We start from the raw sequence: 67,744 nt of genomic DNA on the forward strand, positions 1-67,744 counted from the left end.
AGTTTTGAAGAAAAACAAGAGAAAGAGGAGAGAGAGAGAGAGAGAGGGGCATGGATAAAAGTGTTAGGGTAGTTTAGTCTTTTTTTATTTTTATTTGGATTGGGGGGTATTTGCTAGGAAAGTATGTTTTGGAGAAAAAAATGACAAAAAAGTTGGGTTGAAGATAAGTTGTATAGGAAGTGTATATTTGGGGTTTTTTTCTAATTTTCCCATTTATCTTTGGGTATGGTTTCCATAAGGTTTAAGGTTGCAACCTTAAACAATCCATTAAGGCACACCTTTAAATTTTATCATAACATATAATTTTGATGTAAAATGTTCTTAAGATTATCTAAAAATATATTTTCAAATGCAATTATAAAATTTTAAGCTCTAAAAATGATTAAAAGCAAATAGATATAAACATATGAAAATCTTGCAAATGGATGGTCTAGATAATGTGTTGTAAGATGCACCATTTTTAGGACTCAAAATCTTTTTTTTTTTTTCTTTTAATAATTATATATCTCGATGTCAAGATGATCATTAAAGGCTTTTTCAACATTAGAAGAACATTTACCGATGGATTTTTGAGGTGCATCCATAGTTCTACATTTTAAGGTTGCAACCTTATAAAAAAATTTCCCTTTTATCTTTTGTATATGGAGGTCACAAGGTCACAATCATTCCTACTAATTAGAAGTCAAATTGGATGGCTTGGGGCAAGTCAAGAAGTTCAAGAATTTTTTTTTTGAAATTTTGAGACTATTTAATGACACTCTTCCAACCACCCATTTTGAAATTTAAAAGACAAGAATGATTGTGACCTCTGTGTACAAAAAATAAATGTTTTCCTTGTAAACAATCCCCATAAATAAATACACACATTATTCTTGTTGAAATGGACAAAAGTGTGTATAATACACAACCCCTTTGGTTCTAAAGAGGATGTTTATGGCACCTTAATCCATCTAATGTCAGCAACGAACAGTGCTTCCTTGAAAGTCTATCAGGGATGCTAGCCATTCTTCAACATTTTGGGATAAAATTTAAGCTGATAGATTTCATATCTAATGGTCTCACGGTATACAATCCTCCTATCCTTATGGAGATCAAGAGATCACATAATACAATCTTTGAAGCCTAATGAGGTAATTAGAATTTGGGCTAGGTTTTGTAGGTTCAGATATTGATGACCGCCACTCTACATTCCAAGTTCAAATCCTTTTGTTTTTTTTTTTTTGGGTAAGTCAGTGGCGGAAAAAGCCTTTTACCTGTTTTTTATTAATAATAATAATAATAAAATCAATTCATTATTTTACAACCCTGTAATAGGACAGTTGTGCCAGATCATACAAATCCTACTGTTGAATTACAAACAAAAAAAAAAAAAACCACAAACTTTGTAATCTTTGTTTTAACAAAACCAAGGAAAAACAATGAGAAATGGGGTGGGGCAAGGGTGGTTAGGGGGCAGATGCCTCAACATAATGTCCCGCCCACAACAAGAATGAATCTATGTGCCCCTTATTTTTTGAAATGAAATTTTTAAAAAATATGAACAAAAAATCCAATTAATTTTCATCTCTCCAATCTTCCCATAATAAATCCCAGCCATTGGAAGAGTACTTGTTCACCCCTTCCGCATTCATATTATGTATAATGTGGATACTATACTTTTTCCCTTGGCACATGAGACCTAATTTTTGTTAAGTGACGATCATCGATCATCTTCGCGAGCACTTAACAATGATCAGATGTTCAGATCATTGGGCCATTACACCAAACAAAAATGACTACTTTATCGGATCTAACTTGTAGCTACCAGAGCCTGGTCGTAATTATTAAGTATAAATTGGATAATGAGCCCCCCATTCTCATGCAATAGCATCTAATTGCCAATAATACAGAGTCACTTGCTAAAAAAAGGTTTTAGATTCAACAAATTCAGAAATCACTACTCAGATTGTGTCCTAAATCATTTCCTCCGAATTTCCTCTAGAAAAAAAAAGAAGAAGAGATTGTATACTCATAATCATTTTTAGTCATTTGATGTAAAATTTAATGGATTGAAGTGAGTCATAATATTCAAGAAATTTTATTTTGAGTATGGTGACCTAATCAATGACATATCCTCAATCGCTTGATTTCACATCAAATGGTCAATAATAGTTGTGACTTTCTTGCATAAAAAATAAATGGTATCATTATATATATTTCTTTCAAAAATGAAAAATCAAAGCCTCCTGTCGCTTAATGAAATGCACATGCTAGATCTACCTTTGGGTGCTTTCGATCCACAATATTTTTGAAGTTTTAAAACTTTTTTTGAGGGGACTGTATACTATGAGATTATTTATCTTTATCACAAGAATGTCGTAATTATTTGTTGCTACTAGATGTCAAATTAGATGGCTTAGAGTAGAGTGTGTTTCGAAGTTCAAGAAATTTTTTATTGAATTTTGAGTTTAGTCACTGCCACTTTAACAACCTCCCAATTCGGAATTTGATGTGCAAGAGTAATTGTGACTTTCTCCGTACCAAAAATAAATAGTCTCTTTCATATTTTTCTTTCATGCAAACTTGAATTATCTTCGTGGAACACATAACTCACTACTTGCAAGAGAACAATAAAGGGGAACTCCTTCCCAGCTAGAACCGAAATAGCTATTGTAGCCACCACAGTATATTTCACTAAAATAAACATCCTTTGCCTTATTGACAAACTGGGGCACGGTAGTAGCACCTCCATACTTGGTTATCACGTATGGTTTTCAATCCTACTGACACCGCCCAATGATACCTTTAGAAAGAGCTACCGGCTGAATCTATATAAAAGAACAGGTAATACCTGCCTTCCCGACTGAATTACCTACAAAAGAAAAGATTTACTGGTTTTTTCTTTCAAGCCATGTAATGACAGGGATTGCAATTTTCAAAAGACGAGACTCTGATTAAATTTACTGTTTCTTTCAAGCCAGGTCTTCCCTACCAATCTTCAAAAGACGAGACTGTATGAATAATTGTTTGATTGATTGAGGCCCAACCTAACATCCCAAATTTTACAATGAAAAGGATCCCAAGGAGAAAAGGAGCACGGTGCATGTGCTGCAACTTTGCCAAGATATTTCTCGCTCTCCTGCAGGAGTACATTGTCTATTTACTCTCTCGAGTAAACCCAAGATGCATCTTTAGGACTCCAAATTTAGTGGATATAACCCCACGACTAATCTTAGAAAAGAAAATGTCTAATGACAATTTATGCACGCATGAAAGGCAACATTCAAAATTGAACGGATTGCCATATTTTTGCATAGTGAATCCTGAGCGTCGAAGCCTTCAAAATTCTTATCTTTTTTTTCTATTTGGAAAATAATCATAGTGATCCTTAGGTAGAATCTGAAATTTATGAAATCCCCAAGGCTACATTGTGCTCTTTCATCTAAGGAAGCAAGTCTACAGTATACTCCTATGGGAGCATAATATATGCTCCCGTTAATTTTTTTGAGTATTGCATATAGTAACTTTTCTTGGACAAGAAAAGTGAAAAGATATCTTCAAACTAGTAAAAATGACAGAGATGAAACGTGAGAGAGAGTGGTTGAGCAACAACTTTGGAGTCAGGTATCATAAAACCAGTTCAGAATAATGCCAAGAACGTCAACTATCGAAGTTATTTTCCCACCTAGGCAACTGATTGAGAAGTTTAGGGTAAAGGGAAATGACCTTCGCATGATCTTTATTGATTTAGATAAAGCATATGATAAGGTGTCGACATAGTTTTGAATGATGAGATCCGAAACGATATCAACATAAAGTTAGAACTTTGGAGGGAGGCTCTATAATCCAAAGGTTTAAAATTAGCGAGACTAAGACAGAGTATATATAGAATGAAAATTTATTAATGATAGGAGTAGAGACGAGGAAGTAGTTAAGATTAACGACCAAGAAGTATAAAAAAAATCATACTTTCGATATCTTGGTCGATAATTTAGAAAAATGAAGAGATTCAGGAAGATGTCGCACATAGAATTAGAACTGGGTGGGTGAATTGGAGATGTGCAACTGGAATTTTATGTAATCGCCGCATACCAATGAAGCTAAAGGATAAGTTATATAGGACAATTGTGAGACTATCTTTGCTTTATGGGTGGAATGTTGGGTAGACAAACGATAAGATGAGAGATAGTAGACTTAGGTGGGTGGGCGATATGTGGCGCCGACCCAATATAACACCTGTTAGGAGGTGTGAGTTAATTCAAGTGAAAGAATTAAAAAGGGCAAGGGGTAAGCCCAAAAAGACATCATTGGAAGTAGTTTGAAAAGATATGGAGACTTATAGCCTCACTGAGCGTATGGCCTTAAATAAAGTAGAATAGATGATTAGGATTCGTGTCGTCAATCTCAATTAATTAGAAAAAAGCTATGATGATGATGATGATATGATTCGGTGCCTAGACATTTAATTTGGTAGGAGATGGAAAAGAAAGGAGTCACCAATGGGATACATTGGCATAGTGAGAGAGATATACAAAGGTCATATCTCTTTATTTTAGTTATGGACGAATTGACCAGGTACCTACAAGATGAGGTACCATGGTATATGTTCTTTGCGGATGGTATAATTTTGATTGATGAGACTACAAACGACGTCAACACAAAGTTAGAATATTGGAAGTATGTTGTAGAATCTAAAGATTATAAAATTAGCCAGACTAAGACAGAATATATAGAATGCAAGTTTAATAATAATAGAAGTAGAAATGAGGAAGTAGTTAAGATTGATAGTAAATAGATACCTAAAAAAGATTGTTTCTAATCTCTAGGGTATTCGATTATCTAAGAGAATAGAGAAATTGAAGAAGATGTCGTACATACAATTAGAGCTGGATGGGCAAAGTGGAGATGTATATCCAGAATTTACGTAATTGCCACATACCATTGAGATTGAAGAGAAATATGAAACAGTTGTAAGACCAGGCATGCTTTATAGAACGGAATTTGGGTGATCAAGAAACAATATATCCATAAGATGAACATAAATAAGATGAGGATGTCGAGATAGATGAGTGGCAAGACAATAAATGATAGAATTTTGAATGAATATATACGAAGGATTTTACATGTAGCCTCAACAAGCGATAAGATGAGATAAAATAAATTTAGGTGGGTTGGCCATGTGCAACGTAGGCCTACTACAACACCAGTTAAGTCGTGTAATTTGGTTCAAGCGGAAGGTTCTAAAAGGGCAAGCGGAAGGCCCAAAAAGACATGGATAGAAGTAGTAAAAAAATATATAATGACTTTTGGTCTTACTAAGAGTATGACCTTTATAGAGAAGAATGGTGGAACAAGATTCACATAGACGACCCCAAATCATCAGGACAATGCATTGATGATGATGAGATGTATATATTAACTTTCGATGCAGTTTATACCATGCATCAACCTTAAACAATCAAAGCCACACTCATTTCCATAACTTGGAAGAAGATTCAGTTATAGTGCTAGGAACCCATATGATCGCCTCAAAATTTGTTTTCACCTTTAATTATAAAATCTAAAGCTCAAAAAAATGGTGCAAACTGAGCAAATCTACTAACATTTACAAATCTTAAAAATGGACAGTTTAAATAATATGGTACAAGATACTCTAGTTTTAAAACTAAAAAAAAAAAAATGTTGAAGTTTTGCTTTTTCATATACAAACATTTCGAGATGATCATGTAGAGGATTTTTCTAACGTAGGAACCTACCCAGAGTGCCTTTTTTAGGTACGTCTTACATTTAGAGAATAAGTTTGGCACCTGATATATGGCTAGTAAGGAGCGACTTACTTTTATAGTATAAAGTTGACATTGTAGTAATCAAGCCTAGATCAAACCCGTTGGTCAGACCAAATGAACTCTTTCTTTGCCTTAATCAATCTAGTTCAAAGCAAAGGTTTGCCTAAAAATTGATATAACCAATATTTGATTGATTTTAAACTGGGTTGGAACAAATTAACAAAGTCTTCAATTTATTTACAATTATTATTATTTATATGATTGTTTATTTTTTTAAATTCAACCCCACGGATTCTACCGTTGGCCTAACCAATTTTCACTAAAGAGAAAAGTTTACATAGAGCCGAGGCTCTAAACAATCAAATTAGAACCTACCTCAAAAAATTTAGTATAATATGTTGTTTTGATGCCTACATTTCATCAAATTGATTATCTCGACATCAAGATGCATGGACATGAGAAAAAAATGGATTTCAAATGTTGGAAATAATGCATCTTGTAAGGCATTTTTAAACCTACAATTTTCAAGTTTTTCAAGTTTTTATAAATCTGCTTAATCGATACTATTTTTCAAACTTTAAATTTTATAATTAAAGATGAAAATATATAGTGAAGCTATCATAAAGATTCCCAATATTAAAACCACATTTCCCAATAAGGTAGGCTCTGATTTGATTGTTTAGAGCCTAGGCTCTATACAACCGCACCCTTGACTTAACTAAGGCATTCACCAATTTGACCCAATCAACTTTTTCGCAATTCGCAGCAGTTGTGCTATACACAAGCACGTGGTGAGATCCTCGCTCAAATCGCTCTACTATATAATAGTAGAGTTTTATGAGCCCTAGTCTTATATGTAGATATGGAGCCCTTCACCCAGTTTTTAGTTGTATTTTGGATTTAGTTTTTTTATATGCATTTATTTACTATGATACTATTTATGATGCTACAAGGAGATCATAATTATTCTTAATCATTAGATATCGAATTAGATGGCTTGGAGTATTGCGAATTTATTTTTGAATTTTGAGTTTAATCAATAATACTCTTACAACTACCTTATTATTTGAATATGATAAACAATACTAACCTCCTTGTATAAAAAATAAATAGTTTATTTGTATATTTTCCATATATATAATCTCTATTATAGAGATTATTAATGTGTAAAAAAAATTAGAAGTTAAAATTAATAATTTTCTAAAAATAATTAAATTATTGAATTTAAATATTTTTTAAGGGTATGCTACTCTACTTCCGCCCGAGACAAATGTAGTTAAATGGCTAGTGTGGCAAATAGCATTCACGTCCAAAACTCGAACGCATACCAGGACCTGTCAAGTCTCGGATCTGGTTGGATCTATTGTCACACCATGACTGTGATATCCTATGACTACGAGCTTCTTCTTCTTTTTTGCTAATAATAATGTAAATATTTTGAATATTATGACAATATGAACACCTAATGCGCACCTAAATATACATGATGGCCATCATATACCCTTGTGATTACAAGTATGGGTCAAGTCGGGTATAATTGCATCCGGATCCAGACGCGGACCTAAAGACAAATGATTGCCATCATATACTTTATGACTACATGTATGGATCGAGTCTAGCTAGACCCAGATCCAAAAGGCAAATAACATTTCGATCTAAAATTTAGATCTATATCCGAATCCGAGATTGGATATACCGTCTAGTCGGGTCCATTGCGACCCCAAATATGGCCCGCGACACACATACCACTTTCCTTAACTAATAACATTTTTCCTTGGTTAGTTGCTGAGCACTACAGTGCAAAGAAGAAACACGACTTTATCGGCTCCTTGATTAGTTGCTGAGCAGTACCGTGCAAAGAAGAAACATGACTTTATTGGCAACCATGCAACGACCTTTTACCCTTCAAATCGGGCGGCATCATCATTCATTCTCACCTGCAAGTTCACCTTTATCTTGCCGCCTTTTCTCTCTCTACACCATTGTTGCCGCCCTTTCTTTCTCTAGAAAAGGCTCGCCATTAAGACACCAGGAAATGTCCAAAATGGAGCGAATTTTAAAAGAGAAAAAACCCCAGGGTCTCAATAGCAAAAAAAACAACACAAAAGTAGATGACAGAGAGAGAAAGACTGAAGAGAGAGAAAGGGGCGGGAGATGGAACGCTACGGCATTGTCATCATCTCTCCAAGCATCAGCTCCCCTTCTTCGTCAGACCTAGACACAGAGGTTCCTCTCTCTCTCTCTAACCCATCTTCTGTATCTTCCTCACCTACATTCTCTCTCTCTAACCCATCTTCTATCCACTGATTTGTGTTTGTCATGTGTTGCAGTCGACTCTTTCATTTTTTGAGGAGAGGAGCACGAGCCTGGGTGCTCTCATGGGAGTAAGTGTGGCCCCAGTGAGGAGAGAGAGAGAAAAGAGAAAACAGAGGAGTTGCTGGTGGTGCTGCATTGGAGATGAAGAGGAGCAGAAGGTCGTGGCGTCTTCTTCTTGTTATACTCTGGGCCATTTATTAGAGGCAGAGAGGAGACAAGGCTTTCTCGTTCCTCCTGCGAATGGAGGAGAAAATCTTCTCTTTGAAGATGGAAGGGTTCTTCCTCCTCGCCATCATCTTCCTCCTCCTTCTGTAACCAGGCTGCCTGTTTGTTTTAATGGCATTTGTAGGAGGAGGAGTTAGTGAAGAATAAAATCGTGTTGATGTCTCTCTCTATTTTCGATTCTCTCATTCTGTTTATTGGGTTGGTCATTTTGTGAATATAGTTTTGTACAAGGTCCTATGCTATAGCGTACATCGATATTTGACCCTAATATTTTGATCATTTGGAACTTGAGATCACAAATATGAAAGGATTTCTCTCGTAACCCATTATCTACTTAAGATTTTTAAATGTTTATATATTTTACTCCATCTGCAACATTTATTCAAATGCTCGAATCATATATTGAAAATATGCTTGAAGTGCGCCATTTGAATATGAGTCACAAGATGCACAATATTTACGACATGTAAACTCATATTCATATACTCAAATATTTTCTATATACCAACTTATATATGCCACCCCGTCCCAGTCATTCAGTCGGAATGGACTACTCGGATAACTTCAATTATAATTTCTCAAGTGAGCTCCTAAAGTGTTCGATATTGATCTTACGACGCATGATATTTTTTTTTTATATATTACAAATCATATGAAGAGCAAATTTGGGACGTGCTATCCTTTCATTGAGATGCACCCAGAAAACAAAAAATTCCAGATAAAATATAATTTCCAAACTACCCCTGAGAGTTTCAAGGATAGTTTGGTCTTTTTGTTTTTGTCAGGAATATTTTTTATCTTTTTTAGTGCGCCCTATGAGAGGATGGCATGCCTTGGTGTGAAATATAATTTGAAGAAAAATACAAATAAAATAGTATTAGGCATGCCATCGTAGACGTTAGATTGGACGGTTGGGAGAAGGGTGGCATATATAATTAGGATTTCAAACCTTAATAATATGGTTCGAATGATTAATTTGAAAGTTTTTCATATCGTAACTATAATTTTCAATGAGTTTTGAGATGAGGCTTTACTTTTTTTCAATAATACCTCGGGGTTATTTTAACCTTTTCCTTTATATAAAGCATCGAAAGTAAGGCACACATTTAAACCTTGCGAAAAGATGCAATTCTAGTGGTAGAAACCCTAAGGATAGCTTGAAAATGTATTTCCATAATTAATTATGAAATTTAAATGTCCAAAAATGGTACAGATCTAACAAGATTATATACACTTAAAAATATTGAAAATAGGCGATCCAAATAATTTACAAATTATTTGGATTGTCTATTTTTAAAACTTGAAATCCTTTTTATGACCATACATCTTGAGTCAAAATGATCAATTGGCAAGCTCTCCAATGTCAACAATATTTTCCTGTGGCTTTTTGAGGTGTACCTCACTTTTGTAGTATAAGGTCTTAAAAAAATATTGACGCCTCATTTAAATTTTTTCAAGTAAAAAATACTAATATAACCAAAATTTAATTTTTATTTCTTTTGAAGTGATACTAATTTTATAGTGTTTAATTTTCAGCCTAGATGCTCTAATTCAAATTTCTAATTTTCAAATGATTAATCAACAGATTTTCTATGAGAGATGAGCAACGCGACTCTACCATTAGAAACAAATGAAAGAGACTTTAGAGATGAGGGTTTAGGCAGTGAGGAAGAGGGAGAGATATATTAGGAAAGTGAAGGGACATATAAGAAAGGTGAAGCCAACCCAAATAATTCAAATAAAGCTCAAATGATGATGATGATATTAAACAATAATTTTAAAGGAAAACTTTATATGTTTACATGTGTCTACGTGATCCGTCTGTGTGAATGTCAAGTGAACCAAATTATTTTTTCCTAAACAGTTCCCTTTCCCTTTCTATTTTTGTCCTCCGAGGTCTCATTTCAAATTAAAAATAGATGGGAAGGGCGCGTAATCAGGGGTGGGGTTCATATAAGGTGTCAACCTTATACTATTATTCTATGAAAGTAAGGTGCACCCAAAACCATGTCGAAAATGCAGTTTCGGTTCCGCAAAGACTTGAGATGATATAAAAATTCATTGTAGCCCCCAGTTATGAAATTTAAAGTTCCAGAAATGGCGACGATTCAGAAAACCTATAAGCACTAGAAAATCTTGAAAATAGACGGTCAAGATAATGTATTAAAAAATGAACTATTTTCAGGACTAGAATCCCTTTTTTTCTTTATGTCTATCAATATCAAAGTTGAGATGATCGATTTGAGAGTTTTCCAGCATTGGAACAACCTTCACTAATGGATTTTTAGGTGCACCTTACCCGTATAGAACAAGCTTAAGACCTTATATAAACTTTTTCCCAAAACACCCTTCTAATCAAGACATCGTACCCACATTGAAAACGTTTTCTTCCCCATTGAAGAATTACATGAAAGAAAGCCCAACCAACTTGTTAGTTGATTACAGCCTCTTTCTCAACCAAAACCACGTTCTGACGTAATTAGCAAGGAGTTAAACCACTCAAAACAAGACCATGGTATGATATTCACAGGTAAAACAGCAAATAAGCAGCTGCAACAACTGGCTTCAAGGAGAATTCAATTATGTGGATAGAAAGTGCATGGAAACAAAACAGGGCAGGCATTTTGAAAAATCTACGCACTTAATATGGAATAGCACATTAACTTGGATATAATTGTTCTAAGCAATACGTAAATAAACTCATGAATTATGCATAATCATGAGCTATATGCTGCATTTCTAGCTTAGAAATAGCGAGTCTCGTAGGACCAGACAACCAATTATTGACAATCCAATGCATGAAACATTTTTCACTCATGCCAAGTATCCAAGTACCATGAATATGCATGATTTTTCCATAAATTCATTAATGCTTGCCAAATTTAATGTTTTTGATACACCTTCAACATTGCCCTGAGACATAACTATTGTACGACCCCAATACTACGAGCTTCACGTAGTGTCATTGCTACCTTTCCCTGTCTACACTTGAAATGACTCATGCTAATGGCACTCTTTAACCATGTCCATACTGAACAAAATTCTCATTTCATTTTGCTATATATAACTTCTAATCCTTTTATGAAGGATGTGGATATTCATTCGGGTTTCCAAATACTGCATCATAAAAAAAACACACAAAAAATCCTTTTGATGGTGAGGATGATAATGATGATGATGATGTGTGTGTCTGTGTGCATGTGTCATCCTTTCTCCTGTGGCACCCACACTTATTGTTATCAAGGAAGTACCAAGACCCCATGCATTGCATACCAAGTGTTGATCAAGATATACAACTCAGCTTATCTTTCAAGTTGAGACATTCTTTTCAATTTCAAGAAGTAGCATTTCATGCATATCATTCTAGTCCAAAGGCTCAACTGCCGTCCTAAAGAGAAGAATATAAACCTTGTCAATTGAAAAGTACAGAAAACCTCCAGAGGAGTGAGTGACATACGAACCGAAGCTAGTCCCCACAATGCAATGCCAAGCCGGACCATATGATACATCAAATTCCTGCCATAGCACCAAAGGACACTTAATCCCTAAATATCATTTAATGAAAATAAAAATTCATTCACACCTAAGATCTTGAAAAGAATGGATTCGAAGATTCAAGGCCATGACTCTAGTGATCACAAATAAATTCAACCTCGACATGTTTCTCACAAGTCTCAAGGCTAGCTTGCATGTTCTTGAAACATTTTTTTCCTTTTTATTTCTCTCCATCAATAGAATGCTCACATAAATTCAAGGAAGCACAACAAGAAATCATGCACATTTAAGGCGCATGATTGTGAACTTCTCCTTGTACTTTTCACCCCTGGTTCAGTTAGGTTATTCCTGCACATCCTGACACGCTTCTGAATATAAGATTATTTAGCATATCCAATGTGCTTTCGGGAAGGTAAGTATTTTTACGTATATACAACATGATTTCAAGTTCTGAGTGATTTTCAGTATATAGAACGTGCTTTTGTACTTGCCAAGAAAGCAAATAGGCCCCAAATAATCACAGAAAATCTATTGCAGAGCGAAGATCATCAATTGAAGGAAACCAATATGCAAAGTGTAAGCACAGACTTGAAAGGTGTCAGCACAAGGAAATTAAGATTGTGAGACACGCTAGAAGAGAGGTTAGGGTTTTGAGAGAGAGAGAGAGAGAGAGAGAGATAGAGAAGGGGGAGGAGGGGTGTTGTTGAGAAAGGGAAAAGAGGTCAGGTCAGAGCTATTAAAAAAAGGTGTAGAGTTTCAAGCTCTGGATTTGAAAGAAGAGGATATATCTACAATCTGGGAGAAAACAGAAAGAGATATTTAGGGTGATAGAATGAGAGAAAGGTACAGTCAGGAGAAAGAATTGCAAGAAAAATACGTTATTTGGGCCTGGTCATCCTAGTTATCCAGAAAACCAGGTAGCCACATCAAATTCAACAATTTCTTTCTTATATAGGGGTGCTGTGGTTTAGGGCATTATTTCCAGAGGCCATTTTTCAGCTTTATATAGTGTTCTGCATGTAACGAGGTCAGGAACTCCATAGAACACATGCAGACTCTGCGTATTTCTTTGCTTCAGGCAGAATTCTGTCTCTAAGTGAAGAAAAAAGCAACTAAAAATTTTTCCAATTAAATGACTCTCCCGCAAGACAGCAAATGTGTATGAAATAGTGTCAAATGAGGTCATTGAAAGATTTAAGAAATGATCATTCCACAAGCATAATGATATGGAATAAAAGAACAGAGTGTCAATTTGATCATGTTGGCTTTGAAGTTGCATTTTTCACTTGCCCAAACATCTATTGGTGTACCTTTGCTTTGATCATATCAACAAGTTCAATACAATGGATATGTTAGAGAATGGTTAATTATTCGGAAAAGGGAATACATCAATCTGACTATTTTTAGTTTGGTTAAGAGCAAGCAGGTAAGCAAAATCAAGCAACTGAGACTTCAGAGGACAACTTGTTCATGCCTAACTTCACCAACATCAAGAAAACCAGGAGGCTGTAATTGTATCATGCCATGTCCACTTGAGCTTGGAGTTATTAGATCCATCAATCTTGGTTTCTAATTTCTTATAACATAAAGTTTCTCATGCACTTCTAAGATTTATATGATTCCATTCTAGAACAGAAAGTATATACCACTAATATATAGAGAAGAGTAAAAGGTTCACGCCTTTAGGACAATCATCAAAGATGATGATTATGCACCTCACTATTTAGAACAGAAAGTATAAATAGATACACCACTACTCTAACCCTTTTCTTGAACTTCAATATGGTTGAGGATTTTCTATATGTTGGCTATTATGCATCTCATCTTGTAGGTTTTTGAGTTTTTGAAATTAGCTTCTTTGCATGAAAATGGAATGTATTGGGACATTGTTTCAGACATGATGCTTCAGAGTAATTTTGAAGAGGGAATTCATGTATGTCATCACTCAGTTTTCTGGATTGAATTAATATCGTCATCTGTCTAATATAAATATTTTGTATAGATCTTGAACAGGATAAGCTTCTGCTATTTTTGTACCATTAGCAAGGATACAGAAAAGTTTGCAGTGTACTAGAATATATTTAATTTCTGGTAGAAGAAATAAAACTAACGTACTATCTTGAGACAACAATAGTTTTGATGACCTTATTTCCAGACAATTGATGATATGATGTTGAAATTTATTAGGAAAAACATATGCATATTCAAGGATCAAAGAAACATGTATGCATTTATTTTTATTCCCCACTACAGTAAATATACAAAGAACTTAACCCTGAATCAACTATAACTCACAAAAAAATTTAAAATACGAGAGAACCGTAAAATCATGCTTTACATCCAAGTGTTGTACTCAAGATAAATAAATGCGATATTAAAGAATGTATCTAAAGAAGCACAATGTACATTACCAAATAAATTTACATTAAGTAAGAGAAGTCTACGTACTTAAATGTATCTTTGAGTCTTTAATGGACATGATGAACACAGAAATGTTGAACAAAACTCACCAACAATGTATGAGACATCTAGAAACTTCCCTAGCTTGCATCTCTAATTGAAGCTAGAATGACCAAACCAAGCATGTCACAATATAGAGTACACTTCTTTTAACATTATCATCAAAAGCCCTAGACAACCATCTCCATAAACCTAGAGCCATAAAAGTTACATTCCCAAAAGGCCAAATGATATTTAACTATTTATGTTATGTATTTCACCCATTGGGGAACTAAAAGTCCAAACCCTTGATTCAAATCAGAAATTTTTCCGGCAAAATATTTTCCTGCAAATTGCACAATGCATTTTCCTCCACTTTCTATTAATCTAGGATTTACTTCTTCAGCTACATTACATACATGGAAGGTTTTGCCTAGCTGGTTTCAGTATAGAAATTGAGAAATGGAACACAAAGAATAGAAATCACAAGAATTTCTATTGATTCCCATGGTTCAAATGTCCTAAAAATCCCACCATGCTATTTGCGAGTTAGGTCATAACAATCCAATGAAGTAATGTGCAACCTGCCAAAAAAACGCAATGTGGATACCACTCTTCCATCTGTTGACCACTATATTGGACGATCATGACTTCAATGTGTAGCGTTAAAAAATTGGTTCTCGGCTCAGATACTACTCAAAGGGTTACATTGTCTTGCTTTCTTACCAATGTTTTAGTTTCTCAGGATGAGCAAAAGCTTGCTCCAATGCAACTATTGGGATCCAGGGTGTGGTGGAAGCACGTAAGTATACCAAGTGTTGGGTGTTGACCATGCTCTTATACCAGTAAGGCCCTAACACTAAGGACCAATGGGATTACCATAGTCTAGTGGATAATAGAGGAATACAAGCAAGCTTTGCAGTGAATAACGACTGCTCAATTGCCACAAACTCAAAACTGAGGTAGCCTCACAGCTTGAATATCTTAGCAATTGCTATTCCACTCGTGGTGGCTTGTAAAAGTTTCTCATACAAAAGCTCTGAAACATTCTCTAGGGATATATTGGAGAGATGGCCCATAAAGAGCCTTGCCTCACAAAAGGGCCTCAAGAGAGAATCTCAAGAGTCACTAGAAACATACCCTAAAGAATATCATAAAGAGAGAGATAGCTATCTTTTGAACAAGGAAATTACATTAAGGGAGAGTGAAGCCAAGCTTATTAGCAAGCTAGCAGGACCACTCGGAAGAGAAAAGGAAAATCATATCCGAACCACCATAGTGAACTAATATTTTATTTGTTGCAAAATTGTTCATGATTATTTGTTTTGCACACTCGAGTGGTCCAAGCCCCTTTTTGTAGAGGTAAGAGGAAGAACCCCTCTTTTACATGATCAATGTGAAGAAAACAAAACACTACACAATAATAACATAAATCAGTGATTTAAAACATGGACACCAGTCAGGACTCGCTAGGGTTCGGAGCTTGGGACAGTAGTCGAACTCACCCATCAGTGGCCTGACTAGGCTAGTCTCTAAAACTAACAAAGTAGGGGTCCCGACCCCATGAGACTCAGCCGAGTATAAGGGTTTCTGAACCAGGCACCCTGCGTCCAAGTGACATAAAAGTCCGAGCCCAAGTCACCAAATTTGAATCACTAGCATAAATAACAACAATGAGAAACTAAAATAATAAACTAATTAAAACCAAAATAAACAAAATCGAATTGATGCTTACTCACCCAGCCCCTCTGAAAACATGCAAGAATTAACAATGACTCCCAACAGAACCCAAGAGGGGTCAAGGTATTGGTCTCAGGTTTGAAATAGAACTCAAAGGAGCTAAGGTATTGATTCCAGATTTCAAACAGCCAAGGTATTAATCTTGGGTTTGAAACATAACAAGGGGACCAAAGTAGACGTTTCAGATTCTGTTTTGAACGGAAGGGGGACATAGTATTGTTTCCCAACTTAAATAAGAACCCTAAGGGAGTCTAGACAACAGGCCCAGGTTTTAAAGAGAGCCCTAAGAAGGTGACAAAGTTTGCAGATGCTGTAGAGTGTTCAAAGGATTACCGAAGAAGGTATGCCACAGTCAAGTGCTTGCCTGACGGGGGCCAATTGCATCACAGAACCCAGAGGATGCCTTGGTATTCACAGACATTGCAAGAAACCGATGCCAAACTTGCAATGACTGAACAGGTAGTTGAAGGATGAGACAAAAAGAGCTGCACTAGCAAGGGAAGTTTAGGCATCAAGTGCGTGGCAAAAAGGACTCGTGAGTGCATGAGTCAAGAGGAAAGACGGGAAGAAGTTCCCCATGAGGTAGTTAGATTGCACGATGAGCTCCCAATAATTAATTCAACTTGGGACCAGGAGCAGTTTCTTGAAGCAGCAAGAGATGATCAAAAGAAGTGGAGTATAGAATAGTTCAATGGCAGCTAAGTTTGTGTTTGGCTTAGGCAAGGATATGAAGCAAACACGGAGTTCACAATTGGGCTATACTGCTACAAGGTACTTCAGGTAAGGGTAATACGCATTGAGATGCAACACAAGCACTTCATTTGAAAAAGGGCAACCAACTGAAAGCATCAACTGTGTCCTGTGACCATGGAAGAGAAAAACAAAATCGTGCTTATCAAAAGTTCATCTTCTCCGAGGTCTTCAGAGCTCCAAAGGAAACTTGGAGAGACAATTGAGGGGAGTAAGCATTGGCCAAATTAGGTTTGTTTTCCTAGATTGTAACTTATGTTTGTTTTTCATTGTGTTGTTGTTATGTGGTGGGTTTTAGACCCCACAACAGCATGCAAAAAAGGTGATATCGCCCTTCCCCTCCATAAGGGACTCAAATCCCTCCTCTAGTAAGAAATATTCACAAGACAACTTAGTGAGAAACAAAATACTATTTCTTGCTAGTGCTTTAAATATATTGTTTTTTCTCTTTCCTCCTCTCCTCTCTCTCTGCAATGAGTGTAAGAGGACGGGCCTATGTGACTGAAAGGAGGGGGCCTATAGTTAATTAATTAGCAACACCCCTCTCTCGTTGAATACCACTCTCACTGTTCAAAGAATGTTGTCTCTCTATTCTCTCTCGATCTCGTTCGCACAATCTATAAAATATTTTCTAGTACCCATCGAGAGTTCTCTCTAGACACATTTTGAGTTAAAGGCTCAGTTATGGGCCATATCTCTAAGATACTTTATAAAGATCCCTTTTAAAATTTGTGCTCAAATGCTACAGTTCCTGAGCTGCAAAGCTTTCTTTCTGTAGATTTCGATTTGTGGCAATCAAGCAATTGTTGTATATTTGTATGTAGAGAAGCTTTGCCTGCACTCTGCCATAATCCACTTTACTGTGATAATTATGTTGGTTTTATGTTAGTGGCACTCTGCCATAATCCATTTGACTGTGATAACTGCGTCGGTTTTATGTTCGTGGTACAATAGCAGGACTCTACTCCCAACATTTCCGTATTGGTATGTGCTTCAGTTGCACTCAGGAACCAATCTTTTTTTGAAACGTTAACACTCAGGAACCAATCTTATGAAACACCAACAGGAGTGTTCGATTTCGATATGGATAGAAATTGATAATTCAAATTTATGTCTTATAACCGAGACACATGTGTCTACGACTTAGATGTGTGCCTTCCAACTTAGACACAAGTTTCTTGCATAGATTGCCGTGTCAGAGAGTCAAAATCCTCAAAAAAAAATCTAAAATGTCCCTGAATGGTATATATCCATGTTCATGCCATATTGGGCATGTCATCTAGATGCTGACATCATGCAAGTGTCTGACACTCCAATATGTGTCAGACACGTATTTCATAGTTACACAACTGGTCCTTCATTGTTACACATCTTGGGGACGAAAAGTGGCATTAAAGCATCCACACATTCGTGGAAAACTTGAAACTTTGCACCAGAGCCAGACTCTGTAACTCCATGCACAGGACCGTGCCTTCCCATGGTCCATAGTTTGTAGTATACTTTCACATTTTCATTTAAGCATTTCCAAGATGAATCTAAATTTGCAGGCCAAACTAAAAATCCATCAAGGGCAACCCCTTATAATCATTTTTCCCAAAAACATCATGGAATCTGTGACAGTTTACTAAAAAAGATGAGTCCCTGCATTCAATGAACTTCATCGTCAGATTAGATGGCTTGTTCATACAATTCTTCCACATGGATATTAAATATGCTTATAAATTTTAAGTAGCTTACCGAAAACGCCAGTTATTTATTGAAGACCCTGATACTATAAAAGAAAGAATTGAGGCAATAAGAGAAACAAAGCATCAATGCAATTGCCAGTAATGGATAAACCAAGGATTCATCAAAAGAATTATCAATCAAACAAACAAAAAAGAAAAGAAAACAAATGGGGTGGCAGAATTCATGAACAATCTTTGTTTTTTTCCAAACAAGAGAAGCAACCAAAAACTTCCGACTTGAAAGAGAGCTTCCACGAGTTATTAATCTAAAGCAAATAAAAGCAACGGAAGAGGTTGTTTTTCATAGAAGAGAAAGGGGAAGGAGGAGAAGGAGAAGAAACAAAAGATGGAGACATGAGAGAGGAGAGAGAAGAGAGAAAGAGAAAAGAAAGAGAGATGGATTACCTTTTTCAGGGCGAGGGCGAGGCGTTTGCTGTCGAGCTTAGGCATGGAGTCAAGGGAGTCTCTGGCGCAGCGAAAGGCAGCGTTTTGTAGAGACAGAGGCATATCAGAAGCCCTCACCTTCACATTCAGTAACTGCTGTTCCTTTTGCTGATCCCCTGCCTTCTTCTTCTCTATCAATTGGCTCAGGAACCTGCTCCTTCTCTCCAGCTCTTCCTCTGCCCCCTCCATCTTCTCTCTCCCACTAACTCTAACTATATCATCATCCCCTTTAACTTCACCTCTAACCCCAGGTTTTTAGTGTTGCCATTCCTCTTCCACCTTTTGTCTTTTCCAAAAACCATGAACCAGGGAAATGCAAGCCCCACACAAAACACCTCTTTCTCTTTCTCTCTCTCTCTCTAAAAATCGCTTTATATAATAAACCATCCAAAAAAACCTCGACCCCTCTCTCCCTCAAAATCCCTCTTACATACACTCTCCTCTTTCTCTCTTTAAAACCACTCGCTCTCTCTCAAACCACTCAAAACTCGCTTTCTGTCTCGGCTTTTTATGTGCTTTCCTCATTATCTTCACTGCACTCCACGCTCCTTGCCCTCCTCCTCGAGTAGACAGAGGGCGGGGAAATTCCAAAGCACAAAATGCCGGAACTGCCCTCCCCAGAGATGAGAGAGAGAGAGATGGGGGCTTAAACAAATAAGAGAGGGGTAGTTCCAGTCTTGGGCCCTTCCCCGCAATTTGCGGTTTTAGGCCTTTCTAATTGGATACATTTTGTGGGGAACGAGGAGTAAGTTTGAAACTCGGTCGGGTGATAAGACCACTTGTTTACCAACCTTTACGCGCTTTATTTATTAACTTTGTTGTGGTCCTGCATTTTGGTATCTCCTCAATTGAATTTGAGTGCAAGTTGGGCAAGTCTCTTAAGTTCAAATTGGGTCAATTGTTCAAATTGATTAATGAAGACATCACACTCCCTCTTATATACTCTCTCTTATGTTTTTCCATATCACCATAGCATTTTTTTCAATTGATTAAAATCTTGCTACACGAATCTTGATATGCAACTATATTATTTTCAATTAATTAGAATTTACTACACTGAATCTTGTTCTGTTACTATATTATAGCTTCTAACTATTTCATAACTTCTTATTATTAAGGAAATATAGGTTTCCCTCCCTAACTAAAGCCTACCTCCTTTCTTTCTTTTTTAACAATAAGGTTATTTCAATAGTATTTGGGACCAAAACGAAAATGTTTCTGTTTTTCAGTTAAAGCCCCAATTTAACAAATGCCAAAGCTACTTTAGTTTTATTTATCTGGACTTAGGTCAAATAATTTGGTTTCATCATTTTCAATGATGAAAATGGCAAAAAGGTTTTTTGAGAAAATGGGCTTTGGCTGAAGGCCACTCCAGCAAAACGAGCTTCCAACCGTATTTTTCAAATAAGGGTGAAAATAAGTGTACAACTTCTGGAAGTGCTAGGAGTGGGTTCATCTGCACAAACTAAAAACTGTGGACCCGCATATCTATTAGTAATGGTTAAAGGATGGAAGAACTTGATGCTAGAACGTCACATTCATCCTCACCCCTCAATGTAAAATTTAGCGGCTGATAAATTTTATTTTTTAGATTTTGAGCACAGTTAAAGGGCACAAACTTATCCATCAGAATTGGCATCAGGTGGCTAAGAGTACGCCTAGCTATCAGAATTAGCATCGGATGGCTAAGGATGATTGCACCCTTCTTGCACCAAATATAAAATAGATAGCTTATCTACGTCATCTATAGTTGAAAACAGATTGTGAAACTTGCCAAACTATGCATGATATTCTTTCCATCAAGATTAAAAAAATATAAACCTTGATTTTAGTGCCAACACACTCAACCAGTGATAAGATAAGATGCGGAACATCAAGTATAGAATCGATAATCAGTCCCACATTCTCATGTAATAGCATCTAATTGCAAACAAGACCCACAGTCGCATTGCTAAAAAAGGTATTAGAATCAACAAATTCAGTAGTCACTACTCAAACTATGCTATGAATGTATTATGCACTTAAAACTATCTGGCCAATTTCCTAATGACCAAGGGAGATAGAGAGAGAGAGATCCCAAATACATAAATCGCCACCCATAACAAAAATTGAAATACAGTTCACTGCAAACCTTGATAGAAATAATTGTTATCACCATAATGTAACAATTTATAAAAATGACTGAAAGCAAACCAAATGACTTAGACACGAACACAAAATCATTTCAGAGTTCTCCACAAAAGATGCAATTACACCTCTCACAACACTATATACACCACAAGCGTTTCTTTCTTTTCTACTGTCTTTTGATAAGTAAAAAACAATAACACAAGCTTCTTAAATCATAACAGAACCACCAACAGCCATTTTGGTCACGCGCAGGCTCATTTGTCTCAATCTCGAAGGAAGATTGGTTTTTCTGATTACAACAATCCTCACGCCACAAAGAAAACACTCACCTAATATACACAACCCACTTAGTTTTCAGTCTCTGCATGGCTCTTCTTGGATTTCAAGCAACCTGGACTGAAAACCCTTTGAAGGTCGAGAAATCTTGGAGAAATTCTGATGGGAAGCCTCGAAAACAGTTAAGGCTAACCATGCTTGGGTTGGCAGCATACTGAACTCCATGAAAGCAAGGCCTGGGCATTACTAGGGTATTAACCACACAAAATCATAGGCCATCTTCCACAAGCTGAACATTGTATCCATGCTTCATTTCTGTGCAGTAAAAGAAGATCGAGGTTAGGAGTGAATATTATCACACTGAAAGACAAGGTTACTAGATGGCACCTACTAACTGGAGACTAATGCATTTCAAAATTCTGGAATGAGTTTAAACCAGTCAGTATCATATTGATTTTGACCATGAAGAAGTGGGGGGCATGGTGTTATAAGCCAAGTCTATACAGAAGAAATTTTTGGTTGAGTGAAAATCAACCACACTGAAAGAAGAGGTTACTAGTGAAGAAGAAATAAGATATGGCTCCTAGTGACTGGAGACTAATGCATTTCAAAATTCTGGAATGATTTTGATGGATCAGTATCACATTGATTTTGATAATGAAGAAGTGGGACATGGTAGTATTGGCCAAGTCTATATAGCTTCCATTAACACAGGCACATCTTTATCATCCAGTACTATTGGTTGAATGAAGCAATGAAACCTTGAGTGGAGAAGGAATGACCCTGGTGCACGGGTTTTATTGGAAACCACACAAGCATGGATTATGTAATCCTTCTCAACAAGAAATCAACTTCTTAATACATCAGTAACAATGTATGCCAGCACTTTCTAACCATTATCAGGCACAAGGTACGAGTAGGTGGCACATGCAATGCATGATTATAAGAAAGATGCATATGCACCAAGAAGAAAAATGGTACTGAGAAAGGATGAATGGAAAAAAATTCACAAATATGAAGCAAGCAAAAAAATTTGAAGCACACAAAATTGAAAATGTGATTAAATTTGATCCAACTACACAATTCATATTGTTTCATGACCCTTTAGTACTGTAACAGAGAATTTCATGTGCAATGCGATAAGAAAAATAACGCTCAATGGAAATGCAAACCTAGAAAATGATATTGTAATCCAATACAAAATTTTGTTTGGGTCATTGCTGTTAGAAAATAGTTCGAGATGGAGAGAGATTGGTATGCACAAGAACGTGACATGGTCACCCCTCTCTCCCCCCCATCACCATTCATTATGGAATCATGGTGATTAACAAACCCAACAGTTATCTTCAAATAACCCAAATTATCAAATATGCATACCTTTCATTGACGGTTTCTCATACTTATTTTTCCCTTCATCATCATTTTGCCATTCACTATCCTCATCAACAGCATCAACCCTCCCATCATTCCCAATTTCACTTTCACTTGCTGTCTCCCATTCAGAATCGTCGGCGTCTCTTCCATACACAACACCATCATCCCCCTCACAATGCACACCCCCATGCTTCAGAGCTGCTTCTCTAAATAGCCAAGCAGCACGCATCTGCTTCTTGACCAGACGCTCAGCATAATCAGGAACTTTGTTTTGTTTCAGAGAAAGGTCTGGATCAGATGATTGAGAGCATTCATTAATGAACAAAATGGCATCCAATAAGCTCTCTTTAGCCAAACCCAACATGTCATACGCCTGTGCTCTTCTCCATAAGCTTTTAGCATGGCGATTAAGCGGGTTGTGAAGACACAATGCATGGGTAGTGTCACTTATTGCTTCCAAAGGCTGTTGAAGTAGGAGATGACATTGAGCTCGATTACTATATAATACAACTCTCTCCTTCTTGGATTTCATGGGGCATAGTGCTAATGCCTCCGAATATTTAGAGGCTGCCCCTGCAAAGTTTCCTGAAGAAAATAGAGAATTTCCCTCGAGTTTTACAACTAGTGCTGCTGCTTGCTTAATGTGGAGGTCCTCCTTTGGCATATTCTTTTCCCATTTCAATCTCTTCCTTGAGTTTGCAAGTTCATCAAGCTGCTCTTTTGTTCGGGGACTAAGCGAGTTGCGCCCTGCTCCCATTGATTGGACACACTCTTGAAGAACATTAACAATAGACTCCCCAAGTTTCTTATGATCACCAAGGGTTGAAATTTCTGCTAAATCAATGAGTGCAGGTGCTGCCTTGTCTATCACCTATCCAAATAGGAAAAAAACATTAAAAAATGATATGTAGAATTCTAGAAATGCCATGTACTTTTATATCATGATGAATACAGATGGGCATGCATAAATGCATAGACCTAACACAGATTTGCATGCAGGTATCCATATATGAACTTTGGGAATTGTTAACTTAAACCAGTTTCAAAAAAAAATTTGTTCGAACCCTTGAAAATCTTTTGTAAGTGTTGTTTAAGATGTGGGCTTTACACATGATGACATCAATCCATAAGGGATGCGCAGTCCCCCCTTCAAAGTCATTGACAACATGTAAACAGTGCACAAAAGTCGACTTCCCCTTCATGGGAAGGCTTAATTTAGCAGTTAATTCCTTTTATACTTCCTAAACCTTAGCTTAATTTATTAATTCAATAGTTTAACTGAAGATTCTTTTAAATTAAGAAGTTTTTATTCGAATACCAAAAGGTTACTCTGACAATTCAATAAGTGAACCAAGAAAAGAGAAGACCCACAATATAACAAGAGAACAAAGTATTGGTCGATTTGGCACAATCCAGGGCATCCGCTTCGGCTTGCTTGGGGCCACTTTGAACTGATTCAGTGCCTTCAGCCGAAGCACATAATCGTCTTTTTTAACTATTTTTTTAATTTTTTATTTTTTATTAGTTTAATATATTTTTATATATAAATATATGTTTTAATTATATTGAATTTTAAAAAGAATTCTAAAGTCTTCCTCCGAATTGGACGAAGCACCGGATTGCTTCGTTTTTTCAACCAAAGTGAAGAAGGCTCTAAAGCGAATCTGACAACACTGGCTCCAACCTCCAGATGTTACTGTTAATATTGCTAGCACCCTAGTATACATTATCTTATATAAAAATTTCCATTTCCTTGAACTTAATGATTGGGACCATGTGGTACAACATTGGTGGTCTTAGAGTTTGATGTCACCTAGTATAGAGGGGCGTGTGCAATAAGTTTTATCATAAAAAATAGGACATGGCATCTCTACAAATTCAACACCTCTGTGAGAAGTCGATACGTAATAAACAAGTTGTCAAATGCCCGATACATATAGTACAAGTGTCGGGGCCATGTCCATGCATGTCGACACGTGTCTAGGTAACACTGCCCAAAGGTTGGGATTGAGATCCCTTACACTTGGGGGATCTCAATCCTTAACATATGCATTGTATGGTTCTACCATTTCATGATCTCCCGATCCCACTGCCACTCCCACTCCCACTCCAACTCCCACTCCCACTCCCCAACCCAACATCTACGATTCAGAGTATAGAATAACTTCTAGTATTGCCAAATTATAGCATGTATAAAAAACATACGAAACAACATAATAGTCCGAAAGGCCTAAACAATAATAAAGATGATCATAGAAGAGATATCAAATTACTTATATAGTCCCCTTCAAGCTGATCTTTAGCTTGATGCTGAGACATCTTGGAGTTGTGACAATGTAGCATAGACATTTGGAACATGAAAAAATCCAAACCTCAAAGAGCATAGCACAGTCAGGGAAGCACCATAGTTGTGCTCACCATGAACCGAAATTTTACCTCAGCAATAGAAAACCATGTGTTGTTCCTTGATACTTCAAGAAATCACATTAGGACCAAGATACGCAGAGAATCTTATAGCAGAAAGGCATTGTCTACAGCGATGCCCAATCAACAAAACAAATTTTCTTCTGTTTTATGTTGATAACACTTATTAACTGAAGAAAACACAGTAATGCAATACAACAACAATTGCCATGCTTGGTAAGCAAAGTTTATTAGGCGAATCACGACTAATATACCGATTGGAAGAAGAGCCTTGACTTCTCCATTGGCTACACCCAGGACTATTTCCATACTTGGGGAAAACAAACAAATAAAGAGAATTTGGAACTCCTTTAATAGTAGAGGGAGATCTAAAACAAAATAGTAGAGGGAGATCTAAAACAAAAGAAATGACGTTAGGATTGTGAGATGAATAGCTCTAGCCAAGGCGAAGTTGATCAAGAGATACCCCCAATCAATGTATTCAAGATGGGCTCTAGTTGAAATCAGATTTTTCTTTCCATAATTATAAATCCCCAACATCAATATCTTCTCTCTCATCACTATTTCTACCTCTCTTTTGTTTTCACTATTTCTAACACATACATTTTCCTCATTAACTCCATTCCTCTTTTCATCCATATTTCATCTTTTGCCAATTTTTTCTTTTTCTCCTACCCACATCTCTCACCAATACTCTTTTCCTTTTCAAACCCAACTTACTCTATCTAAAACATAAATCCAAAATTTAAATACCTCTTTCATCCATTCTTTGCTTCTCCTCTCACTTAGTTTCTTGAGAAAAAAAGGACCTTTTCTCCATGGAAACCCACAAATTTTAAATTTGTCCTGACTTTTCACTATTCATCATCTCAATGAGTCCATTTCTCCTCTCTTCTCTTACCTTTTTTCTCCATCATTCTCATGACAAAACTTTAATTTAGGTTGAATCTAATCCCCAAGACATTAAATGGTAACTTTTGATCATCTTGTCATTGGTCAGCTCTATCTTTTTCTCAACCCAACTGTCAATATATTTAGCTTCAGATCTCTCTAATGTTGAAGTGCTTAGGAATTACTCTCATACTTCAACAAATTAGAAAGGGACAAGTTTCTAGCTAAATATTTTAATAACTTTACAGTTATTTATTACCAGCTCACCACCACCAGTTCGCCACCATACAAAACACCCATATCCTAATCCGTGAGGTCCAAAACCCTTTAATAAGCCTTAATAATGATTTTGAGAAATTTTTTTTTTACATCCTCTACAGCTCTTGTTCCAGTTCCTGACTTCATCAACTTATGACCTTTTTGTTGGGTTTTTGTGGCTATTGAAGGCCTTATTAGAGCATATATCGAATATAGTGGAACAAAGAACTCCAATAGGAGTATGGTTCAAAGGGACCACAAGATTGTGGTCTAAAGGGACCGAGATAGGCAAATGCTATTTTCTCAATACTCAAACTTGGCTTGACGTGCTAGGCCAGTCGAGTTGGAAAACCCTTATTACTTGCGCATGGAACAAAACCGAGGATGGTTTATGGGTTATCCCTTGATGAGGTCGGAGTTGCCAAGGAGAGTGAGCCCAGGGATTGTGTGACCCCTGTGTGTGATGGTTGGCCTCTAGAGACGATAGTCAAAGACTCATCACTAAACCATCATACGACATGTACACATGATAGCTATATCAGAAAACCGAACCACCATTGATGGTGAAGCGTGTACATGTGTAAGTGATTATCCCAATGCAGCATAGAGCTATGGTTGAATCCGGTCTAAATGACCATGGGTTTGTCTCTAAGGGAGAACCTATAATCCATAGAATGGGATTGTGCCCCCTTACCTATTGGCTGACTTTGATATCCCAATCATGAACCCCAACGATGGTCTGCAAGCTGATCTTTAGCTTGATGCTGAGACATCTTGGAGTTGTGACAATGTAGCATAGACATTTGGAACATGAGAAAATCCAAACCTCAAAGAGCATAGCACAGTCAGAGAAGCACCATAGTTGTGCTCACCATGAACCGAAATTTTACCTCAGCAATAGAAAACCATGTGTTGTTCCTTGATACTTCAAGAAATCACATTAGGACCAAGATACGCAGAGAATCTTATAGCAGAAAGGCATTGTCTACGGCGATGCCCAATCAACAAAACAAATTTTGTTTTGTTTTATGTTGATAATACTTATTAAACTGGAGAAAACACAGTAATGGAATACAACAACAATTGCCATGCTTGGTAAGCAAAGTTTATTAGGTGAATCATGACTAATATACCGATTGGAAGAAGAGCCTTGACTTCTCCATTGGCTACACCCAGGACTATTTCCATACTTGGGGAAAACAAGCAAATAAAGAGAATTTGGAACTCCTTTAATAGTAGAGGGAGATCTAAAACAAAAGAAATGACGTTAGGATTGTGAGATGAATAGCTCTAGCCAAGGCGAAGTTGATCAAGAGATACCCCCAATCAATGTATTCAAGATGGGTTCTAGTTGAAATCAGATTTTTCTTTCCATAATTATAAATCCCCAACATCAATATCTTCTCTCTCATCACTATTTCTACCTCTCTTTTGTTTTCACTATTTCTAACACATACATTTTCCTCATTAACTCCATTCCTCTTTTCATCCATATTTCATCTTTTGCCAATTTTTTCTTTTTCTCCTACCCACATCTCTCACCAATACTCTTTTCCTTTTCAAACCCAACTTACTCTATCTAAAACATAAATCCAAAATTTAAATACCTCTTTCATCCATTCTTTGCTTCTCCTCTCACTTAGTTTCTTGAGAAATAAAGGACCTTTTCTCCATGGAAACCCACAAATTTTAAATTTGTCTTGACTTTTCACTATTCATCATCTCAATGAGTCCATTTCTCCTCTCTTCTCTTACCTTTTTTCTCCATCATTCTCATGATAAAACTTTAATTTAGGTTGAATCTAATCCCCAAGACATTAAATGGTAACTTTTGATCATCTTGTCATTGGTCAGCTCTATCTTTTTCTCACCCCAACTGTCAATATATTTAGCTTCAGATCTCTCTAATGTTGAAGTGCTTAGGATATACTCTCATGCTTCAACAAATTGGAAAAGGACATGTTTCTAGCTAAATATTTTTAATAACTTTGCAGTTATTTATTACCAGCTCGCCACCACCAGTTCGCCACCATTCAAAACACCCATATCCTAATCCGTGAGGTCCAAATCCCTTTAAGAAGCCTTAATAATGATTTTGAGAAATTCCTTTTTTACATCCTCTATAGCTCATGTTCCAGTTCCTGACTTCATCAACTTATGACCTCTTTGTTGGGTTTTTGTGGCTATTGAAGGCCTTATGAGAGCATATATCGAATATAGTGGAACAAAGAACTCCAATGGGAGTATGGTCCAGAGGGACCACAAGATTGTGGTCTAGAGGGACCGAGATAGGCAAATGCTATTTTCTCAATACTCAAACTTGGCTTGACGTGCTAGGCCAGTCGAGTTGGAAAACCCTTATTGCTTGCGCATGGAACAAAATCGAGGAGGGTTTATGGGTTATCCCTTGATGAGGTAGGAGTTGCCAAGGAGAGTGAGCCCAGGGATTGTGCGGCCCCTGTGTGTGATGGTTAGCCTCTAGAGACGATAGTCAAAGACTCATCACTGAACCATCACATGGCATGTACACATGATAGCCATATCAGGAAACCGAACCACCATTGATGGTGAAGCATGTACATGTACAAGAGATTACCCCTATGCAGCATAAAGCTATGATTGAATCCGGTCTAAGTGACCATGGGTTTGTCTCTAAGGGAGAACCTGTAATCCATAGAATGGGATTGTGCCCGCTTACCTATTTGGCTGACTTTGATATCCCAATCATGAACCCCAACGATGGTCTGTGGGTCAAGAGAACTGCTGGGTCAGTTTGAGAAAGCAAGTGTGAATTATAGTCCACAGTAGAAGACGGAGTGCTTCAGCGATATTATAAATTCCTAGACCTAGATGGATCCCGTAGCTATCAAAATTATTTGTTTTTTTTTATTTTGATGTTATATGATTTTTTGATTGCTTATATGAATTTTTATGAGTCTCTTGATATTTTAAATTAAGAGATATTCAATTTTCTGTATTTAAATATTCAAAGAAAAATAAAGTTTATTTCCCATTTTCTAAAAATCAATTTTATAATTTTATAATTCATATTTAATATGGGGGCCCACCCTAAATCCTTATGTGGATGTGCGTGGGGACCACCCGTGGTTTACATGGGTGGCACCTCCCACTTAAAGTGGGTAGTCCTTTTGTTTTGATATCCCTTGATGAGCAAGGAATGGAAACAATTAACAAGATATGTTTTATGAAATCTTAAGGAGATTGGACTTCTAAAAGGAATATGTATAAATAAAAAGAGATTTATATAAAAATAGATATTTTATATTGTCCATATTTTATATTTGATGAAATACAAGTTTATGAAGATGAATGATAAGGTTATGCATCATCCTTTGAATCATGATGGCTGATCTAAGGATTGAGTAGCTCAAATTCTGCATTCGTTAATCCTTAACCACCCATGATATAGGCAGGCCCATTTAGAGACCTAGTAGCAGCCGGGACATAGCCCGTTAGAAAGCTAGTTGACCTGTAATCAATTTCCAAGTCAAGCCAACACAAGTAGTTTAACAGTCATATCTGATTGTTAGAGATCCCATTATATTCTCTCACCCTACAAGTTTCATATGATTAATGGTATGGATCTAATTTCCATAAGGATGGCTAACCCTGAAGAAATCCTAACCCCTGAAAACTTTATAAATTGGGGCTCTCTCTCCCATAAATCTCTACACCTCTCATCTCTCTCACTTCTCTTTCAAATCTCTCTCTCCCTTACAAAAATATTTTTTGAGTTAGAAATAGGGGCACACCCCGAGCTAGGAGTAAAGAGGGGGCACGCCCCACACATACAAGGTATTGAGGCGTTGTAGCTTTTTTGATGTTCCATGTTGCTCTCATATTGATTAAGGGTTATAGCCAAGGCTTTCCCATGCTTCAAAGATCTAAGATAGACCATTGATCGTATGCACCATTGGAGGAGAAGACCCGGTGTGGGGTGTACTAAGTCCGATTGAGGTAATCTTCCAACATCTTGCTTTGTAGTTTGCAGTATTTTATTTCTTATGTTTTTTTATTCCAATAAACATTGTGTTGGTTTTATTCATTAAATAAAAGAAGTTGTATTTAGTGGCAGCAAGTGAAAAACACTTTTGGTTATCTATTTGTTTATTGCAAGTAAGTTTTATTTGGACCTTTGCAAGTGTTCCAGTCGGTGAGAAAAAGAAAAATTAAAAACTATATACACCGTGCTAGACACCTTGCTAAACCTTCAATCTTCTACTGTTCGCCCTTCTCAACCAACATCATTAGATAGCTCCTTCTATCACACTAAAACTTGTTAAGGCTCAGCGTAACAGTAATCTACTGTGTTGACATTGTTACTGACCAGATGCTACAAGGAATCTTGGAAATATGAAATGACATAACTATTAAAAAAAATATATGAATATACTCATAGTGGTCACTTGAGAGCAAAAGCTGAGTAAAAAAAGAAAGGCAAGCCTGCACACACAGATATTGGATGCATGTATTTATGCAATACACAAGCCTAGCAGAGTGTGGCATGACACATGTGGCCATACTGCATTACAAAATCATCATCGCTTTAATCTAATGCTTTTGAACTCTGACTTCGTTCAGGACTCGACCAGGTCCCGAGCCAACCCATGTTGCATCAACTTGGTAGAGTCTCAATAATACTCGGGTGAGAATCTTGAGAAAAAAGATAATACAGTAAGTCTCGTGAGCCTCATGATAAACCATAAGACTTGCCGAGCTGCATAGTTGAGTTCATTCAGGACTTGACTCAGTTGAGTCCCAAGTTGACTTGAAGAGTTCTAAGACACCGGTCCAATCTCTCTTGTAATCTTATCAGCATCAGACACCAGCAAATAACTTCCCCAACATGTCTATTGTTTCCATTCTGTGGTTAAGAAGTAATTCATACAGTGCACTAAAATGCTTTGCAATTACTGTAGTTGTAATCTTCATCAGCCTCAAGGCCTCAGAAAAATAGAAACTACACTTGGCATGAAGTTTAATAGCCAAATATCTTTAGCCCTGTGAACTATATCAGCCAAAAAGAAAAGAAACATATGTTTTTAACTTTCTACTATCCCACTAGAAAAACATAAGATCAATCTTCTATACAGTATTTCGTCTCTTTAGAAGGAAGCCGATTCAACCACTCAGATTTTTAATCATCCATTTGTTTATGCCATTTAACTGATCACCATAAGCGGTCCTTCCACTTCCAGTTATCTTTGCATGTCTCCCAAATTTTCAAAACTTTTCTCCTCCCTAATTTCATTTCCCTTCCTTCCGTAACCTTTTATAGAACTAAAACTCCCCTTTTATGTCTCCAATGCCTTCAAACTTATCATTTGAGAGAGAGAATAAAGGGTTTATAAAGCTGATCTCTCTCGGGGGATACAGATGACTTCCAGCTTTGATTGAATTTGGGATTCATTACTCTTTAAATATTGGTTTTGCAATTTTTTGGAGAGAGGAGTTTTCTGGGGTTTATTTTCTATGACCTCGAAATTTTGGAGCAAGTATCTTTTGGGAGTTTATGCATTTCAAGAATTAGATTCAGTTTTCTCATTGTAACGTTTAAATATGGAAGGAGGGTTTTGGGCTTTGCTCACTCTGAGAGAGGTAGAGGAAGGACTCTCTACAAGTCTTTGCGAGTTCAAGTTCAGGATTAGGATCTCACATAAGGAATTAGAACTTTTCTCATCACGGCTATTGAGATAACTTTATTGATATTTTTGGTTTTAATGTTATTGCTATGAATGGGACAGTCTGGTGAAGGTGACTACTGACAGTGTGAATGGGTGGATTACCAATTACATGGCTTCTTCTTTGGGTGTTGCACTGGTGTTAGACACACTACCAACTTAGATTTTTCGTTTCTTAATATGCACTACCAACAAAAACCATGTAACCTCCCCCACCCCCCTGGTTTTTGGCTCATTCAGTTGATCACATTCATAACCTCTGCAGGAATACGTTCGTCGTGGACGCATACCTGGAGGGAAGGAAACCAGGAAGCTAATTCCCTTGCAAAAGCAGCAGCGGAGATGGACAGTCACTAGGAGTTTTCTTCATTTTGTTTTTCTTTTTTCTACTTTTTTTGTATGCTGGAGCGGCCCCTTTTCTTAGGTTGCCATCCTTTAACAGTAACTTTTTGAAAGAGGCTCGATTCCACTTCTCTTTTTCTTTTTTCCTATCCATGAGCACCTTTTTTGTGGTAAGCCAAGGTTTTGTACTCCTTTTTCTTAAATTAAAGGCTAACATTATCAAAAACAAATATGCACTACCAACATAGATTCTTTTGGATTCTCTTTTTATGGTGATTATTGGCTACATCATTGATTTAGAGTTCAATCTTTTATGTTTAAAGTGGACAATTTGAAGTTTGAAAATTGTATATAAATCAGCAATGGCAAAACTGAGATTTTGCTACATAAAATAGTATATTAGAAAAGAATGTCAGATTTCATTAATCTATATTATAATATAGTCCTGTTGCTGAATCTTGCTCTTCAAGGAATGAGAAATCTGACACTCCATACCTCTATCTCACACTTCTGCACGTATCTGTGTCCATGAAATATGGATTATCATGAATTTGAGTGGACCAATCGGCTCTTATTTAAAAAGGTATACTTTAAACAATCCCGTAAAGAGAAAAAGCAAAATAAACCTTTGAAAGCCATCCGCACAATGACGACCATCTGAACAACCAAATAATTATAAATGCAACATGAATTTGGGGCATAACCAGATATTTGTGAACTTGAAAATTATACGGTAGAATTCAAGATAAAAGTGGGTAAGTAACATGGCCACTATAATGTCCTAAAACTAAAGACTAACTTGTTGACAAAAGTCGTTCTATATAGTCCTTTTTTTTCTGTTTCTTTGATAGTCGGTTGTTTTATGTTGTGCTCGAATGTGATAAATATTAACTTGTATGGCCGTGAACTTGGCTAGATCTAAAGGCTCAAGGTCACAAGGGATATCAATAATCTTGTAATATTTGGGTTAGTACGTTACAAGTGTTGAGAAATCTTTGTTTCTTTCTTTTGTTTTTTTTTTTTTTTTAACTGGAGATCATTAATGATCATTGGGTCCACATGCATGGGCCCTCATCCATCCCACCTCAAAACAAACAATATCTCCGAAAACCCCAATGAGAAAGAAATATTACAAGGGAGAAAAATGCAGGATTGAAAAATTAAAAGGCAGTCAATCTTACCTTATGACAAGTGTTTGGATCTTGAAGCAACCAAAGAAGGCAATCAATAGCCATATATTGCCAGTCATCTGATGATCGAGCAATATTGCAAAGAGCCTCAATAACACCAGGGCAGTTCGCAACTGGCCCCCTACCAAGTTTATGGTGGCAAATTGTCCTCAACAAACCAATTCCAGCAGGCGAATTCTCATTTACAAGCCCACCCCACATGCCCGGAAGCTTCATCAAAAGCTCGGGCTTGCATACAATAGGGAGAAATTCAGACTTGAAAGCAAAACAATTAATAAGCTGAAGAGACCAGCACTGCAACTGGCTCGCCCACTCTTCTGCCTTCCTAGACTCCATTTCAACACCACCCATTCCGCGAGTAAGCAAATCACAATGATAACTTGGTCTTCTGTCAACTAATTGGTAAAAATGGGTATACACAATTTCAAGGGAGCTCAAAGCCAATTGAATAGAAAGTTCAAGAACTTCTCCATGACTAGCAACAGCAGGGAAAGTGCTAGGATAGGTAGCGAGGTGACCTAGGGCTCGAACTGCTACTCTTTGCTCCACCCAAGTTAACCTCCCTCTAAGAAGCTCGACCAAGGGGGGAATGACACCAGCATGGACAGCACTCTCTGCAAAGTCCTCCATGTTCATGGTGTATGACCCAATGATATGGGCTGCATAATATGGGATGTAAACATTTTGGTCATGAGAGAGCCACCTTCTATTCTTTAAGCCTTTCCATACAAGAGCGGCCATGCACTCAAATATGCCCAAGTCAATGAATTCGGGGTCATTGGGATGAGCCATTGCAGTGTTCCAGAGGCCACTTATGGGGAGAACCTGGCCATCGTCGTCTTGAGAAGGTAGTTCTCTGAAGAATTTCATTATACTTGCTCTGCGTTTATTTGGGTTCCCCTCTTTCATGACACAGAAGAAGCATCCGGGGTAGGGGCAGTCTTGGGAGATTTTATCCATGTCCTGCTAAAAAAATAATCCAAGCAAAGCATCAGATTATGGTAATAAGTCTCTGAGACGCACACAATCAGCACAAGAACAAGTGATGCACCACCGTGAGTAAAAGTGATTCATGCTTTACTCCCACATAATCTACAAGAGCTAGATTTAAGTTATCATAAAATGCATGCAGCAATGCATGATTCACCAATCTAAGCTGTAAAATGTGGGTTCCCAATTTTTTAAAAATCTAATCCCAGCAAGGCATAAGATTTAAAAAACGAGAAGGTGGTCTCTGAGATTCACAAAGACCGCTGTAAATACAAAAAGCTCCAGTAAAATAATGCCCAGTTCACAGAACAAGCCCAAAAAATTGGATGACTTATGTGATCAAGAATGATTAACTGTGTCAGCTAAAGATTGATTCACCAATCTAACTTATAATTCATGAGGTTATTTGTCAAAAAAAGAGTTTATCATTCATCAGGTCCCAGTCCAAGGCAAACAATCAGTGAAACATTCAATTTTTTTTGGTGGGTCTTTCCGCAACAGAACCACAAGCTCACAAACCTCCATAAGAGAAGGATATCACTCATTCATCAAAAGATTACAGCAGTCATGTAATATTATAAGATATTGCACATAAAGCTCACTAATCACCGAATTGAAGTCATGTGAACTACAGAGAGTTGAGAAGCAGAGAAAGAAGAATAGAGTGAACACACAAATTAGTTTGTATTCACCACCATAGAGACTCCCCATCAGATTCCTACTCTCTATGTTCATCAGGAACCCTAGATTCGAAGACTCTATTTCAGTAAACCTCCTTCTGGTGTCTTCTAATAGATTGGCCATTTCTTTTAAAAGACGGGTATAGTGTGTTTCCCCTGTGTGTGCAAGAGCTAGATAACAATATCTACAGCACAATAAAGCCCACAAAACCCCTTCAATCTCCCACACTACAAAGATTAAATAAGGAAGAAAACTCAAAACAGAGACTTTTAGAGAGAGAAAATACTACCAATAAACGTAAGAAAGAATTCACATCCCCCACACAAAAACTCAGCTCTATGGTACCCTGTAACACTTCTCACAAAGCATGGATCTTCTCTGATCAACTCACTCCCTTGTATCAAAACCCATGCATACCAAAAACAAAACATTGAAATCCAAACCTAGAAAAAACCCATAAAGAACCGAGGAGCGAGAAACAAAATCCACCACTGAATCATCGAAATCATTCTAGAGAGAGAAAGTCCAGTACCGAGGTACGAAAACAGTAGAATACCTCTTCCAGGAATCCGAACCAGAACTCCCAAGAGCTTGGGTATCAGCGCCAGAAGCGGCTAGACAGAGAAAATATAGAGAAAGAAAATGTAGAGAGAGAAAATGGCCATTATATCCAACGTTTGGATGCGAACGGGAAGAAGCGTGTCTCTGATTCTGACAGTGAGGAGAGGATCTCGGCGTCGCATGCATCATTTTCAACCCAAATTCGCAAAAGGCAAAGGATACTCGCCGTTTTTTGATTCTACAACAGTGATTTTTTTAAATGACTATTATACCCTTGGAGAAAATAACGTAATGCCCCTATTTGCTTTTTTTTTCTTTTTTTTTTTTCTTTCTTTTTATTTAGAGGGTGCACAAAGGTTTCCTTACAAAAAAACTCCTTTTTAAAACTGGGATTAGGAAATGTGACAAAAGGGTGTTTGATCATAAAAAGACAATAGCAAACATGCCTCTTTTGAACTTGTAGTAGGAGGTGCTATGAAAGTATGTCTCATAATTCATGGATTTTATCATGTGCTCCATGTATGGTTGTGTACGTTATTAAATTTATTTTTTAATAAATGTATTGTGCTTTTTTTTTTTTTGCATAATTTGGCCAAAAATAAATATCAACGCTTTTTGGAGAAATGTGAGACCCAAAATGACTACATCGGAAAAATTTAGATGTGGCATTAATATGCGATAAGATGAGATAGAGTAGACTTAAATGTGTTGTGCATGTATGGCGTAGACCCAATATTGCACCTGTTAGGTGTAAATTCGTTCAACTAGAAGGCTTAAAAACGGCAACGGGTAGAGCCAAAATGAAATAGTTGAAAGTAGCGAAAAAAGATTTAAGTACTTATGGCCTCATTATGGTATTTCTTTTAATAGAGCGGACCAGGATTCGTATAGCTGACCCTAATTAGTTAGGAAAAATCTTTGACGTTACAAAAAATGATGAGACACCGCCATTTGATCAATCAAAATTAGCAAATAGCTTAATTGCAGTAATCTACAGGGTCACGAACCTGTATTAATTTGGTTTTGATGAGAGAAAGTTGATAAATTTCATGGTACCAAAAACATTTCAAGAAAGAAATATGTGATTATTTTGCACTTTTATCATAAAATCGGACTTTAAAATTGTGTAAATTTGTGTTTATTTTTAGGTGTTTCTTAGGAGAAAATTACTAAATCTAAAAATAAGTAACCCAATTCAAGATCAACATTAAGACACAGTCGGAGCAAAAAAATTGAGGATGATGTTTCTGTAAGGCTAGGCTTTATGAAAACAAAATAAAAGCTCATCTCAAATCCTTGTCGGGAAAAAAAAATATTCCCCAAGATTGAACAAGGGTCGCCCAACTTTTGGACGGTAACATCAAGTACTGAAGAAATTAAAATCCGTTATGTTTTTAAAAATTATCATATGGTGATTTTTCGGTGGATCTCAAAACTTCATATCAAAAAAATCTTCACGAGTAGCTCATTCGTCAATTATAAAATTCATAAGTGTAACAAGATAATGACAAACCTTTAAAAAAAATATATAGCAATGAACACTAGCTCACAATACTCAAATAATACACACATAATCAAGACGCTTATTTTTAGGTAGGAATCAAACTTGAGACATAGCATTGCTTACTGTCAACCAACCGCAAATCACTCGAGCCTAAACCCAATTATTAATCAATATGTTAAACGAATTAGAGGTATTTTTGTCATTTTTAGTTCTAAAGATAAGTTCCATACGCATAAACATGGGAATGGATTTGCTAATTTGTAAGTGCAATTATGCAGAGTGAGACTTAAAAATGAAAAAAAAAAAAAAAAAAAAGGATGGCCCCCCATGTTTCCCTTTGTGAGGTGTTTCCCTAGTTGTGTGGTGGGACCATGTGTGGACAGCTGAATAAAAGCCTCACTGTCATCCGTTTCATATTTGCTGACATGCGACTCCGTTACCGTTGAAAGATGAGAGAGAATGCAACTCAACTTTGACACTAGGAAGACTTCAAATCTAGAGAGAGAGATATAGGCATCAACCCTAATTCAAATCATCTCTCTTCTCCATGCTAAAACCATCTCTCATGCTCTTCATTTATGGGTAAGTACTGAAAATATCAATCAATCAATCAATCTACATATCTTATTATATATTAAAGGGTGAAGTTTATATAGCGCCGAGGCTTTAAAGTTTAAACGATCAAATATGAGCCTACGACAAAAATTTAACTAGAAGAGGTTGTTTTGATGCTCAAATATTCTCAAATTGATCATCAAGATGTATAGACATAAGAAAAAAAATTGATTTCAAGTTTTGGATATAGCGTATTTTGTAACGTATTTTTGGATTGTCAATTTTCAAGATTTTCAAGTTTTTATAGATCTATCGATCTACATTATTTTTGAAGCTTTAAACTTTATAAATAAAGATACCAATAAATTTTAAGGCTATTGCAAATATTTTCAATATTGAAACCACATTTATCGATACTAGTTGAAGGTAGGCTCTAATTTGATTGTTTAGAGCCTGGGCTCTATACAAACCGCACCCCTATAGTAAAAGGGAAAAGTTTACATAGAGCCGAGGCTCTAAACAATCAAATTGGAGCCTACCACAAAAATTTCACTAGAAGATGTTGTTTTGATGCCTAAATATCTTCAAATTGATCATCTCGACATCAAGATGAATGGACATCAGAAAAAAATGGATTTCACGTTTTGGAAATAGTGTATTTCGTAACGCATTTTTGGGTCGCCAATTTTCAAGATTTTCAAGTTTTCACATATCTGTCGATCTACACTATTTTTTAAGCTTTAAACTTCATAAATAAAGATGAAAATATATTTTAATGCTATCACAAATATTTCCAGTATTGAAACTTCATTTCTCGACGCTATTTGAAGGTAGGCTCTAATTTGATTGTTTAGCGCCTATGCTCTACACAAACCGCACCCGCACTAAAATGAAATTTTTATATTGTTTGTCAAAAATTTAGTGCTCTTGGGGAGTATACCATTCATTTATTCCCTTGGGAAAACCGATATTTCTAGCATTCCAAATTTAGAGGATATCGAACTCTTCAACTTAATGAGTAATTTGAGAAAAAGAAATTTTCAAGTCTTACTAGGTACGTTCTTAAAATAATAACATCATAAGATTGAATAGAGACAATCCAATTGTTAGAGGTAAACTCTAAGTGTTGAAGAACTCAAAATCTATATGTTTTGTTGAAAATAATTATCTTATGATTTTTTAAAAAGATTCCAAATTTTTAAAATAAAATAAATAAATAAATAAATAAGAAACTTCTTAAACAAGTGTTTCGCCCAAAGAGAGTAAGTGTACATTATGCTCCGGCTAGAGCATAGTATCTGTTATTTCTTTTTTTTCTTCGCTCTCCTTGGCGGATGGCTAAGCTTTGGGAGTCCAACCTTTAGGTGTTATCGTCGCGGCCCTTGCCCCCCACCCACACAACCAACTTAGAGACCCAAAGTTGCAACTTGTTAGCATTAATGTAGAAAAAGAAAATGAACGAATTTTGAGGTTCAAAACTAAGTGGGACGAGCATTTTCTACACATTTGGGTGGGTAATATGAAGGAACGAAATTTAGGGTTATATGAAGTTTTGCATTTTGTCAAATAGGAAATGTAACTTCCACCTATTATCGAGAGAAATTAGTTAGATGTTGGGTAGGGGTTGGGAAAGAACTTACTTACACTTAGGCATTCACAAGTTGACTTTTGTTATGGAAAAGTATACAATAACACCATTAATCTTTGGTATAAGATGGTCACAATTAATCTTAATTATTGAATGTGGAATTGGTTGCTACTTTTATTTTATTGATCATGCTCAAAATTAAAAAGAAATTTTTTCGAACTTTGTGACACACCCAAGCTACCATATTTCATTAGGAGTGGCAACGGGTCGGGTCTGGGTCCCAAAAATATAAGCTACCATATTTCACTAGAGGTGGCAACGAGTTAGGTCTGGGTTCCAAAAATATTTGTGGGATCTAGACCCAACTGGACCTAACCAAAAAATTAAAATATCTATGTCATCATCATCATTTTAGTCTTTTTTAATTAAAATATCTATGTATTTAAATATATTTTACATATGAAAAAAGTTTATATAGAGCCAACACTCTAAACAATCAAATTAGTCACTAGAAGATTTTGTTTTGGTGCCCAAATATCCTCAAATTGATCATTTTGACATCAAGATGCATGGACATGAGAAAAAATGGTATTCAGGTTTTGAAACTCTTATAACACATTTTTTTACCGTCAATTTTCAACATTTTCAAATTTTCATATATCTTCTCGATCTACACTATTTTTTAAGCTTTAAATTTTATAATTAAGGGCAGTGATTTCATATAACAGTTGTATAGTAATATAAAGCAACGATCTTCAAAAATCATGTTAGAACTATTTGTTTGATCTAATTTTTGAAATATACACTCTTTTCATTCGTATGAACAATCACAAAAAAGAAAAATTTGAAAACGCAACCTAGAAAGTATTTTTTTAATCCAATTAATATAGGTCGTCCATTTGGGTGAGATGCTTAGATCTGGGCCTTAGAAAGAATTTTCTTTTCTACTTTTTTTAGATGGATTTATTATCATTAGATAAACAATGTTAAAAAAATAAAAAAATGATTTTGAATTTGTAAATGCTAAGATCTTGAAATTCATGAAATGAATGGTCTAGATTCGTTGTTGGAGGGAACTCATTTTGACAATATCTAGGGTTCAAATTGAATTATTTTTTTTGATTTAGATTGATTATTGAGATCAAAAAAGTATGTGTGCAAAATTTTGGATCATACAAAAACCATAAACCTGATTTTCTAAAAGTGCGGTTGCATTATACGCTGATACAATCGTTGCATAAAATCACTGCTCTATAATTAAAGATGAAAATATATTTTAAAGCTATCACAAAGATTTCCAGCATGGAAATCACATTTCTCGACACTATTTGAAGGTGCGATTTACTTTGATTGTTTAGAACCTCATATCTATACAAACCACACCCTTTATATATTGGAACCCAAAAAAAATTACCGGACCCGATCGGACCCAAACCCGGACCCAAATAGTGTTTGGGTCCAAGATTTAGATTTGGACCCGATCCATCGAATCCAATTTTTGGACCTATACTTAGACCTGGATCGAGTCTACCCCTCGGTTCTCAAGTCGAGACCAAGCCCATTGCGACCCTTAGATTTTATATAAGACGATTATACATAATTGTAGCATCATTGTACCAGAAGTAAATAGTATCGTTGTTGTTATCGTGGTTTGAACACTTTACTAAATGACGAACATATCTTGGGTTTTTCCTGCGTCCTCCTGTTCCTCTCATTCCATGTCTGCCTTAACAACGCCACCTTTACTATTCTCTATAATTTAAACCCTAGCATTGGCATTGCATATATTGCATTCTACCAAGACATGGGTCAAAGTTCAAAGAAATGATTGCTTTAGGATGGAGGTGATATTCTTGCTAATAAAACTATCTTCTAGAGCCACCCCAAACAAGAGAAAACAAACTTTTTAATCATTCATAGAGAGACAAACACTATGGGGTGACAAAATGCATGACGTTTTTTAAGGACACGGTTTTTATGAGTTCATGTTGAAATAAGTCACCTCTTAATAATCTATTTTCGAGATGGATTTTTGGACTTAATTTTGAAGGACATGTAATCTCTAACATGAAAATCATGAATATGAAAAAATAAATAAATTTTAAAAATTAAAAATAAAAAATTTATTAAGAAAATGTTTGGCCATGTTAGTTTCAATTATTTTTAAATGGACCACTTATTTGCATCCATCGGATGCTTTATACCTTGGAGACTTGCCCATCACATCGCTTGGTGAATTACGTGGGTGTATATGGCGAGAACTATATCTCCCAATAACTTCATTTTTAACATGTTTTTTGAGTAAAAATAATAAAAAATAAAATAAAAAGGATAAAACCTTCAATAAATTTTGTGGAACATTTATAATTAATAATGGGTGTGGTTTCTATAAGGTTACAATCTTAAACAATCCAATTAAGAAGCACCTTCAAATTTTATCATGACATGTAATTTTGGTGTAAAATATTATTAGGATTGTCTGAATATCTAATTATAAAATTTTAAACTAAAAAAATAGTTAAAATCAAGTCGATCTATAAACATATGAAAATCTTGAAAATTGTCGGACTAGATAAGTGTTGTAAGATGCAATATTTCTAAGACTCAAAATCTTTTGTTTATTTTTTTTCCTTGCTTTTCAACTTTAAAACAACATTTTCGCATATGTAATCCTACATTTTAAGGTTGCAACCTTACATAAAAATTATTGGAAAAACTCGAAGGAAACCAATTGGACCCTTGAATTTACAGGTCCACGTGGTAAAGTAATAGGAGTACGCTCACTATTCTCCCATGGGAAGAAATTGTTCATTTGCTCCCTCGGGGAAAACATGTATTTGGAAATTTCATTTGGATCTGAAAATTTGTAATCCACTTATATATCATTAGATGATAATTATTAAAAATAATAATAATAATAATAATAATAATAATAATAATAATAATAATAAAAAGGATTTTGGGGTCTTTAACACTATGATCTTGCTGTCCACAAATGGACATGGTTCATTCAATTTTGGGACATTATTGTTTTCAGGCTCAAGAGTGCTTGTTTTTTTTTTGAGTTCATCTCTAGGTAGTAGGGGACCACATTGCTTTTAATTTCGATAACTCAAAAAAAAAAAGAGTTGTGCTCCAAGCACGCTCGTTGCACTCACATCTAAAAAAGCTCTTATTACTTGGGGCTTTGACGAGACTTAGCTAAAGAGCCAGGTCCTCACTATACATGATATAAACAATGAGTTGCATAAGTCTCTTGCATATACATCTCCAATATTTGAAATCCTAAAAACTTTCCTCAGCTTGGTTTTTACCTAAAGGTGTAAATGGACAATTTTATATCAGAGGAGCACACAATCATTTGGCAATTATATATTTGACCGGGTGTCCAGTGACTAGGGCTTGGGCGCCGGCTTGGCCCTAAAAATATAGGGAATGGGTCACAATTTGTGGCTTGAGGACCGGGGCTAGGGCCACTATTGGCCCAGCCCACCCTCTTTTCTTTTCTTATTTTTTTTATTTTTTTATTTTCATTTGTTATGGGCAGGCATGGGCCGGCCCTATGGGACAAGCAGGACCAGCCCTTGCCACCCTCATGGGTGGCATATAAAGTGAGTAAACGACAAAATTACACGAAAAACATAAACTACATTTTACATAGGAAAATTGTCCCGTGTATGTACTCTTTTTTTATAGTGTTTTACTCTCAAATCGGGCCAACATCCTCCAGCTTTTACTAGGAATATAAAAAGAGAAATTTATTAAAACACACTCAAAATATCAACTAATATTTTACCTATTTATCAAATGAAAGTTCTACAATGAGAATATTTTCTTTTGATATAAAGAAATCACAATCATCATTGATTATTAGACTTGAAATCCGGTGGTTGAGGATGTGTCATTTTTTAGGCACAAAGTCTAAAATAAAATTTCTAAAATGTTGTGACACATTTTCATCTATTAGATTTCACAACCGACGGGTAAAAATAATTGTGATCTCCTTGTACCAAAGATAAATAGTCTCATAATATACGATCCTTTTATCAAAACACATCGAAACTATCAAATATTATAACTCGTGATTATGTAACCTTTGATGGTATTTTTGAAATTCAATCAAAAGAAATGGGTGTGATATTAAATAGTTCACGACTTTGGCACTTTTCCTTAAAATCAGAGGGTTTTATGAAATAATCACTGTTAGAGTTGGAAATAAATTCGCACAATTGTGTCGCAAAGGAAGGGGGCAAATTGTCGACCATTTAACATCATAAACGTAGGTCTGGTTTAATGTGTCATTTGATGCCATTTTCGATATTTGTTTGAAAAATAAATCGACTATTTGAAATTGGATAAGAAGAACTGGATGAGGCAGTAAATAATTAAATGTAATACAACTCTTGGATGTATTCAATAAATTTCCCTGGAAAAACAAAACAATTGTTGCCTTTCAAGCTATTAGATATGTGAAAAGCGGTGATCTAGATTTAGAGCTCGTTTGGTACATGTAATAATATTTTGTGTGAAAACATTTTTACATAAAAGGACTCCTCTATACAATTAGGCGTGGAAGTGGGAAAAAAATATGTTATGACCAACTAGTATGAATTTTTTTTTATAGTTATTCATATATGAGAATTCTTTTATGTAAAAATACTTTCACACAAATACTTTCACAGAAATATTTTCAAGGGTATTAAATGTGCCATTAAAAAAAAATTAAGTTATATGCTTTAGTAGAGGATCAACACACCCAAGTGGAGTATGAGGTTTCCATCCAAAAATGCGACTAGGGTCCATTTTCTCGCAAGGAGAAGGGCAATAAGTTAGCGTTCTCATACCTCTAGTAGCACGCATAACATGCAAATAGGGTCACCAAATTCCATGTGTTTTAAAGGGCATAACCATCCATCTCATATTGCTTTTATTGTTACAGGATGGAGACCAATTTTTTTTTTTACTTTCTAATATACCAATGACTTTTTATCTCTTCAAATAAAAACTATTGAACTTTTGGAGTTAACCAAGTGGTATGTAATACCATGTACCATGTTGTGGCCATGGGATATAGCGTGTTGCATGTCCATTTCCTAGATGAATGGTTATAAGCATAGTTATCTAGACCGGACCAAACTGGCAGTCCGACCGATGCCCTGGTCAGTTTGGTCTGAAGTAAAAGTGGATTTGGCAAAGAAATCAGTCAAAATTATTGTTTAATTGGTTTTGGTCGATCCAACTAATTGGTTTCGATTGGTTCAAACTGCCATACAAAGTTGAACAACACTTTTCTTATATATTATATATTTTTTAATGTATTTTTTTTATATATTTTAAAATCCGATCAAACCAGTTTGATTGGTGGTCGGACCAATTTTGGCATTCTGATCAATTTGGTTACAGATCAGAATAAGACGATCCGACATGGATCTATGGGACGAAAAACAAATTGAAATGGATGTTTTTTAGAAAAAGCAACTTGAAAACGTTCTTTTTGTGTTTCCCCATATTTTCAACAAAATTCTTAAATCACTGCTCTTGTCTACAATAGTTAGATACAATTATGTGTACCTCCAGTAGTAAAGTGGGAAATTAGGTTGTAAAATTATGCATCAGTGGTATTTGGAAGAACATTAAAGTGAAGCGTGCAAAAATAGTGGCTTAGAATGTTCCAATTTCAAAATTCAGAAGACTTGGACATCAAAGACATCAAACCCACATACATAGGTATGTGAAGTTGGGTTGATTGTCCTACTTTTTTACCTGTACTTTGTGAGGACTTACCTCAAATACACAAGGATCCAATTGACCTAAATTAGGCAACGTTAGCTGACCTAAACAAGGTTTGTAATGTACACGAATGTGTGCTTATAATCAACTTCATAAATGGAGAAAATAAATGATTCAATCAGATACATTATGTCAAATCCGATACAAGATAAAATCAACAATAATTTTAAAAAATGATATTATGAACCTATAATTACCACTTTTTATTCTTGAAAAAGGTCCAGTGGCCCTCACCCTAGGCCAGCGCTATGGGGATTAGGACCACGGCCTGGCCTGGCCCGGCCAGCTCTAGACTAGGGATGGGTGGACCCTGACACTAAGCCAGGGCGCTGCCATCTTGGCCCTAGCCCAACTGCCATGCTTCAGCCCTCACCGGAGCAAAAAGGCTTTCTCTAGGCCTTTTTCATAAGTGTCTGCTTTTTTGAAAGTAATTTTTTTCTTATGTAACTTAAAAAACGAGTTACATTCAAGATGAAAAAGCAATTCAATAGTGGCATCCGTGATATTTGGAAGAACATTAAAGTGAAGTGCGCAAAAATAATGGCCTAGAATATTCAATTGTTTAACATGTTTCAAAATTTAGAAGACTAAACATGGTTTGACATCCATGGAGAAGCTGTTCCAAAAGCATGCCAAGTAGGCTAGCAACGGGCTGTGCTGGCCTCGGGCCTGGTTCGCATAGGGCATGTCGAGGGCCGAGCCAGCCTAGGGGTCCGGCTCCCCTGGGACTAGGCCAAGGCATGCCAAAAAGGCCCCTAGGCGAGCTAAGCCGCCACTATGGGGACCAGGACCAGGGCTCGCTAGCTCCTAGCTGGAAGTGGGAGGAGTGATGGCTAGTGAGATTTATGAATGTGTGATCACCTGTGAGAGAGGGGGATGATGAGGTGAAGTGGGGACTGTGCGAGAGAGAGAGAGAAGAGCAGGTGTTATTGAAGTATTCTAGACAAAAAGTAAAGAGAGAACTGAGGAGCGATTGATTGAAGTACTGTTGATTATAAGATTGATTGAAGTACTGTTGATTAAAAAGAGTAGAGAGATAAATAGAGTAATACGTTGCATGAATTTACCATCTCTGAGGAACGCAACACATTGTTATTTGGAAAATAATTTCCAAAGCAAAATCAAAACAAAAATAGATGACATACCGAGGGAGAGAGATAGAGAGTTATTTTTTGTTCGAGAGGGATATAAAGCTAGTGAGATGATGGTTCACATATTTTTTCTTCCCAATTGTCCCCATACTTTATATATTAAAACCATATAATCCTATGAACCTATAAAATATTTTATTATATTAGTAAAATATTTAATGATCTCATAATTACCTTGAAAGGTGCTACCTTCTGCAAATAAAATTGAAGTGTACAATGAAACATCAAATACATTTTGTATTTGGATTAAATAAAGGGTGCGGTTTATATAGCCGAGGTGTTGTGCGCAGAAGCTTTAAACCTGATGGGTTAATATTTTGACAAATAAAGTATGAGAAATAAAACATGAAACATATAACACAATAACATAAATATTTACGTGGTTCACTTTAAAATGGTTATATCCACGGGCACGACAAACATAAATCTACTATACCGATGAAAGTTACATCAAACATTTTGGAACAAACCTCGACAAAAACCCCAAATCGAGCGAACCCTTTGAAACCACTCTTCATTTCTTCTTTTTGCTTCTCGCAACCATTATCGACAACATCAAATATAGACGTGAGAGCAACAAGAAACTGACTTTATCTCTAACTAAAAGGGAAACTACCTAAAATCTTAGTGGGAACCGCTTCTCTACAAGAAACAAACATCTCAATATTCGGGAGTTTAAAATAGGTACCATCACAATGTTTCTCTTCATAGAAAGCTCTTTTCTCTATAAGATAAAATTACGTCTTATACACACGAAGCTCTATCGCTCACTCTCTCCAGAGGAATCACCATTCCTATATGCTGACCAAAATTGGGTACACAAATTCTCTGCACTTTCATCTCATGTATATAAGATTAAGAGTTCATACTAAATACAAAACTTCCTGTACATCTTACATATATCTCAAAAACCATAGAGATATATCAAAGAGTCCCAATCCTTTTATATTTATATTTAATTTAGGAAACTTATCAAATATCAATATCAATCCCATATAATATGGAATATCTCAATCCCCACATAATATGAAAATATTTTAATCCCACATAATAGGGGAATATCTCAATCCCACATAATATGGGATTTCTTTATGTAGGTGATTTTGGATAGCACTAAATCCAACAATCTCCATCTTGATATCAATATCACCGGTTAATCATGCCAACATCCATTGGATAACTTTATGGATTTTTCATGTTTTGCCCAACAAATTTCTTCATCATTCTTGCTGAAAATAGTGTTTGCCATCAAATTTTCAAATTTCTCCACCTCAAACTTTGCATTTGAAAGTATTATTGCCTTACAGAAAACCCTAAATCAGGGCTTTGATACCACTTGTTGTGCACGGAAGCTCTAAACCCAATGAGTTACTAATTTGGCAAATAAAGTATGAGAAATAAAACATGAAACATACAATAGAAGAACAAAAATATATATGTGGTTTACCCCAAAAGGGCTACATCAACGGACAAGGCAAACAAAAATCCACTATACCAATAAATGTTACATCACAGATTTTGGAACAAACTTCGACAAAAATCCCAAGTCAAGGAAACCCTTTTAAACCACTCTCTATTCTTTCAAACCACTCCCTATTCTTTCTCTTTACTTTTGGCAACCATTACCGACAACATCATATAGAGACGCAAGAGCAACTCATTCTCTTTACTTCTGGCAACCATTACCTACTATTATCGACAACACCAGATAGAGACCCGAGTGCAACGAGAAACTGACTTTGTCTCTATCTAAAAAGGAAGCCAATCAAAATCTCAATGGGAACCGCTTCTCTACATAAAACAAGCCTCGCAATTTTCGGAAGTCTAAAAGAGGCTCCATCACAATGTTTCTCTCCATAAAAAGCTCTCTTCTCTCTAAGAGGAAATTGCATCTTATGTACAAGAGGCTCTATCTCCATCTCTCTCTCTAGAAGAATCACCATTCTCATATGGTAACCCAAATTGGGTACACAAATTCTCTGCACTTTCATCCCATATATATAAAATTAGGAGTCCGCACTAAATATGAAACTTCCTATAGATTTTACATATATTTTAAAAACCATACAAATATATCAAAGAGTCATAATCTTTTTCGATTTCTATTTCATTTAAGAAATGTATCAAATAGCAATCTCAATTTCACATAATATGGAATATCTAATATCTTAATCTCACATAATAGGGGAATATCTCCATCCCACATAATAGGCGATTTCCTTATGTGGGTGGTTTTAAATAGTACCAAATCCAACACGAAGCTCTAAACAATCAAATTAGAGCCCACATTCAAATAGGATTGAGAAATGTGGTTTCAATACTAGAAATATTTGATTAGCCTTAAAATAGTGTAGATCGAACAGATCTATGAAAACTTGAATAACTTAAAAATTGATGATTCAAATATACGTTACAAGATGCACTATTTCTAAAACTTAAAATCCATTTTTTTCTCAAGTCCATGCATCTTGATGTCGAGATGATCAATTTGAGGATATATGCGCATCAAGACAACTTCTTTTAGTGAATTTTTTGATGAGGCTCTAATTTGATTGTTTAGAGCCTAGGCTCTCTATAAAATTTATCACCGTTATTTTAAAGGTGAAAAATTTTATATAAAAGGTTAGAATTTTGAAAAAAAATAACAGTTAAAATAATTTTATTTTATGAGTATAATTTAAAAATGTCAAATGCATAAATGTCTAATCAATAGTTATAATTCAGTTCATCAATTAAATAAATGAAAAATGGCCACCAAATCGTTCGGTCTTAAAACATTGAAATAATTAGGGCACGTTTGATGACAAAAAATTTCATATTTAGAATCAGAAAGTTTCAAGTTATTGAAGTATTCCTCATTTATAGAAAGTAGGATGAAACTGACTTTATGAACTTAGTTTACTCCTTGTTATGGAAATTTCACCTCTGTTTTTTTGTCTTTTCAATCTTCCCATTTACTTTCTCTCTCTTTGTAAGTCCTTTCTCTTGACCACCTATCGTACAACGAGAAGTAAATATTTTGTGTAAATATGCTTTGCAAATTCATAAATATAAGGAAGAAGTAGGGAATATTTATAAATATAAGCTTGATACTGGCTTTAGATATGTAATACAATGCCATGGAAAGAGTTTGGCCATGGGTAGAGTTTTACCAACTGAACTGGTGGATTAGAACCGGTCAGCCACTGGTTCCAAGCTGGCATGGAACTGCTAGAGTTTGCTCACCAATTTCTTGATTTTTTTTATACATAGAAAAATTTAAAAAGATAAAGCCTATAACATATTGGAACCTGGGTAAAACAAGGGGGATATTAGATCAGGGTTATAAGATAGTAATGGTATGCGTTGATTTTGTGCATTTGAATCACTAGCATGTTTGGTGGGACCAAATATCTAGGCATCACTGCTCAAACCAATGATCTAGGGTGATGATGGCCATAGTATTCCTAAAGTCATGTGGGACGTACAAACGATTGTGTATAATAAAATTGGAAACGGACGCACAAATGATTGTGTATAATAAAATTGGAAACGGATTGTATATAATGAGACCACTTACTTTAAGTATAAAAGGGTCACAATTACTTACAACCTTTCGATGTGAAATCTGATAGCTTGAGTATGCCATAAAGTTTGAAAAAAATTCTTTTGAACTTTGAGTTTGGTCAATGACATAAATGAAGTCAACCAATTTCACATCCAATGGTCAAGATTAATTATGATCACTTTGTACCAAAGGTAAATCATCTTATTATATATATTTCCATTTGAAAAAAGAAGTAAAGTGCATCTCAAAAACCTAATTGTTTTGGCACAAAAAAAACTCTCAAATTGATCTACCTCAAGATGTACAAATAGGGAAAAAAAAAAGGCTTTCAAGTCCAAAAAAATATTGTATCATAAAGTCAATTGGCCGGGGCGGCCCGGCCAAGCCTGGTCCATAGGGTCCTACAGTACTAGGGCTAGGTTCACAAAATGTGGGCCCAAGGGAGGACCGGAGCCGTGCCATCATGAAAGGGTAGGGCTAGGCTGGGGTGGGCCTGGGCCAAAGCCATGACAGGGCCGGCCTGGCATTTTGTCTTTAACCTTTTTCTTTATCGTTTTTTTATTCTATTTGGCTCTTTTAACTTTTTGCTTTATCTTTCTTTTATTCTATTTGGCCTGGCCTAGCGTGTACTGTGCTTGGGCCAGGGCCTCTTTCGCCCGGCCCAGCCTGTTGTCAACCCTATGTCCGCGTCTCGAACGATATGGTCGATGGGAGTGGACCACACCCCGCGAGTCTCACAAAGGTAATCCACCTTGAAACTATGTTTCATCCGCACCATTAATTTTGAGAACTAAAGGTAAATGTCCATATCAAATCGTACACCATTAATTTTCAGAATTGACAAGGGCAATTTTATTGCTGGTTCGATGTACAGATGCAATAGAAAAATAAAAAAAATTCGAGAAACATGCGATCATGAGGTTTCCAAGAAGGGAAAAGTTTAAATAGAGCCGAGGTTCTAAACAATCAAATTTGAGCCTACTTCAAAACTTTTACTAGAAGATGTTTTGATGCCCCAATTTCTTCAAATTGATCATCTCGACATCAAGATGTATGGACATGACAAAAAAAATAGATTGCAAGTTTTAGAAATAGTATATTTTGTAATGCAGTTATGAGCCTTCAATTTTCAAGTTTTCATAAATATGTTGATCTACCCTATTTTTGAAGCTTTAAACTTTATAAATAAATATGAAAATATATTGTAAAGCTATCACAAATATTTTCAATATTGAAACTACATTTCTCGATGCTATTTAATGGTAGGTTCTAATTTGATTGTTTAGAGCCAGGCTCTATAAAACCGTATCCTTGGAAGAATCAAATAAATAGATATTGGTATTGTATGCTAGAAGATCATTTACATTTTCTACAAGAAGTCACAGTTATCATGGTGATCATACTTGAAATGGGCAATAAAGGGAAAAATTTATATAAGGTTGACACCTTAAATGTAGAATACATGCCTGACATCTAAAATCTTTCGGAAAAGGTTGTTTTGATGTTGGAAGACATGTAATTGATCTCTCGGCATCGAGATATATAGATATGGATAAAAAAAAAGATTTAAGTACAAAACATTATACATTTTGCGACACATTATCTAGATCATCAATTTTCAAGATTTTCACACATTTATAGATCTGTGATTTGAACCATTTTTGGTATTTAAAAATTTATAATGAGATACAAAATAAATTCTCACACGAATTTTTCACCCCAAAATTGCAGCTCATGGAGGTGCACCTTACTTTGATTGTCCAACGTTGCTGATGCAAACCACGCCTTTATAGATGTGGAACCATTTGAGGAAATAATTCTTAACCTTAAGACCTAGGAACAGCTAGCACACCTTTGACCATCAATGTCGGAGGTTAAGGGATAATTTGATCTTCTTACACTAAAAACAGTAGAAAATAAGGAAAAGTATAGCGTCCACTTGTTGTGGATGCTCTAGGGATAGAGGCCCAGAGGTACACAAGTAAGAGTGGCCATGGGTGGGGTGGCCAGGGTCCGCCCTAGAGAACTAAGTCTTGGGTTACAAAATGTGGCCTGAAGGGCTGGGCTCGACACTGATAGGGCCAGGACGGCCTTGGCCATGGCCTCTTTGACAGGTCCATGTTGGGCCTACCCCCAAGGGAATGGGGTTGGGCTACGTCCAAGGCTGGCTGGGCCGGGAAGTCTGGCCCGAGCCATTACCATACTGTCCGTATTGAATATGAAGTACATGAAGGCCGCAAACTTTTAAGATTGTAAAAGTGTAGTTGTATACGCATCTTTGTAAGATGTGCCAAATAATTTTCAAAAAAAGTTCAAATAAATAATTGACCAAAATGCCCATAAAACATTGAGAGGTATTTTAGTTAATTTTTTGTATTTGATTTTGTTTTTTTTTTATTGGGTACATGGATGCCTCAATTTTAATGTAAAAACAATTTCAAAAAAATCAACAATAAAAAATAAAACAAATTTATGTCTTCAAACAACCAAATCCGGAAGTAGGGGTGGCAATAGACCCGGACCCGACCCAGAACCCGAGGGGTAGACCCTATGGGTCCAAAGTTTGGACCCGGTGGGTTAGGCCTCGGTCTGGGTCCCAATATATGAAATATATTTAAATATTATTATATATATAGCTATTTTAATGTTTAGGTCGGATCCGATAGGATTCAGGCTCCGCACTATAATTTTGGGTCCAAGGCCGGGTCTGGGTCTGGGTCGAAGTCCCATACATTTTCGGGCCGATCCGGCCCTCTGCCACCCTTACTAACCGGAAGTGCTTGTTCAGTGAGGATATACGACCCCTAAAAGTAAACGGCCTTTGTTCCTATGTTGTCTATGAGAAAGAAATTCCTTTTACGACAGAGGACTGCGCACTGAGAAAGTAAGAAAGTAAACCATTAAAGAAATTCTTTTGGAATTTGAGGAGGGCAGTGCATAGTGAGAAAGCAAGTTAGACTTGGGTCACGCTCCTTGTCCAGTAGCCTCCCATGTGAGTGCTTGAGACCTGTCAAATTCGGTTCCACTCCTCATTAATTCATATCCGCTCGCCCCCACCTCAAGAACCCATTCACATTCACCCTCCAAATCCCAAAACCTTGCCTCTACTACTGAACGGACCTTTTGCAGTTTTGATTTTCGATCCAGATCCACAAGGAAAAAGAAGGAGAAGATACAGGTTAGCTTACCAACGAAATTCCCCCTTTTGACACATGGGGAATTTCGTCATAGCTCTTTTTGCTTCTCTTTTGTTGATTTTTACTGTTTGCAATGCTGGATCACTTGATCCCAATTCAACCATTCATGGCCGGAAAATGTCGGCAAATGAATCAAAGGAAACGGCCATTGATGCAACAGAGGTGGCTCAGAAGAAGAAGCCCAAACTCTTAGAGAAAACACTTCCCAAAGAAAAGAAGAAACCCTCGAATTCCTCTTCTGTGCTCAAATCTCAGCAAAAAAAGCTCAATTCGAGTTCAAATGAGTCGGATCTAGCTCACCTCTCGCCCCCCAAAAAAGCTCCTCTATTGCCCAAACCCAACTCTCCCAAGAACAAAACCACGCAATTGACGACCAAAAAGAAAGATTCCGGCGACCAGAAACCGCCTCCAACCAAAAATCCGGCGGCCCAAAAGCTAAAAACCCCAGAACCCAAGAAACCCTCCCTTGAACAGAAGCAAATTCCGGCTAAAGAAGTGCAGGAATCCAAGAAACCTTCGCCTGAAAAGAAACAAATTCCGGCAAAAGAAGTGCAGGAATCCAAGAAACCGTCGCCTGAAAATAAACAAATTCCGGCAAAAGAAGCGCAGAAATCCAAGAAACAGGCCCCCAAAACCCAAGTAGAAGACGACTACAATGACCTGATACAAGATTTCAGAGAATTTCCAGCTCGTTTCCAATCCACCGTTTTGCCCGAGCTCGAAAAGCTCTCCTCAAAATCCAAAGCTTATATCAACAAAGCAAACGAAAACATAGCCGAGGGCTTCAAGCCACTGATCGGCCACCACTACGCGCCGATAGTGGCCACCACCCTCTTCTGCGTCCTCTCTCTCCTCCCCCTCCTCCTCGCCTACGCTCTCTACCGCAAGCTCCGCCCCTACCTCACCCTGCAACACGTGTTGCTCTTCTCGCACGTGTACCTCGCCCTCTACTTCTTAGCCCTGGCCATGGCTCGCTTGTCCACCGGGGTCGAGCCCTTGGGGTTCTTCTACGGCTCGGGGAGCTCGAGCTACGTGGCCACGCAGGTGGTCCAGGGAGTGGGCTACGTGGTCTACGTGGCGCTGCTCTTGGTGCACCTCTTCGTGGGCGCGGGTGCGAAGAGGGTGGCGGCTTTGGGCCAGGCGATGGTGGGTTTGGCGGTGGGGGTTCATTATTACGCGGTGGTCTGGCGGTGGGCGATGGTGCGGAAGGCGCCGAGGAGCGACTGGTGGGTGCACGTGGTTTACGCGGCGGGGTTTGTTCTGGCGTGTGTGTGCGCGCGGGTGCACCTTCGGGTTGGGAAGAAGGGGTATGGTCCGGCGGAGGACCAAGACAAGCAGAATTGAGGGCGAGATCCCGCAAAAAGTAGGGTAATGCCGTAAAATCTGACCGATAGAGAGAAAAAGGGTAGGGCCTCTAGAGAGAGAAAGACGAAGGTGTAAATCTGGAGTAGGGTTAGAGAGAGAGGCGCCTTTTTTCTTGTTTTGAGATTCCTTAAATTTGTGGCTTATTTTGTGAGAGATTTTGTGTCCCCTGTGAGAGAGAGCATTTATGTCCAAGTAATATAAGAGAGAAAAAAATATTTTCATGTGCTATTTACCTGTAAAATAGAGGGAGCCCACTTAGAAGAAACGGGTGGCCAACCCGGGTTATGATAATTAAAGTGGAGGGTGATTGTGATGGGGACCTGAGTCAAGTAAGAAGGCTGTAAGCCAATATTCAATGTATTGCCATTGAATTAATAAAAATGCTATGATTTTTACCAAGAGACTTGTAAAATCACATATTCCATGGCATTTTTTTGATGTTGTGTGTGAGAAGGTTTTGACAGTGTGATGGGATTCAACTGAGTTACTCGGCCTCACCCTATACACGATATGAGTTTTTTTTTTGGTGTGTTGTACATACATGAATATATAATTTATTATATATCAATTTTAAGTCCTAAATGCTGAAATAGCTTTTTGGTGTTCATTGGGCCTTGTGGTGGAGGCTCGCACCCGAGTAATTTGCTTCGGTCAGGAGGCGAATACCACAGCGCTGTACTCAGCTCAACCTTGGGATTTGGCTCTTGCCGAGCCGGATAACTTGACAAGTCCAAATGGAGTTACTCAAGTGTTGTACGCGCATGGAAATACTGTAGAAAAACCAGAGAAGTGAAAGTCCCAAAATTTAAAAAAAAAAAAGCAAAGAAAAGCAGAGGAGATGGATAAAAATTAAAAAAGAGGGAGGGAAAAGCAGAAGAGATAGATAAAAATGAAAAAAGAGGGAGGGAGGGCGGGGGGGGGGGGGGGGGGGGGGGGGGGAGAGGCGGACATTTTTGTACCCCTTTGAGAGAGAGAGAGGATTTAAGCCCTTTTATATATTGGCAAGAAACAGGAAGGATTTAAGCCCTTTTTATATAGCGGTAGAGAGAGAGGTGAATAGGAGGAGGCAGATTTTATGCCCCTCGTTATAGAAAAGGGAGAGATTTATGCGATCTACTCTAGAGAGAGAGATTAATGAAATAAGGGAGGCATTGCCTATCTATTAACAATAGGCAACCCCATACATATTCATCATTCACTTGTGTACTATGCAGTTCCATGTACCTATGGGTGACGACCGGGACCAGTCCCCTGACTCGACCTGTTTATAAGGGATCCAAACTTAAATTGGACCCGATCCAAAAATAAAAATATCTATATATTAAATATATTTCATAAACATATTAAATATATGTATTATTTAATAACTATTATAATTATATATATTTATTGATATACATACATATATATATATATATATATATATATATATATATATATATATATATATATATATATATATATAGTAATAATAATAAAATTCAGGTCGGGTCTATATAAATTGGACCTGGACATGGAGCTGAGTACTATTCGGGTCTAAGATTTGGACCCAAATCAAAATTGCCAAGTCCAAATTTTGGACCCATATCCAGACGGCTAGACCTAGGTCAAGTCTAGCTGTTGGGTCTTAGGTTGGGTGTGGCTCTAGGTCCATTGCCATCCCTAGTGGCCAGCATGATGTTCTGAGCATCAGACTTCCCTAAGCTTCGCTTTGGCATTGTCCGATATTACAGCTCTAGACTTCAAAATATTTTGGAAGTTTTGATTATTCACCCGTTAGGTGTTCCATTTATCAAATTACTCACTCTATCCAATATTCAGAACATGACCCCCTGAGACCAACCAAAAACAATTGTTATTGAATTGCAAACATTGGATAGGAAAGCAAAATTGGAGGGAAAAAAAATGAGAAAAGGGTGAAAGGGGTGGACCTTAGCATAAAATATTTGAAAATATGGATTATAACATGGTATCCTATGTTTTATGAGGTGCGCACGTAATTTTTCCAAAAATGTAATACATAGAACGAATACTTTAGCCAACGAATGTGTGCCGAAAACAAGTCCAACGGTCAAGAAATTACGAGAACAATGGGAAAAGAATGTTGTATGGTTACCAATTTTTTTTTGGGATTTTTACTCCCATTTTGTGTAAAATTCCCAGGAAACTTGATATATCAAAGGTAAATGGTCACATTCTATACTTTTAGCCACTTATTCTATGGTAAATGGTCTCATTCTTTGCTTCGTCAATGGAATAATTGTAGCCACCCAATTTCACATCTAATGGTCAAGATTAATTTGATCTCTTTATATCAAAAATAAATTGTCTCATTCTATACTTTCTCAATATATAAATATCAAGTTAACAATTGGAAAAAAAGGGGATGAATTTTGATAGACGAATCGAGTGTTTGTTTGCTCGTTATGAACAAGTCATACAGGTTTTTTTTCTTTTAGACCTTACTCACATTTAACAGTGTTTTCAAATAGGGACTATATATAATGAGATTATTTATCTTTGATACAAAATGATCACAATTACTTATAACCAGCGTTTTAAAAAACGCCGAGTCGAACCGGACTCGCCCGGTTCGACTCGAAAATAGTGAAAAAGGAACCGGATCGCCCAAAAATCGGAAATCGTCCGGTTCTAGAGAGAACCGGACGATTCTGTACAGTGAATCGCAGATTCACTGTACGGAATCGGCGAGTCCGTACGGATTTTTTTTTTTTTTTTTTTTTTTTTTTTTTTTTTTTTTTTTTTTTTTTTTTTTTTTTTTTTTTTTTTTTTTTGGTAATCCATGATAGATTTTTTTGTAATCCATGATCGAATTTTTTGGTTTTTTGTAACCCATAATAGAATTATTTGTAATCCATGATCGAAATGTTTGTTTTCTTTTCTTGTAATCCATGATCGATTTTTTTGTTTTTTTTTTTTTTTTTGTAACCCATGATAGAATTTTATGTAATCCATGATCGAATGTTTTGTAATATATGATCGAAATGTTTGTTTTTTTTTTGTAATCCATGATCGAAATGTTTGTTTGTTTTTTTTTAATCCATGATTGATTTTTTTTTTTTTGCTTTTTTTGTAACCCATGATAGAGTTTTTTGTAATCCATGATTGAATTTTTTGTAATCCATGATCGAACTATTTTTTTCTTTTTTTGTAATCCACGATTGAATTTTTTGTTTTTTTTGTTTGTTTTTTTTTGTAATCCATGATCGAATTTTATGTAATCCATGATCGAATTTTTTGTAATCCATGATCGAATTTTATGTAATCCATGATCGAATTTTATGTAATCCATGATTGAATTTTTTGAAAATTTGTGATTTTTTTTGTTTAATCCATGATCGAATTTTTTTTTGTAATCCATGATAGAATTTTTTGAAAATTTGTGATTTTTTTTTTAATCCATGATCGATTTTTTTGAAAATTTGTTTTTTTTTTTTTTTAATCCATATTATTCAAAGAGAAAACGAGAGAGATGATGATTCTGAGGCCACCTTATCCCAGCCATATTATTCACATATCGAGTCCCAACAGCAACAGTGTAGGGATGAGCACGAAATACTGTAAATTAAATGCTGAATGGCGGTTCATGCAGGGAAAGAACATATCAATATTCGCATATTTATTCAAAAACATGAAAATTCTTAATGGAGTACCCTCATTTTTTATTGAATTCCTAAAAACCAATATTTATAATGAATTTTAATAATTTTTTCGAATTTTTTTTAAACTTTATTCTGACCAATTCACCCGATTTCCGATCCGAAACGCCGATTCGCCGATCCCGATCGATTTTTTGGAAACCCGATCCGGATCATCGATCCGTTTTTTAAACCATTGCTCTCATCCCTAATGACAAACAAGAGCATATCGAGAGGAGAGAGACCATCGCCGTCTTAATAAATGGGATTGACGGGAACAAGACCGTTGTCGTTCACGTGCAAGTCTCAAATTCCCCATGACGTGACAGCCAGAAATGGCGTGTCATTTCACGTCATAAATTTGGTGAAAGAAAATTCTAAAATTTCAATCTGATTGATGGTACATCCACAGCCTACAATTTCACATCGGATTGATTGGGAAATCATTGGCTGGTAATGGGCCTGGCGGCCTACCCTAAAAAATCTTGGGCTAGGCCATAAAATGTGGCTCGGATTACAGCAGGGTCCGGCTATGTCTTCTTTCTTAATTTAGTTTTTACTATTTTTTATTTGATTGTATTTTTACCTGGCCAAGCTTTGGCTTGGCGGGACCAGACTTAGGCTTGGGCCTCTTTAGGCTAGCCAGCCACTGAGAGACCAAAACCTTGTTGTAGCTAGCGTTGGCCTGACCCATTGTCAGCCTTGTCTTCCTATGCAATAAATATAAATTGTCAGTTTATGTACATTCTCCTAGGATTGTATGCTACAAGATCATTTATCATTATTTCAAAAAATTCACAAAATCACTTGTAATCGTTGGTTGTTAAATTGGATGGCTTGAAGTATATCATGAAGTTCGATAAATTTGTTTTGAATTTTGAATATATTCAATGATACACTAACAACCACCCGATTTAAAATCTGACAGATAATCGTGATTGTGACAACGTTGTGTTAAAAGTAAATTGTTTATTTTTATACTTTTTCATTAAGTATATTATTTTGCAATATGTGAAATTTTTTATAAAAAAGCATTTTATGAGTAAGCGGATTCACTAGCCCATTGACTCGTAAGCTATGTTGGAAAAACTGGGCGATCTAATCAGTAACGACCTGGTTAGATCGAAATTGGCCAGTTCTGGTTTCGAGCGGTTTTGATGATAGACCGGTATTTAAAAAAAATTCAAAAAAATGTATATAAAATATAAAAAATAAGGAATTTGGTTTGTAATATATTTTTTAATATTCTTTACATAATGGTAAATATTGGAAATTGTTTTGGTTATTAATACTTACTTTTATGTTTTCTCATATTTTTCAGATAATTTTAAAAATATCCCTAGCCACAAATCGATTCTTTAAAATCCTTTTTTTCATTAATTTTCAACTCCATTTGAATGTGTTTTGTTTTAATATTTCTTTATATATTTTTCATATTTTAGTAGATTTTTTTTATATATTTTTTATTTTTTTCAATAATTTTTTGACCACTCAGAACTTTCTCGGTTAGAACAATTGAAATGGCCAGTTTACAGGTTAGGCTAGTTAAACTACTTCTAGCCCATCTCTGGTTAACCGTTCAAGGTCAATTTTGCGAACACTGCTCACAAGCGTCATCTTTAAGAGGAACATCCACAATGAAAGATTCCTATCTAATGGATATGACTTCTTTTAAAATTCCTTAAAAAAAAATTTTATTTTTAATATTCTTGATCATTATAGTGTAGATCATGGATCTATACAAATTTTGGATCCAAGATTTATATAAAAAATAGGTGTTAGAGGAAGCGTGCACGAGAATAGTATGAATCGGGGGACTCATAAAAACTGGATTAAAGAATAACAGATTGGGTGAGAATTTGCCTTAATGACTAGAGAGATAATCTCAAGATAGCGTATACTTGTTATTTATAGAAGGGTGAGGTTTTGTATAAGGTGTCAACCTTATACTATTTAAGTAAGGTGTACCTCAAAACTATATGGAAATATATTTTTGGTGTCGCAAAGCCTTGCGATGATATGAAAATCTATTGTTGCCCCACTTATAAAATTTAAAGTTCTAAAAATGGTGACGATCAAGTAGATATATAAACACTTGAAAATCTTGAAAATGAACGGTCTAAATAATGTATTAGAATATTAACTTATTTTAGGACTAAAAATCTCATTTTTTAACCCATTTATGAATCTTGAGGTGGAGATATTGATTTGAGGGTTTTCCAGCATAAAAACAACCTTGAGTTTTTTTATATAAACTTTTTCTTTTTTGAGAAATTTATAGGTTACATGGACCATTTCGTTAGGTAAGTTTAGTTCCATTTACTTACACTAATGGTGGTGAAGTTTGAATACGGTGACGGTGAGAGTGTGGGTGTCGGTGCATGTGCCCGCTTGCGTTGCTTTTCTTAGCTGATAGTTCGATTCATCTTTGGCACGTGGCCCCAAGCTTTTTGTGTCGTAGACCCTCGCTTGAAGTGTTGAAGTCCAGTTCAAGTTTTGTATTGCAGTATTGGCATGGGGGACGGGTGTCGTCCAATTTTGAAAAGGTCAAATCTAGTTGTTTGGAGAGTATTTTGTACGGGGAAAAGTTTATATAGAACCGTGGCTCTAAATAATCGAATTTGAACATGCCTCAAAAATTTTATTAGAAGAGGTTGTTTTGATGTTCAAATATCTTTAAATTGAACCTCTCGACATCATTATGTATGGATATGGAAAAAAAAAATATAGATTTCAAATTTTGAAAATAATGTATTTTGTAACACATTTTTGGACCGTCAATTTTCAAGATTTTCAAGTTTTCATAGATAAGTCGATCTTATACTATTTTTTAAGCTTCAAATTTTATTAATAAATATAAAAATATATTTTAAGGCTATCACAAATATTTTCAATATTGAAACCACATTTCTCGATATTATTTGAAGGTAGGCTCTAATTTGATTGTTTAGAGCCTAGGATCTACACAAACCGCACCCCTTTTGTATGACGATTTAACAATCCACCGACGATATAAAATTTTGATGGGAAAAGTTAAACCAGGAAATTTACTTGAAAATGTATGAGAAAGGGAGCTATTTAATATCTTTTTTAGTTTAAAGAAAACACACGATTATGAGTTGAAATAGTTGCAAATGACTAAAATGTTGAATAGTTCTTCTCTTGTGGGTATTGTGATAAATTTCAGATTATAAATTGTAAAAGCAAGGTGCACCTAGAGAATGGTAAAAAAAAGTTATTTTGATGTTGAAAAACCCCAAAATTTATCATCTCAATCTTGAAATGTATGTATATAAAAAAAAAGAAATTCAATTTTTAGCGCTTTTAATTTCATAATTAGAGTTGAAAAGGGTTTCAAATATTGGAGCTGCATCTTCCAGGGTTGCGAGGTGTCGTATCTTGATGTTTAAGTTTGCTGCCTTACATAAACTTTACTCAATTTTAAATATTTGCTTTTTTCTAAGCCGTGAGTTTCTTTATCAGCAAGAATGACAAAGGTTCAGTTTGGATATCTTGGGAGCTGTATCTCTCTTTAATTTGGAATCGCCTTTATGAGCAATTAAGAAGGGAAATGTTTCTATGAGACCCCCAAAACATATAAGTTATGGGCGATCTCACTTCTTAGCCGTTTGATTTGAATCGAATAGCATTTTTTTTCTACAAAATATTTTTTGATGAAATTTTGGGCATCCCATGGAAAAATTAGGGTGAACCTAAAAAAAATATTTTATGTAAAAATAGATGACCAAAATGCCCTTACAATTTTTAAGGTATTTTGGTAATTTTAAATCACTAGAAATATTTTTTACAATATTTTTATCATGTGCACCCTTGTTAGATCTATGCATTCCCCAAATGTTGCTTCAAAATTATTTGTAGAATAAAAATAAAAAAAATAAAACACCATGAGATGTCTGATCAAGCTCTGACGGTTAAGTGCTAGCTTATGACATTGTGACTCAAGCCATCTCAACCATCTACTCAGATCTAATTACTGAGACCAAAGGTCACATATACCATATATGTGGGTGGGGTTACATAAAAAGCCCTCCCATTATGAAATTAGGCATTAGCAAGGAGAGAAAAAATATATGTTTCGCATAATTTCATTATTGGAATTGCGCATGTGACTAGCAGCATCTCAGGCTAGCCAACCACCGATTCCTGATGCACTTGCCCCCTGCCCCTGCAAGTAGGGGTGGCAATGGACCCAGACCCGACTCGGGATCCGACGAAAGGACCCGATTTAGATCCTGGTATGGGTCAAAAAATTATACAAAAGGGATCAAGTAAATTAAGTGATTTAAGTTAGGATTTGGTTTGTATAAGGTTGCAACCAGTGTTCGCAAAATCGAAACAGAATGGTTAACCATACATGGGCCTTGAAGCGAATTAACCGGCCTAACCAGTAAACCGGCCGATTCAACCACTCTAACCGAGCAAGTCCCGTACGATAAAAAAAGAGTTAAAAAATAAAAAATATACAAAAAAAATAAAATATGAAAAGCCTATAAAGGATGTGTTTAAAACAAAACACACTCAAATGAAAAAAAAAAAAATTTTTAACGCATCGATTTATGCCTAGGGATATTTTTAATTTTTTTTGAAAAGATGGGAAAATATAAAAGTATCATAGACCAATTTTTTTTTATTCTTGACCATAATGTAAAGAATATTAAAAGAGTGTTAAAAAAATCGACTTGACCAACTTTTTTTATAAAAAAAGAAAAAGAAAAACTTAAGTTATGTATAATATAGGCCTTTCTTTTTGTCAACTAAGTAGTAAATGGTTTGTTGGTTAGTGGGTCTAATAATAAAGGATTTGTTTCAAGTTCGATTACCATGGGGAGTAAATTTTTTGAATCAACGACGAAATGAATTTGAATTCTTAAAGAAAAAACATTGGGATTCACACCATGATTCACATACAATTTAATCGTCAAAGCTTACCAATAGAACATTCTATTATATCTAATATAAATTTGAAGCAATATTGTATCTAAAGTTTAAAATATCGGTTGATCACCAAAACTGGAACTAGCTGATTCTGATCTAACCAAGCAATTACCAGTTGGATCAGCCGGTTTTGCGAACACTGGTTGCAACCTTAAACAAACAAAGTAAGACACATTTAAATTCTATCATAAGCTATAATTTGTTGTAAAAAAATCTTCGGATTGCATGAGAATCTATTTAGTAAAAAGATATTTTGATTTTACATCAATTCATTTATTATTTTGAGCTCTCTCTCTCTCTCTCATACCATGCTTTCCTTATTTTTAGTCAAATATCCGGTTTATCTTAATAGAATTCAAATCACGTGCAGAGCACGTACATTCTGCTAGTACTAGTGGAATCGTGCTATGCAAGTGATTTGATTTCTCTTAAAATAAATTAGAAGGTTTAAAAGATTGCAACCATCAACTATCAAAATAAGGTACACCATCAAATTATATCATAAGATGTAATTTTGGCATAAAATTTCATACGATGTTTTGAGAATTTATTTTCATCTCTAATTTAAAAATTTTAGACTAAAAAAATGGTTCAAATCAAGTAGATTTATAAACACATGAAAATATTGAAAATGGACGGTTCAGATAATATGTTGTAAGGTGCACTATTTTTGGGACTCAAAACATTTTTCTTTTTCATGTTCACACATCTCGATGTGGAGAAGATGAATTAGACGGTTTTCCAACTTAAAAATAGTCTTTTACGATGGATTTTTTAAGTGCACGTTAATTTTACATTGTAAGAGTGTTATGTTTATGGTGTTGATTTATTGTGTTGCCAACTCAATGTGATAAGTTTAGGTGTCGACCATAAGTGGCTCTAGAGGTGTCTAGGAAAAAGTCATAGTGAAAGTTTTCTACTATAAGAACATGTAAAAATAACCTATGTAACTTATATTGAGTCAGAATAAATGTAACTTAGTAACTTTATACTTTGATTGATAAGTTGATATTATACTTATAAAGGAATAAATAATTTATTAATATTTAAAGTTGACATTCAATGAATATTAATATTAATATATTAAGTAAACCATTGTTTAGAACAATACAACATGTCATTTTTGTGGTGGCACTATATTGTGTTACTCGCACAACTTGTGTTATTATTTTAAAGAAACACTAATATCAAGTAAACCACAGCTTCGAGCAGTGGAAAGCACTATTTTTGTGGTGCCATTGTGTTGTGCTACCTACTCGACTTTTAAGACTCATTTTAAAGAAATTAAATTGAATGTAGAATTTATTTAAGATAAATGTACGTACAGACACTATTGGAGCGTCAATTATAAGATCACGTTTGTCTCAAATTATAGGCGGCATCCCCCCTCCCACAACTTTTTTTCTCCCGAAGTTACCCTTTTGTCTGGTAATGTAAATACGAGATAGGAGGAATGCTAAGTTTTTTCAAAATAAAAGAGTTGTCCGGCGTTTGAATTATCGGACAGCTCTTCGGGGGATTGAGGCTAAACCAGAGAAGAATGTTTGGTAGAGAGAGAGAAATAGAGAGGTTGGTACTTAGGAGAAGGAGAAGTCAGGTGAGGAAGAGTGGGTCATGATAGCATAGAAAAGCATGAGAGAGAGGGAAACGTGCAGAGACAGTGAGAGGTTGGAGCTTAAGAGAGGAGAGGTTGGAGCTTGAGAGAGGAGTTTTAGAGAGAGAAGGGTTTTTTTTTTTTTTTTTGCAGGTGGGAGATATTGTTTTTGTTGTCCCCTTTGTGCGTATGTGGAATACCGATTTCAAAGGGGATGTTCTAGAGAGAGAGGAATGTGTTTCATTGAAAGAGAGGATTTTTGGAATACCCAAGTGGTTTCTACTAATCAATCATCATTTTAGAGAGAGAAAGGGGTTTTCACATATGGGAAGCGCTTCCTCATAGAGAAGAAACAATCTAAACACCACGGACTTCTATCTTCTGTTTCTTTCTTTATCATATCCCTCTCTCTCTTCATCTATCATATCCCTCTCTCTCTTCATTCGCCTTTACTGGAAGGGAGAAACACGACCTACTTTTTTTTTGTAAACTTTTTCCATGTTTTTCTTTCTCTAATCTCCGCTTATGAGAGAAAAAAAATGCACCGCCAATTTTTGTGTCTTAATGTCTTTTATCTCTTCTCTCTATATAAGAGAAAGAAGATGAAAATCGTATGCTTTTTTGCTATTAGTTTTTCTCTCTCTTTGTCTCTATATCTTATGTTTTTTCGAATTATTTCTTTTATTTATTTGAGGGGCTTTTTGGGGAGGGCGAGCCAAGGGCTGCACTCTTTCTAACAGTAACACCTTGTGGAATGGACGGGGTGCCGAATTTGCGTTGGTGGCAACTGAAAAGAGTAGCACCCATTAAAAAGTAGGGTTGCAAGGGTGGCACGCATTAAGAAGTAGGGTTTTTTTCGGTTCAATGTATTTAGAGAAATACTTCTTTCTCTAACTAACTCTATCACTAGCTTGTAGAGCCATCTGATATTTTGAACACCGGATAGCTCTTTTATTTTGAAAAAAATAGCCTTCCTCTTGTCTAGTATTTGCATTGCCGGATAGAAGGCTAACTTTAAAAAAAAAAAAATGCCGTTGGAGGGGGATGTCGCCCGTAATTTGAGACAAACGTAATCTTATTTTGTAATTGACCCCCCATCAATAGTGTCATACATAAATTTCTCTTTAATTAAAGTAGACATATTGTTTCATTATAGAGTTTAAAGGGATATGCTCATTAGATTACTTAAAAATTACAAATTGGAAGTTCTTTATTATGATCTTGCTAGATTATATTATAGATTTGTTTTTTATTAATCTTGTAGTTGTGCAATGTGTCCTTTTATGCTGGCACTATGTTATGTTACCTGCTTAACTTGTGTCAAATTTATTTCAAAGAAGTCAACATGAATGTAGAATTTATTTAAAATGAATAGTCTTTCATTATATATTTGAAAAGGGCATGTGCATTGCAAACTAAAAAAGGGGTTTAATGTTTTAGTTGCATGGAAGAAAAAATATAAGTTTTTTATTGTGGTATTGCTAGACTATATCATAGGTTTCTCTGTAAGTAACGTTATGTTTTATAAGTCCATTAGATTTATTAATTAATTTTTAAGATTCCGTTCTAATTAAAATTTATAATTTATTATAATTTTTATAACTTATAAAATTAATTTAAATATTTGTAAGTTATTAATAAACACCAAGGTGCATACTGCTACAGTAAACGCCCACGGCTCAGCCATGGCACAAATTAAATCTGGGCCGATCTGACAGTCACGGATGTTCAATAGTATTTTAATTTTATTTTTTAAAAATCCAAATCACTTGAAATTTTAGGTGTGTGTTCTTAAAAAATAAGCGAATCTACGAAAAATATATAAAATATTTTTTACATGAAACAAATTAACCAAAATACCCTCAAAAAGATTTGAGGGATATTTTGGTATTTTTGTTTTTGTAAATTTATTTTGTTTATATTTTTATTAGGTGCTTTTTGACGAGAAGAATACACACAATAAATTTCAAGTGATTTAGATGTGTACAAAAAAATTTAAAATTTAAACACTATAGGACATCTGTGAGCATTAGATCGGCTACAGAATGGCCCGGATTCAATATGGGCCATTGGCGTATGGGCGTATGGGCATGCACACAAATTTTTTTATAATGAATTATGCATTCCATTGTGGCAGTGATGCTACCCACTAAAATCCTGTCGAATTTATTTTAGAAAAATACCATAAATGTAGAATTTATTTAGATATGGTATAAACAAAATCATGATTTTAATCTTGTAATTCAAGAAATTTGTCTTCTTCTTTAATAGCATTTCTCCCTTCATATTTTTTTAATCTTGATAGTGTACTTATAAATTTATAAAATAGGTAATTAAGATTAAAAAACTTACCTAACAATTTGACCACCAAAATGTTCAAGTAAATAAATGAAAATGTGAGTAATTTCATGTACACTTTTTATATAAGAAAAACATTATTATTTATGATTTAATATTAATGATTCAAATCTAATTTTATTAATTATGATATTTATCAATTATAATTTTTATTTATATTTAGAATTGTAAATTTTATTCTATATTGTAATTAAAATATGTAATTTATAATTATAGTTATAAAGTTTAATTCATAGTGAGAATTCTAACTCATTTATTAAATAAATTTAATATTTTGATATTATTCTTATAATAAATTTATAGTTTTAAAAATAAAAATTTAAAAATAACATAGTAATTAATTAATAATAACTTTTATATAAAGTTAATAGCTCTTAAATGAAATAGTCGGAAACAATATGAATGTAAAATTTGTAACATGAGGGTATAATTTTTTAAACCAAATCTGCTTTTTTATTTTAAATTTGGGAAATACTTTATCAAAGTAAGAGTATAATTTTTAATACCAAAAGTAAAACTTCCAATTTATTTCGGATTTTAAGTAAAATTTTGAATTTTAGAAGTATAATAGATATAAAGTAAAAAAAATTTTGAATTTTAGAAGTATAATAGATATAAAGACGTGTCTTAATTTTATTGCACAAAATTTGTAATTTATTGCATAAAATTTGTAATTGCATGTTATATTTACAATTTTAATTATTATATAACAATTAATAATAAATAAAATTGATGATAACAATAGAATTCCAAATTAAGA

The 67,744-nt window shown here is 35.6% G+C and overlaps 3 protein-coding genes across 7 annotated transcripts; 1 reads left to right on the top strand and 2 right to left on the bottom strand.

Moving 5' to 3' along the window:
• Positions 1-11,539: 11,539 nt before the first annotated feature.
• Positions 11,540-19,343, bottom strand: LOC18422482 (Dynein light chain type 1 family protein). Its single transcript, XM_006826859.4, has 2 exons — positions 18,863-19,343; positions 11,540-11,822 (listed from the first exon to the last, which is right to left on the bottom strand). The coding sequence occupies exons 1-2, from the start codon at positions 19,088-19,090 to the stop codon at positions 11,670-11,672; spliced, it is 381 nt and encodes a 126-aa protein (XP_006826922.1). The 5' UTR covers positions 19,091-19,343; the 3' UTR covers positions 11,540-11,669.
• A 1,666-nt stretch (positions 19,344-21,009) lies between these two features.
• On the bottom strand, positions 21,010-35,881 carry LOC18422447 (ARM-repeat/Tetratricopeptide repeat (TPR)-like protein). Of its 5 annotated transcripts, none has more exons than XM_006826860.4 (4): positions 35,716-35,881; positions 33,480-34,451; positions 22,685-23,552; positions 21,010-21,622 (listed from the first exon to the last, which is right to left on the bottom strand). In XM_006826860.4, the coding sequence occupies exons 2-4, from the start codon at positions 34,446-34,448 to the stop codon at positions 21,576-21,578; spliced, it is 1,884 nt and encodes a 627-aa protein (XP_006826923.1). In that variant the 5' UTR covers positions 34,449-34,451; positions 35,716-35,881; the 3' UTR covers positions 21,010-21,575. The 5 variants fall into 5 exon arrangements, with proteins under 5 accessions (XP_006826923.1, XP_011621311.1, XP_020522418.1 ...); XM_011623009.3 differs by having other exon boundaries at positions 33,480-34,454; XM_020666759.2 differs by having other exon boundaries at positions 35,692-35,881.
• A 17,042-nt stretch (positions 35,882-52,923) lies between these two features.
• LOC18422449 (cell wall integrity/stress response component-like protein) lies at positions 52,924-54,816 on the top strand. The gene has a single exon (XM_006826862.4). The coding sequence runs from the start codon at positions 53,068-53,070 to the stop codon at positions 54,394-54,396; it is 1,329 nt and encodes a 442-aa protein (XP_006826925.3). The 5' UTR covers positions 52,924-53,067; the 3' UTR covers positions 54,397-54,816.
• Positions 54,817-67,744: the final 12,928 nt, after the last annotated feature.

Source organism: Amborella trichopoda, chromosome 4, assembly GCF_054954075.1.
Source record: "Amborella trichopoda isolate Santa Cruz 75 chromosome 4, AtrichopodaSantaCruz75HAP2 v2.0, whole genome shotgun sequence".
In the NCBI taxonomy this organism is placed as follows: domain Eukaryota; kingdom Viridiplantae; phylum Streptophyta; class Magnoliopsida; order Amborellales; family Amborellaceae; genus Amborella; species Amborella trichopoda.

What these genes read in the sequence shown, in the direction of transcription:
- LOC18422482 (XM_006826859.4), bottom strand. Translation starts at nt 19,090, where the DNA reads ATGGAGGGGGCAGAGGAAGAGCTGGAGAGAAGGAGCAGGTTCCTGAGC. An exon ending in TCGCCCTCGCCCTGAAAAAG is followed by an intron (nt 11,823 to 18,862) that starts GTAATCCATCTC and finishes GTGCTATGGCAG; the next exon opens with GAATTTGATGTATCATATGG.
- LOC18422447 (XM_006826860.4), bottom strand. Translation starts at nt 34,448, where the DNA reads ATGGATAAAATCTCCCAAGACTGCCCCTACCCCGGATGCTTCTTCTGT. An exon ending in ATCCAAACACTTGTCATAAG is followed by an intron (nt 23,553 to 33,479) that starts GTAAGATTGACT and finishes CTATTTGGATAG; the next exon opens with GTGATAGACAAGGCAGCACC. An exon ending in TGAGAAACCGTCAATGAAAG is followed by an intron (nt 21,623 to 22,684) that starts GTATGCATATTT and finishes TTTACTGCACAG; the next exon opens with AAATGAAGCATGGATACAAT.
- LOC18422449 (XM_006826862.4), top strand. Translation starts at nt 53,068, where the DNA reads ATGGGGAATTTCGTCATAGCTCTTTTTGCTTCTCTTTTGTTGATTTTT.